The sequence below is a fragment of the Lissotriton vulgaris genome, unplaced genomic scaffold (assembly GCF_964263255.1).
Source record: "Lissotriton vulgaris unplaced genomic scaffold, aLisVul1.2 SCAFFOLD_2820, whole genome shotgun sequence".
NCBI lineage: Eukaryota > Metazoa > Chordata > Amphibia > Caudata > Salamandridae > Lissotriton > Lissotriton vulgaris.
Window position 1 is genome coordinate 94,578 of NW_028242362.1, and position 72,089 is coordinate 166,666.

Below are 72,089 nucleotides of genomic sequence, written 5' to 3' on the forward strand. Positions count from 1 at the left end.
CCTCCACATTTAGTTGGCATATACTTCATTGTTCTTCATTCATTTAACATATGCTTGTACTACAAAGGAAACAACCAACTTGCTTTTAGAAGGTAAGTGAGACTTTTTGTGATGCCAAGACTCTCCACCACAAAAATGCACAAAGATTCGTTTCAGATAGTCTGCAGTGCTACTCTAAACAGGGCTAATAGGAGATTAGATTACCTCAATGGATATTCAGGCATTAGTGTAGCTTACCTCGACAGTTTTAATTTGTACTATTGACCCAATTCACCAGATACTCAAACTATGCCTCCTATGCCACCATCTATTCAAACTCTGCTCCTTCCTAGCTAGCGGTATACCTGAGAAAGAGCAGTGTACTTCTGAGAGTCCAGAATAGTCGCCATGTATATTGAGTGCATTTGAAGGGGTGTGTTTGAGAATGCAATATTGACTTTTTTGTTAGTGCAGGGTAAGTGGTCTACAAGTTGTGCTTGTGTGAGTGCAGAGTGAGGCATATGCATGTGTGAGTGCAGCATGAGGGATGTGCCTATGTGAGAGATAAATTGTGAATTTGGACTCCCTGCATTTTGTTTCTTTGTGTGCAAGTACTTTAGAATGGCCAACACTATTGGCTTTTTAATGCTTTGTAAGGATATGGCTTGACTTGCTGAAATAAAGTACAGAGAGTGCAAATATAATAGTATGTGTATGGGAAATGTAGTGAATTTGATAAAGCAGATGCAGACTCTGCCAAAGGAGGTTGAAGAGTGCCAGGGACAGATGACAGAACGAGATATCATCCTAGTGAGGGGGCCACTAACTTTTCTTGCACATGGACCCATGGCAACCTAGCTACCCCACTGTAGACTTGGACTTTGTTGAAGTATTTTTAAGTTGAGGAAAGACCAAAAAGTGGTACACAATCAATGGGATGATCACCAAAGATGAGCGTTGGATTCTTCATTACTTACTGTCAGTTTGTAAGCATGCTTCATACTGTACAGTTGCATGATACAAAAACTAGACCTGAGAAAAATGTTAATCACGCAGGTATAATTGGCATAATTCCAGTAATTGTACGTGTCATTTGCAAGGTGAAAACCTTATGCCACATCACAAAACAATACTTCAGTTCAGTTGCATGGAAATAACACGACCATCACAAAGGCAAGCAGTCTCTTCCCAACATGAGTGGCCATTTCTTTAACACAGGCGGTCACCAAACATTTCAGGGAAATTTTTTACTTGAGCTGACTGTTCATGTAATTTTTTTGCATAAAACTGAACATGAGCTGCAGGTTTTTGAATGCCAGCAACCACCAAATCAACTTGAAATCACATGTTCAAGTTACATTTTTACCCAAACTGGTCAGTTAAATTTTAGAGCGCATAACACATTTTTCTTTTTTTTTAAACAGGAAGACAGTGTCATAGAGACTGGGAGACCCTGTACATACAGAAAGGTAGACTGCTGACAAGGTTCACATTTCAACCAGGGTACAAGATATAAAATTATTTAGGTTGCCTAATCAGTGGCATCTTGAATCAAAATCTGTTATTTATGCAAAGGTATTTTGAATGAAGTTGAGCCAGTAAAAGATTCAAACATATGACAGGCATTTAAAGTGATTAAATCATAAAGTGAAATGTATTCACAAATTATAAGGCAGGAGTTCAATATACAAAAGAGTATCCAAACATACATTGACAATGCACCATATGAAGTACACTACACGTTTCATGATTCCATCTGTCCCCCTCAACATCAATAGATCCCCCACTCTGCAGGCATTCAGGAAGCGCCTCAAGATCTGGCTCTTTGGATGAGATGGATCTGCACAAAAACCCAGCTCCTTGAAACCCTCACGGGTGAGTAGCGCACTTCACAAATCCCAGATTGATTGATTAATTGCATTACAAATCCACTCTGCAGAGGGTCAATATTAGGGTACATTTTTCATAGAGAACCAACTCAATGTTGATGCTAAAATAAAAAAATGGAACAGAGAGGTGGGCTTGTCGTTGAAGTTTCGGTCTTAAGTGGGATCAATCTGTGAGACTATCCTCTGGATCAGTATGATTTAAGTGGAGATACAAGATGACCCCACTGGAAAATCGAAGACTTTGTCCAGCCCTTGGTCATTTTGCTTTTGGATTTTGGAGGAAAAGCACCAGTCCCTGTTTGTCTACATTCTCTACATCATCCATACCTTTGGAATTCTTAAATTGTGGGAGAAATTAAGTAAGTTCAATGCAGTACTTTGCAAAAAGTTTATCGTTTGAGGGAGGGCAGACACCAATATTTTGTTCCTCTTTTGTTTGTTTTCTGTGACTATCCCGGAGTTAGTAATAGGGAGCCCTTGGGGGTACAAGGTTTTTTTAAGAATAATGTTTGCACATTTTGGGATGGTGGAGGCCTGGAATTATAAATACATTTTCTCCTTTTTATTGTGTTTTTTCATGAAATTTAGACAGATTTTTCATAATTGTACTATGTTGTTATTTGTAGATGTTATTGGAGTATCTATCGCTTTAACTTGGAGTGGGTCATCTTCTAGAATGTTCCTAATACCTAGGGACAAAAAGCAATGTATTTGTCAGATACTGTTAGGAGCTGTGTGTCTGCTGGAGCCGTTGTGTTCGGAAGCTCCAATAATCATGTTGCCAAGAATAAAGCATCTTCTCCTTTGCTTCCGGATTCGTTACTACAAAAATAATAGAAACAATTTTAGCTACATGGTAGAACCCCTGTGTGCTAATTGATCTACTCTTCAAGACTCCCCAGTACTGTTTTCCCTGGAAAAGAGATCTTCAACCCCTTTCAGCAACTGATTGCCGTTTCTACCCTCATATGAGGTAGGATTTTGTTTGAAGAAGTACTGCACTGTATATTTAAATATTCGGGGCTTCATCATATTTTCGTTAGCCGCGCAACTGCTTTGGCTCGGGGCTCTGCCTCAAGCTACCCCTGCTTGCGCTACCTGGGCACGTCGTGTATACTACGCCCCGTGTAAAAAAAATCGTCCGAAACAGGCCCTTGCAAACTGCTCAGCTGCACTCCCCCTCACCCCAGGGGTGGCCAGCTGAGAAGTTTGCCAGGGCTGGTTTCTGTTCCCCGTCCAGCCCTGATGTCAAACGCTCCTTATCACGTAGACAAGCTGTATTTTTAGGCTTTGGGAGGTTCTCAGCTGTCTTTAGAAAGTTCTACGCTGTTTATCTCTCCCTGTCCATCGTTGTGGAAGTGCGTACTGCATCGGACACAACAATCTTCCAAACCACAGAAAGCCTCTTTCTCCTTGCTATGGAGAGTTACAGGGGCCGTTCTCTGTCAAGCTGGCAACACAACATCAATGACCCTGTGTGCTTGTCTGCTGCAACATGATGATGCACACACCTCATAAAGCGTGCCAACGTTGGTGGATTAAGCTCACTTGTATTAATAGAAAGACAAGAGAGAATAATAGAAAGATAGAGGGTAATTCTCTGTGCTCTTCTTCCATCTGCTGCTGCACGGTGATGCTCACACCTGGCAAGGCCCACATGTTGTGATATCAGCAGTTTCATCTCCTCCACATCAACACAATATTATTTATTATTTTATTCTGTATTCATTTGGTTTTACTCCACTGTAATTGTCACCTCCTTTCTGTTTCCCTCCATCTTCTACCAAAGATTTCTCCACATTGTAGAATTGTGAGGACAGATTTTCTCATCTTGACTCTTCCTCCTCCATTTATAAAGATTTTTCTCATCATAGGATGTACACCATGCAAGCTGTAAGTCCTCCCCCAGGTTTTTTGAACTCTCCACCGGGAACCACCGGTTAGATGGAAAATTTGGCAAAATGCTTTCGAAGCATATTTGGGTGCAATAGGTGCCTCAAGATTTAGTGCAGACAGGAAAAAATGTCTGTTATTACACTCTTTGAGGTATGAAGGCAGAGCCATATTCAAGCATTTACCTCAAATAACACGAGGAGAGTGAGGGAATATATGAATATCATGAGACTGTTGTAAAACTCAAACTCAGGTTTGACAAGCAACCCAGCCAAATGGTAGTCAGGCTAAGTTCTTTAAAAGGAAGTAAAGCGAAACAGAAGATAAAGATTTCTTTGTGTCAGCCTTATATAGACTAGCAGCTGATTGCAGATCTGAACACTTCACGATCAGCTGATTAGGGATCAGTTTGTGTGCCAGTGCAAGGATAAAAACATAAGGCAAAAATTGTTAAGTATGGATTATCCATCCTTGGATGAGACAATCAAAGTTGCCAAGAGCATAGAAATCTTGATGGTCTCGTTGAAGGAATTAGATGCTAAAGTAATTGATGCTGTGAATGTAGTCAATGTTAACAATGTTGGGAGACGGCGAATGAAATCATGGAGGAGCTACGCTATTATAGCCACTAGATCCTAAAAATCCGAAACATTAGGTACCAGCGCTGTGAATGGTGTGAATATGTGTTTCAGGTGTGGCAGTACTCCACAACTCAAGGTGTGCAGCTATCAATATTATGTGTAATTACTGCAAAAAAATAGGCCATTTCGGCAAAGTCTATCTTAAGAAGAGGGGTTATGAGAAGCCTACTGCCTGTGCGGTGGAGTCTGATGATGATTCTGATACCAAGGTAATTTCAGTAGTTAGGAATGGCAATAATGAGAATGCTAATGAGGACAATGGTGCCTTTGCTCAAGGTGTTTTTGAAGGTGATTCTTTATCCTGTGTGGATCCTATTGTGGACATAGAGGTAGGGGACCACACTGTAAAGTTATTTGTAGACTAGGGGGTCACAATTACTATGATTACACAAAGATTGTTTGAGGAAACATGGAAAGGTTCACAACCATTATCTCCTCCTGACCGTTCACCAGTGTCATATGGAATCTCTCGTCCCCTTGAGATTCAAGGGGACGAGAATTAAAGGGAAAGTTTGTGTTGCTGTGAAAGGTTTAAACATCCTTGGCAGGTTTCATCAAGGATTATTCGGGAGGATATGGAAGCCAGGGGCTGAGGATCAAGTATTGGTTGTGGGAAATGCAGATGAGGGACATGTATGGAAGAACAGTTTTCCACTGGTTTTTGATAATTATTTAGGTAAAATACAGGGCTTCAAATACAGGATCATCGTTGCAGAAGGGGCTGTCCCCATTAAACATAAGCTCAGGGGAGTGCCCTATAGTGTTATAGAGGATTTAGAGAAGAAATTGAAGAATCTTTGTGTGAAGGGAATCATAGAACCTACAGAGTTGTCCTAGTGGCTTTCTCCCTGAGTGGTGGCTCGAAAAAGGGCTGGAGAGCTTAGGTCTTTGTCGATTTGAGGTTGCTCAACAGAGATATTTGGATGGACTCACATCCCCTGCCCAAGATCAGTGATTTGTTTGTGTCTACCAAGGGAGCAAAGTTTTTTCCAAACTCGACCTTGCTAATGCATACCATCAGGTGGAACTGCATCCTGAGCCTTGCCACTTGACTGCTTTTGTATCACTTATATGAACCTTTCAATATTGCTGCAAGCCATTTTTTTTACTTGAGCTGACTGTTCATGTAATTTGTTTGCATAAAACTACATATACGAACATTAGATGCAGGTTTTTGAATGCCAGCAACCACCAAATCAACTTGAAATCACATGTTCAAGTTACATTTTTACCCAAACTGGTCTGTTAATTTTTTGAGCGCATAACACATTTTTCTTTTTTTTAAAACAGGAAGACAGTGTCATAGAGACTGGGAGGCCCTGTACATACAGAAAGGTAGACTGCTGACAAGGTTCACATTTCAACCAGGGTACAAGATATAAAATTATTTAGGTTGCCTAATCAGTGGCATCTTGAATCAAAATCTGTTATTTATGCAAAGGTATTTTGAATGAAGTGAAGCCAGTAAAAGATTCAAACATATGACAGGCATTTAAAGTGATTAAATCATAAAGTAAAATGTATTCACAAATTATAAGGCAGGGGTTCAATATATAAAAGAGTATCCAAACATACATTGACAATGCACCATATGAACTACACTATACGTTTCATGATTCCATCTGTCCCCCTCAACATCAATAGATCCCCCACTCTGCAAGCATTCAGGAAGAGCCTCAAGATCTGGCTCTTTGGATGAGATGGATCTGCACAAAAACCCAGCTCCTTGAAACCCTCACGGGTGAGTAGCGCACTTCACAAATCCCAGATTGATTGATTAATTGCATTAGAAATCCACTCTGCAGAGGGTCAATATTAGGGTACATTTTTCATAGAGAACCAACTCAATGTTGATGCTAAAATTAAAAAATGGGACAGAGAGGTAGGCTTGTCGTTGAAGTTTCGGTCTTAAGTGGGATCAATCTGTGAGACTATCCTCTGGATTAGTATGATTTAAGTGGAGATACAAGATGACCCCACTGGAAAATCGAAGACTTTGTCCAGCCCTTGGTCATTTTGCTTTTGGATTTTGGAGGAAAAGCACCAGTCCCTGTTTGTCTACATTCTCTACATCATCCATACCTTTGGAATTCCTACATTTTGGGAGAAATTAAGTAAGTTCAATGCAGTACTTTGCAAAAAGTTTATTGTTTGAGGGAGGGCAGACACCAATATTTTTTTCCTCTTTTGTTTGTTTTCTGTGACTATACCGGAGTTAGTAATGGGGAGCCCTTGGGAGTTTAAGGTTTTTTCAAGAATAATGTTTGCACATTTTTGGATGGTGGAGGCCTGGAATTATAAATACATTTTCTCCTTTTATTGTGTTTTTTCATGAACTTTAGACAGATTTTTAATAATTTTACTATGTTGTTATGTGTAGTATCATGTAGAAGTTATTGGAGTATGTATCGCTTTAACTTGGAGTGGGTCATCTTCTAGAATGTTCCTAATACCTAGGGACAAAAAGCAATGTATTTGTCAGATACTGTTAGAAGCTGTGTGTCTAATGGAGCCGTTGTGTTTGGTGGCTCCAATAATCATGTTGCCAAGAATAAAGCATCTTCTCCTATGCTTCCGGACTCGTTACTACAAAAATAATAGAAACAATTTTAGCTACATGGGAGAACCTCTGTGTGCTACTTGATCTACTCTTCAAGACTCCCCAGTACTGTTTTCCCTGGAAAAGAGATCTTCAACCCCTTTCAGCAACTGATTGCCGTTTCTACCCTCAAAAGAGGTAGGATTTTGTTTAAAGATGTACTGCACTGTATATTTAAATATTCGGGGCTTCATCATATTTTGGTTAGCCGCGCAACTGCCTTGGCTCGGGCCTCTGCCTCACGCAACCCCTGCTTGCGCTACCAGGGCACGTTGCGTATACTAACCTTCTGGAACAGAACGCTGCTCTCCAAGTCCATGTTCGTCCTCTCCAGTGATGATCAGATCTGCTTCCATCGTCACCACCATGTAAAACAGGGCCGTACTGGCCATAGCGGGCACTGGGCGTTTCCCCGGTAGGTCACTAGGGTGGGGGCCGGTTTTGGCCCCTCGGGGGCATTTTTTGTTACCAGGGATCGGCAATATCGCCCTGTGTAACAAAATCGTCTGAAACCGGCCCTTGCAAACTGCTCAGCTGCACTCCCCCTCACCCCAGGGGGGCCGGCTGAGCAGTTTGCCAGGGCTGGTTTCTGTTCCCAGTCTTGCCCTGATGTCAAACGCTCCATATCACATAGACAGGCTGTATTTTAAGGCTTTGGGAGGTTCTCAGCTGTCTTTACAAAGTTCTACGCTGTTTATCTCTCCCTGTCCATCGTTGTGAAAGTACGTACTGCATCGGACACACCTATCTCCCAAACCACAGAAAGCCTCTTTCTCCTTGCTACAGAGAGTTACAGGGGCCGTTTTCTGTCAAGCTGGCAACACAACATCAATGACCCTGTGTGCTTGTCTTCTGCAACACAATGATGCACACACCTCATAAAGCGTGCCAACGTTGGTGGATTAAGCTCACTTGTATTAATAGAAAGACAAGAGAGAATAATAGAAAGATAGAGGGTAATTCTCTGTGCTCTTCTTCCATCTGCTGCAGGATGGTGATGCTCACACCTGGCAAGGCCCACATGTTGTGATATCAGCAGTTTCATCTCCTCCACATCAACACAATATTATTCATTATTTTATTCTGTATTCATTTGGTTTTACCCCACTATAATTGTCACCTCCTTTCTGTTTTCCTCCATCTTCTACCAAAGATTTCTCCACATTGTAGAATTGTGAGGACAGATTTTCTAATCTTGACTCTTCCTCCTCCATTTATAAAGATTTTTCTCATCATAGGATGTACACCATGCAAGCTGTAAGTCCTCCCCCAGGTTTTTTTAACTCTCCACCGGGAACCACCGGTTAGATGGAAAATTTGGCAAAATGCTTTCGAAGCATATTTGGGTGCAATAGGTGCCTCAAGATTTAGTGCAGACAGGAAAAAAATTCTGTTATTACACTCTTTGAGGTATGAAGGCAGAGCCATATTCAAGCATTTACCTCAAATAACACAAGAGGAGAGTGAGGGAATATATGAATACCATGAGACTGTTGTAAAACTCAAACTCAGGTTTGACAAGCAACCCAGCCAAATGGTAGTCAGGCTAAGTTCTTTAAAAGGAAGTAAAGCGAAACAGAAGATAAAGATTTCTTTGTGTCAGCCTTATATAGATTAGCAGCTGATTGCAGATCTGAACACTTCACTGATCAGCTGATTAGGGATCAGTTTGTGTGCCAGTGCAAGGATAAAAACATAAGGCAAAAATTGTTAAGTATGGATTATCCATAGTTGGATGAGACAATCAAAGTTGCCAAGAGCATAGAAATCTTGATGGTCTCGTTGAAGGAATTAGATGCTAAAGTAATTGATGCTGTGAATGTAGTCAATGTTAACAATGTTGGGAGACAGCGAATGAAATCAGGGAGGAGCTACGCTATTATAGCCACTAGATCCTAAAAATCCGAAACATTAGGTACCAGCGCTGTGAATGGTGTGAATATGTGTTTCAGGTGTGGCAGTCCTCCACATATCAAGGTGTGCAGCTATCAATATTATGTGTAATTACTGCAAAAAAATAGGCCATTTCGGCAAAGTCTATCTTAAGAAGAGGGGTTATGAGAAGCTTACTGCCTGTGCGGTGGAGTCTGATGATGATTCTGATACCAAGGTAATTTCAGTAGTTAGGAATGGCAATAATGAAAATGCAAATGAGGACAATGGTGCCTTTGCTCAAGGTGTTTTTGAAGGTGATTCTTTATCCTGTGTGGATCCTATTGTGGACATAGAGGTAGGGGACCACACTGTAAAGTTATTTGTAGACTAGGGGGCCAAAATTACTATGATTACACAAATATTGTTTGAGGAAACATGGAAAGGTTCACAACCATTATCTCCTCCTGACCGTTCACCTGTGTCATATGAGAGATGCAGGATAGAACTGATAGGTTTCTTTGAAGAAGAGATGAGATTCAAGGGGACGAGAATTAAAGGGAAAGTTTGTGTTGCTGTGAAAGGTTTAAACATCCTCGGCTGGTTTCATCAAAGATTATTCGGGAGGATATGGAAGCCAGGTGCTAAGGATCAAGTATTGGTTGTGGGAAATGCAGATGAGGGACATGTATGGAAGAACAGTTTTCCACTGATTTTTGAGAATTATTTAGGTAAAATACAGGGCTTCAAATACAGGATCATCGTTGCAGAAGGGGCTGTCCCCATTAAACATAAGCTCAGGGGAGTCCCCTATAGTGTTATAGAGGATTTAGAGAAGAAATTGAAGAATCTTTGTGTGAAGGGAATCATAGAACCTACAGAGTTGTCCTTGTGGCTTTCTCCCTTAGTGGTGGCTCGAAAAAGGGGTGGAGAGCTTAGGGTCAGTATCGATTTGAGGTTGCTCAACAGAGATATTTGGATGGACTCACTTCCCCTGCCCAAGATCAGTGATTTGTTTGTGTCTACGAAGGGAGCAAAGTTTTTTCCAAACTCGACCTTGCTAATGCATACCATCAGGTGGAACTGCATCCTGAGTCTTGCCACTTGACTGCCTTTGTATCACTTATATGAACTTTTCAATATTGCTGCATGCCTTTTGGGTTGGCGACGGTGGCTTCAGTATTTCAGAGAATCATGGACAATAGCCTCAAGAAGGTGGATGGTGTTCTGGTGTTGCCGGACGATGTTCTCATATTCAACAAAGATGCCAATTCCCACAATGTGGTCCTTCACAAAGTGTTAAGTCTGTTTCAAGAGCATGGTGTAGTATTGAAGGCAGAAAAATGTACGTTCTTTTGTACTAAGGTGGAATATCTGGGACATGTGATCTTGTAAGATGAAGTTAGTTCCAGACCATGGCTGCTAGAGGACATTGTTCATGCCCCTGCACCTGTAGACAAGATCGGTGTGAAATCTCTACCAGGCTTGTGTGAGCACTACTCTAGGTTTATTCCCACCTTTGCGACTATAGTGTGGCCCATCAGGAATCTTCTCAAATATGGTGCAAGATTTGAGTGGTGTGAGGAATGTGTATCAGCCCTTAATCAAGTTAAGTCAACATTAGAGAACAGTTCTGCTCTCAAGCCTTCTGATCCGAGTCTGTTTTGCTGTGTTACAGTGGACGCCAGTCAGGTATACTGGGAGCCACATTGACACAGATAGAATATAGTGTTGATCATACTGTGGGGATTGCCTCCAGACTGTTAAGAGCTGCTGAACTACAGTATTCCATCATTGAGAAAGAGCTGTTGGCATGTAGTTGGGCGATTGAGAAATGTAATCCGTACATTTGTGGTAAACGTTTCCTCCTGCAGGCTGATCATAAGCCTCTCGTGAGTAGTCTGGGTGGCAGTATGAGCAAGTGCTGTACACCTAGGATATTAGGAACGGACTTCTCCAATACCAAATAGAAGTGAGGTAAAATAGGAGAGCTGATTTTCTATACAGGTGCCCCGTTGAGTCAAATGAACAAGATGAGGTCAAGTTTGGTGATCTCATTAGTGAAGATTGTGATGATTACCTTGTTGCTGTTCTGGAAACACCAAGATTGAATCTGTGTTTGGAGGATGAATAGATGCAGGCTTTTCAAAATGATTGTGCATTACAAGAAGTTTGTACTTTTGTCAAGAATGGATGGGTCAGGGAAAAGGCCCGATCACCACTCCTTCAACCATTTTGGAAGGTGGAGAGCGAACTTTCTCTTGAAGATGGTTTGCTTTTGAGAGCTGATAAGTTTGTTCCTCCACATGTTTTCCACAAATGTGTTATCCAAAGTGCTCATGAAGGGCATCTGGGGTCCACTCTTACCAAACGTCGCATTTGAGACACAACTTGTTGGCCGGTGTGGACACAGAAATTCATGACATGATTGCTGGTGGTTGTGTTTGTGGTGCTGCGGACAAAAGTCTCAAGGTATCTACTTCTCCTTTAATGGCCATTGAATATCGTCAAGGTCCGTGGATGAAGCTGGGTATTGATGTCATGGGACGCTATGATATTCTCCCTGGGGGGGTACAGGTTTGTTTTGGTTCTCATGGACTATACATCCAAATTGCCAGAGGTCAAGTTAGTGAAAGAAGCTAATTCTAAGAGTGTTATGGAGTTGTTAAGGGAGGTGTGGTTGAGAGAAGGGTTTCCTGAAGTCTTAGTCTCGTTGCAGGGATCCTGCCCAAGAACAGAACCATGTGCAGGATTATGGGACCTTAGTGCTTAGGGCCTGAGTCATCCTACCACCTTAGTACCTATGAGCCCAGGACCAACTAGCTATAGTGTCTCACTTGCCCTCCTACTCACTCACAGAGAAACAAGTGATTAGACAGCCCAGAACACAACACTCCTGAATCCCTCAGGACTCGCTGTTGCAAGACACACCCTTTTGCTTGCACTCTAGTTCTTGTCCACAATAAGATCTGACAGAGACATGGACCTGTTTAGAATATTTATTTTAACTAACATGCTCTAACATGCAGTATACGTGCCACAACAAGCAGGAAAATGCATAATACAAATACTGTCAGCCTAGCAGCTAGTCCATAAATCATGAAAGGAAATGTCATCATGAAAAAGACAGTATTGCTTAAACTCCCTCCCCTTGCTTGGAAGCTGTATTAATATATATTAGAAGATCTCTGGGTTTTTCTGCATACCCCATACCTTAGACCATGGGTACTCACAAACTTTATGCCAGGGGCCAAAATTACAGTGTGGTTTGTGGCAGAGGGCCGTCCCAGTAGGGGTGGGGTCAGTGGGGGTCGGGGTCAGTGGGGGGTTGGGCTAAAGTAAAAAAAATCAAACCGTTTCAAAACAGACAATGCGACAATGCTATATTTCAAAAGCAGATGCTAACTACAAAGAGCAAATTTTTGATAATACATTTTTATTAGCAGCCAATAGCAATCTTAAGAGACATTGCATAGCTTCATACACACTTTGACCCCAATTCCATCCCAGTTTCTTTCTCTCTCTCTGTCATCAGTCTCTCTCTCTCTCTGTCAGTCAGTCTCTCTCTCTCTCAGTCAGTCTCTCTCTCTCTAGGTCGGTCAGTCAGTCGCTCTCTCTCTGTCAGGCTTTCTCTTTCTCAGTCTCAGTCAGTCTCTCTCTCAGTCAGTCTCTGTCTCATTCAGTCTCAGTCAGACTGTCTTAGTCAGTCTCTCTCTGTCAGTCAGTCTCTCTCTTAGTCAGTCAGACTCTCTCTCAGTCAGTCAGTGAGTCTCACTCTCTCTGTCAGTCTCTCTCTCTCTGTCAGTCTCTCTCTTTCTTTGTCTCTCTCTCTGTCAGTCAGTCTCTCTCTCAGTCAGTCAGTCTCTCTCTCACTGAGTCTCAGTCAGTCTCACTCTCTGTCAATCAGTCTCTCTTTCTGTCAGTCAGTCTCTCTCTCTCAGTTAGTCAGTCTCTCTCAGTCAGTCAGCGTTTCTCTCTCTGCCAGTCTCAGTCAGTCTCTCTCAGACAGTCAGTCCCTCTCTCAGGCAGTCAGTCTCTCTCTCTCTCTGTCAGTCAGCCTCTCTCTCAGTGAGTCTCAGTCAGCCTCTCTCAGTCAATCTCTTTCTGTCAGTCAGTCTCTCTCTGTCAGTCGGTCTCTCTCTCTCAGTCAGTCAGCGTCTCTCTCTGTCAGTCTCTCTCTTAGTCTCTGTCAGTCAGTCTCCGTCTCTGTCAGTCAGTCTCTCTCTCTGTCAATGTCTCTCTCTTTCAGTCAGTCTCTCTTAGTCAGTCAGTCTCTCGCTCTCTGTGTCAGTCTCTCTCTCTGCCAGTCTCTCTCTCAGTCAGTCTCTCTCAGTCAGTCAGACTCTCTCTTAGTCACGCAGTCTCTCTCTGAGTCTCTCTCTCTCTGTCAGTCTCTCTCTCTCTGCCTCTCTCTCAGTCAGTCAGCCTCTCTTTCAGTGAGTCTCAGTCAGTCTCTCTCTCTGTCAGTCAGTCTCTCTTTCTGCCAGTCAGTCTCTCTCTCTCTGTATATCAGTCTCTCTCAGTCAATCAGTGTTTCTCTCTCTGTCAGTCTCAGTCAGTCTCTCTCAGTCAGTCAGTCTCTCTTTCTGTCAGTCAGTCTCTCTCTCTCAGTCAGTCAGTCTCTCTCAGTCAGTGTCTCTCTCTCTGTCAGTCTCTCTCTTAGCCTCTCTCTGTCAGTGAGTCTCTCTCTCTGACAGTCAGTCTCTATCTCTCTGTCAGTCAGTCTTTCGCTCTCTGTGTCAGTCTCTGTCAGTCAGTCTCTCTCTGTAAGTCTCTCTCTTTGTGTGTGTCTCTCTCTCCCTGTCAGACTCTCTCTAAGTCAGTCAGTCTCTCTCTACCTCAGTCAGTCTCTCTCTATGTCAGTCAGTCCCTCTCTATCAGTCAGTCAGTCAGTGTCTCAGTCAGCCAGTCTCCCCCTGTCAGCCAGTTTCTCTCTCTCTGTCAGTCAGTCTCTCTCTTAGTCAGTCTCTCTTTCAGTCAGTCAGTCTCTCTCTCTCTGTCTGTCTCTCTCTCCGTCCGTCAGTCCGTCTCTCTCTGTCAGTCTCTCCCTCAGTCAGTCACTCTCTCTGTCAGTCTCTCTCTGTCAGTCAGTCTCTCTCTGTGTCAGTCAGTCTCTCTCACTGTCAATCTCTCTGTCAGTCAATCTCTCTCTCCCTCTGTCTTTCAGCCTCTCGCTCTCTGTCAGTCAGTTTCTCTACCTCAGTCAGACAGTCTCTCTCTGCCAGTCAGTCAGTCTCTCTCTGTCAGTCAGTCTCTCTCTGTTAGCCAGTTTCTCTCTGTCAATCAGTCAGTCAGTCTCTCTCTGTCAGTCTCTCTCTCTCTCTCTCAGTCAATCCCTCTATCTCTGTCAGTCAGTCTCTCTCTGACAGCCACTCTCTCTCTGTCAGTCAGTCACTCAGTCAGTATCTCAGTCAGTCAGTCTCTCTCTCTCTCAGTCAGTATCTCTCTCTCTCTGTCAGTCTCTCTCTCTGCCAGTCTCTCTCTCTCTCTGTCAGGCAGTCTCTCAGTCAGTCAGTATCTCTCTCTACTCTCTCTCCCGCCTCTCTCTCCATTCTCTCTCTCTCCCTCTCTCTACTCTCTCTCTCTCTCTTTCTCTCCACTCTATCTCTCTCTCTCCTTTCTCTCTCTATCGCTCCACTCTCTCTCTCTCTCTCCAGTCTCTCTCTTTCTGGGGGCCATGGGTACATTACCTGAAAGGTCCACAGGCCTCCAAGGAAGATCTGCTGGGCTGCCAGCGGTCCGCGGGCCATATGTACTCTTTAACTTTGAGTGGTTGGTGTTTTAGAATGTTCCTGTTACCTAGGGACCAGATGGAATGTATTTGTCGGATACTGTTGGAAGGTGTGTGTCTGCCGGAGCTGTTGTGTTTGGTGGCTCCACTAACCATATAGCCAAGAATAAAGCATCTTCTCCTATGCTTTCGTACTCGTTACTACATTATGTTTACTGTTTGGGCCCTAGTCTGGCCCGCTGTGGGCCTTGAGTGTATATTTTTACGTTTTTTTCACATTCTCACTGCTGCTGTGCTATATTTTTTTAAATCATTTCAGGGGTTATGGATTACCTTATATAAAATTGAAAATGTAGGTTATTGTTTGTCTGCACATGCCTGTTGGTGACTAGGTTCCTGTTGGCTCCTGGGGTGCATGTGAACATAGCCAGTGTGTTCCTTTCTTCTCTGCTAACCACTATTTATTAAGAGTTTGTGTAGGTGTGCTATGGTTAATACAGCATTTTCCTTTTCTTCTCAAGCTTTCAAAAGTATTATGGATGGGTAATTGATATGGCCTTGGGCTATTTATGCTCTAGGAACTTTTAAAGTGGATTTTAATTCTCTTTTCTGACATTGCTCATTTACTGGCTGTGGGTAAAGGACAATCCCATGAGTGGGCCCAGACACATTTTGGCTATATTTGCACAGTCCTTTCACTTTAATGTTAAAAGGTATTTAGGGTGGGGAGGTTATGGCCATTTTGTGTTGCCACTATGTGTGTTTGTCATAGGCTGCAATTTTTTCTTTGTTCTCTCCTCGGGCACTTTCCCAGAATATAATGGGCACCTCTGCCCCCTGAACTTCAGTACACTGTGGATTTGGAGAGAGGATCAAGAGGGGAGTGTCCTGCTGCCTTTGAAACTGTACAACGAGAGGATGCACTGTCCGAAAGACTTCACCTGCTGCATTTTGTGCTAGTAAGATTTGACTGTGCCTGTGGCTCCTGGCTCAGGGAAACATTGATTCCAAGGGTCAAATGGTTGTCAAACTGGAACAGCATCAGGGACGTCAAAGCTGTGGAAACCCAAACCAACAAAGCAGTAGCAACTCCTAAGTAATTGTCGCTGGTTGACGCCAGACATATCAAGAGACAAATCCTTGATAGCCAAATGTTGCACCCATGTCTGTTGGACCTGGGTGTGCTATCAGAGAGTGGATTTGTCACCCAAGAGGGACACTAGTTCCCACCAAGGATATTTGCTGTGACCGCCTTGTCGCGAGATCGGAAGCCCCACCAAAGCCCACCTTCTGCTGTCATGAAGAGGACCTTGTGGGGCTCCAACTGCTGTGGTCAAAGTTACCTCAACCCACACGTCAATGGAGGGATCAACTGCACTTCCCTTCTGTAGCCTGTTTAGCTCCAGCAGCATCATTTTGCATCTTTTCTGACTGAATCCCCAGCATCAATTCAGGACCACTCCATTGTTGTCTAGGGCATTCATTTTCTAAATGCTGGTACTTAACTGGAAAAGTCTCTGATGTCCATGTAACTGTCCAAGGTAAATCTTCTGGACTCCTAGACCTCTGTCCTGTTGGATTTTGCCACACAACCTGGGTTGGAGTCACCAAACTAAGAGCCATATGTATCATTATTGGAAATGGGGATTACCTAATTGCGATTCTCTGCAAATTGCAGCTAGGTAATCGCTATTCCTAATGTCTGAATCTCCATGATATTCATATACAAATTCCTAGTGGGTCGCAAATCGACATTCCTTATGAATCTTAATGAGGTAGGTTGCAATTCGCGACCCATTAGGAATTTCTAAAATCACAGTGATGGTGGCCTGCTGGCGTCAGCAGACCACCATGTCCGTGATTGCTTTTAAATAAAGCAATATTTTTTTAATGCAGTCAGGTTATGCATGATACATTTGGCCTTAACTGTTTCATACTATTCAAAAGTTTGCAAACTTTTTGTTTACCAGTGCTTCATTGCGTTTGCTTCTAAAAGTATTTATAACTTCAAAAATATGCATCTCCGGAACCCTCCGGTGGATTTTGATGATCAAGGACTCTATTTTTGTATAGTGTTGTTGTGTCTCTTTCTTGTTTTGTGACTTTATTTAGTTTTTTGGTGCTGTTAAATCAAAATGCTTTATACTAAGTTACTTTGTCAAGCCTTGGTGCTCCAAGCAACAGCTACCCAGGAGCTTAAGGTTTACAAACAAGCCTGACTGGATCCAAGACAGTTTTTGAGAGCGTATTGCACAATAAGGCCCCACAGCCGTATTATATGATACACCCAAATCCTCACAGTTACTATTTCAGAGATACCAAACACAAAATGCTTACCTGTCCCCAATCTAAAGTTAGCACTTATTAAATGTAATAAGGCAACCCAACTTTATCCTGAGGATTAGTAAGCCTCACAATAGTGAAACAATGTAGAGGTGTTTCACTAGCAGGACATGAAAAACTTAAAAGCACCTGTCCAACTCTTGATTGCAATTCCCACTGGCCTATGGGTTACCTAAGGCCTCCCTTAGGCATTACTTATATGCAATAAAACGGAACTGTAAGGCCTGGCAAGGGGGTATAATGATAAGTCACATTGGCAATTTAAAACTGCATTCAGACTGTAATGGCAGGCCTATGACATGTTTTAAAGGGCTACTTAAGTGGGTGGCAAAATTAGTCCTGCCTGCCCACTATTAACATTTAATATACAGGCAATGGATATATAGTATAGCCCTCTACCAGGGACTTATAAGTAAATTAAATCTGCCAATTATGTATAAGCTAATTTACCATGTTTATGGAAGTGAGCACAAATTTTTTTCCATCAGTTAGCTGTTGTAAAGTGCACAAGGCACTAAAGTCAACAAAAATGAATTTCTGACAGGTCTAAGAATCTAGATATGGATCGGAACCCAACTGAGACCCACTACAAACAACAAGGGAAATGGATGATTCCTGAGAACCTTTGATGTGATGAAGGTGATGATGAGTAAGTAATTGTTACTATGGAGAGTGACACAGACGAAGTACAACTCACCTCTATTCAAATTGCTCAACCCATAGAAGGAGGTAGTGGTGAGAAACATGAGTAGGATATCTGCATCATATAAAAGCTGCACTATGACTGTCGAACATGGTGTGCAGTCATCGACTGCAGCAACCACAGAATGGCAAAAGTGAAAGAGGGATGTTGTCACCCCCAAAGTGTCCAAGCAGCCTCTCTGCTCCTCATAGACCACTACTACTGGGGAGATCACAAAACAGACCCAAAAAAACTACCAAGGCTTCATCAAGGAGTCACAGTACCAGCAAACCAATGAGAAAGTCCATCTATTCAATGGGAAACTGTTAAAAATGTTATCACTTGACCTCCCTTTTCATTGTGGAAGGAGAAGTGTTTCTTGAATTAGTGGAGATCCTCTGCCCAAAATGGCAGGTTCCATTCAGACCTATTTTTCCATTTTGCTGTGCCTACACTGTACCATTAAGTGCAGTTGGTTGTCAATGCTTTGGAGGAGAGTGCTATTCAGTACATCCACCTCAAGGTGGACATGTGGATCAGTTGTCAAACAACAGATTGCATGTGCATCACTGCATACTGGCTCTCCTTCAAAGGAGTGAAAGAATGGCTAACTGCTGGTCTCACCGCTGATGATGCTTTTCAGGACATTCAGCAGCATGCAACAGTTGTGAAGTTTGCTATGAAGAAATCTCAAACAGCTGTCAGTATTTTGGGTGAATGTAATACTAAGTTATATGAATAGCTTTATCTCAGAGGTCTCAGCATTTTAATCAGTGCCACTGATAATGGCAGTAATATTGTCAAAGACATGGCTGATGGTGGATACTTCTGAGTACTATGTTTAGTGCAATGCAAACACTTAATTGTACAGGACTTCCTGAAAAAACATATTGGTCACCTGCAGAAGAGTTTGCAGTTATTTAAGTAATTCGTCCAAAGCTCAGAAGCACCTGAGAATTATTCAACATACTGATAAGGTACCTGTAAAAGCCCTTATACAGGAAATTGCAACACTTTGGAACTCAAACTACAACGTCTTTCAGAGCAGTACAAGTCTACCAACGATTATGTAATTCAGAGGAGAGGGGATGCAGCTGCAAAAGCCATGGTAATAGTGGTATACCAATGGGGCTAATGTAGTGTCTGATATAAATACTATTTAATTTGGAAAAGGTGGAACAAAAACTTCCTAGTGTCAATGAATTAGCAGCGTATTTGGTGAGCAGCCTAATCCTTTGTTTTGAATACTAATCAATGATTAGAAAAAGAGATTGAGTCCTCCCAAGAGTACATCTGTGCCAAAATACTGTATGTCAGGTACAGAAAAGAGCTGCCCACTTTAATCCCTTTAATTGATGTGGATGTCTTAGTTTACAAGACTTGGATTAAAGGTAAAGCAGGTGGTCTAGAAGAAGAATGAATTCAAATTTGGGTGCAGTGCAGGACTGAAGTATAGCCTTCAACCTCCAGAGAGGGTGGTGCTTTTGGCTCACAGTCTCTGCAGCAGCAACCAAAACTATTTCAGGCTACTAAACACACAGCAACAGCTTCAAGTTCACTGCCAACCTCTCCCTGCATGGGCTTGGCTTCATATGACAGGACGTAATTCAAATGCACAGCAGTGGCAGCATCAATAAATCAGAATATGATCCAATACTATCTGGTTGACCCAACGCCAACAGAGGTGTACATGAATCATAATCCATTGACTTATTGACATTGGTAAAAGGAACAGTTGTCAGAACTCAGGAGTCTGGCAAAAAAATATCTACCATGTTCGGGAGCCAGATTGTCTTCGGAGCGTGTATTCAGTGCAGCTGACCCAGTTGTCTCAGTCAGAAGGACTAGTCTCTCTCCTCGAAACATGGAGAGATTAACAATGTTTACAATAAACAAAGACTTTATATGAAAAAATGATATTGCTCCTTAAGACACAACCGTGGATGAGGAGGGTAATTGTGCAGCTTAAGTTGGCTTTTGTACATACACTTTAATGGAATGGACCAGTGTGCGTTACAAACATAGTCAATCAAGGGGGGCATTTGACCGGGCTGACTGAGAGTTGAAAGGTGAGAAAATGAATTCAACGTTCGGTTCAACCGTAGAGTTTATATAATATTGACAGTATGCAATGGAAGGCTCCATGTTGTAAAAAGAACATATATATATATATATATATATATATATATATATATATATATATTACCTACTGGCGGTCGCCAGTAGGTATATATAGTTAGGATTTTTTTCCTATGGGATTTCTGAAAATTCTTTGTCGAATAACTTTGGCGTTTTTGGACGGAATTGGCTGAAATTTTTCAGGAAAATGGCACATTTTGTTTCTGAGCAGCCCCTGAAAATTTGGGGGGGTTTCGTCAAGGGGAGGCCGAGAAAAAAGGGGGGTCCCAAAACGCGTTTTTCCCATTCATTTTTCGTAGGGCGGTTGGAATCACTTTTAGCTCGAACGGCTGAATGGATTTACACGAAACTTGGCAAAATTGTAGATATGGTTTGCCCGACGTGCCTTTGCTATGTCTCAATATATGTGCTCCAGTGGATTTTGAGAAATTTACGTTTTAAAAAACAGATATATCTGTGGCAGCGCTCCGGTTAGCGCCCGGGTTCGCGTACCTGACGCGTAACTGAACTTCGCGAAGCGAAACTGATTGGCTCTCCGGTGTCTGTCAAGATTCTAAACAGTCTGGAGCGGCCGCCATCTTGTCTCTCGGTAGGATCGAGAGACAAGAGGTGGTGAAAAACGAAGGGGGAAATGAAGGAAAGGGGGCAAGGTAGACCCCTCCTGACCCCCTAGGATTGATGAGGGGGATATTAAAGTGCCCCGCGGGGCGAAAAATAAAAAATAATTTTTTTGCAATTTTTTGCCATAGAGGCGCGTCCCGGTACGCGAACCGGGCAGCTAACTGGGTAGCTAACCGGCAGCGTAACGGGAGTCTGAGGAGAAGCTGATTGGCTGTCAACATTGTAAACAGTCCGGAGCGGCTGCCATCTTGTCTCTCGGTAGGATCGAGAGACAAGAGGTGGTGAAAAACGAAGGGGGAAATGAAGGAAAGGGGGCAAGGTAGACCCCTTCTGACCCCCTAGGATTGATGAGGGGGATATTAAAGTGCCCCACGGGGCAAAAAATAAATAAAACATTTTTTGCGATTTTTCGCCGTAGAGGCGCTTCCCGGTACGCGAACCGGGCAGCTAACCGGCAGCGTAACGGGAGTCTGCCATCTTGTGTTTTTGGAGCGTCCGGTTTGCATACCGTGTAGCGTTCCAGTAAGCGTAACAAGGGGGAAACCAAGAGAAACAGTAAAATAAAATTTAAGGGAATAGATTTCCACCAAACTTGGCAAAATTGTAGGGACTGTTTGTTTGATGTGCCTTTGCAAGGCCTCAAGATATGTGCATGTGTGGATTTTGTCTAATTAAGGTTAAAAAAAATATATATATTTGTAAGCGTGCTCCGGCGCACTTACGTTACGGGTTTTGTTTGCGCTGCAGAGCTGATACGTCACGGTTATGCAACGCCTCATGAGGCGTCTCACGTGGCTACGTGATACGTCACGTAATAAAGAATATATTTTACAGCTATAGATATTAGCTTTTAAAAAACCAATGAAATTCACTGAAAAAAACATAGGTTATAGACCATATATCGTTAGGAATTTGCATTTACAAAACCTTGAAAATTCACTGAAAAAACCATAGGTTAGAGACCATATATAGTTAGCTGGACATTTTATTGATATAAAACCAATGAAATTCCATATATAGTTAGTTGCACTAACTATATATTTCGCGCATCCGCAATCCAATGCTGATGATGTCACATATTACATTATTCATGACATGGTCACATCACTGATGACATCTCAAATGACATCACTGATGACATCACTGATGACATCTCATTTAACATCAATGATCACACCACTGATGATATACTTCATGTGATAATACAATGCACCTCCTTACACTCTGATATAACCTCTGTTACACCTAGTGTAAAATACAGAGTATCATTTTTGAAACCATTGACACACGAATAACATTTACTACATACGCACTCACTGATTCCTACGTCTACACACACATTCACTCATTCACCCATACAATCACTCGTACATACAGTCACTCATCATTACAACACTATCATATATACTCATACACCTATGCAGACACTCACACACTGCCACTCTCCATGGAGTTACTCACACACCTAGTCAGTCCTGTAAAGAATCAATCACACTTTGATTTCTTCATCTATACAGTTAAACACAGAACAGCTTACATTTTCACAGATATACTAACACATACTTACTCACTTATACAATCAAATCCTTCTTATACATCCACTCATTCTTCAATATGTAAAACATATTTAAACTAAAGAAAAACAAACAGACACTGGATGATGTCATCAGTGATGTCATCAGTGATGTCATTTGAGATGTCATCAGTGATGTCATCAGTGATGTCACTGACCATGTCATGAATGATGTAATATGTGACATCATCAGCATTGGATTGCGGATGCGCGAAATATATAGTTAGTGCAACTAACTATATATGGAATTTCATTGGTTTTATATCAATAAAATGTACAGCTAACTATATATGGTCTCTAACCTATGGTTTTTTCAGAATGTAATGTATATATATATATATATATATATATATATATATATATATATATATATATATATATTACCTACTGGCGGTCGCCAGTAGGTATATATAGTTAGGATTTTTTCTCTATGGGATTTTTGAAAATTCTATGTCTAATAACTTTGGCGTTTGTGGACGGAATTGGCTGAAATTTTCAGGTAAATGGAACATTTTGTTTCTGAGCAGCCCCTGACAATTTGGGGGGGTTTCATCAAGGGGGGGCCGAGAAAAAAGGGGGGTCCCAAAACGCGTTTTTCCCATGTTAATTTCCATAGGGCGGTTGGCCTCACTTTTAGCTCGAACGGCTGAATGGATTTCCACGAAACTTGGCAAAATTGTAGGGACTGTTAGCCCGATGTGCCTTTGCTAGGTCTCAATATATGTGCTCCAGTGGATTTTGAGTAATTTAGGTTCAAAAAAAGATATATTTCTGGGCGGAGCCTAACCACACATCTGATCTGATTGGCTGTCAGCACTTCATCCAAGAAGTGTTGGCAGCCATCTTGGGACCAATATACATGATAGCACCTCATTAAAAAGCATTGCAGTTAATAGAGGGTTTTAGGACTTTAGTTACATTATAAATCATTTGTTGATGGTACCATACTCGTTTTAGGAATTGTGGTGGGTTCTAAGGTGATTTTACCATGTGAAAAAACCTTCTGCTGTGATATCATGAATATTGTTTGAAAGAAAACTAATATCTCATGATTTTCCCACAGTGGTTTGGAAGGGGATCTATAAGCTAAACTGAAAGCATATTTTCTGTAAATTCACATTATCTTTCTCAGTCATGTGAAAATGAAGTCTGACATTCTCAGTAAAACATGTACATCCAACAAGGACAGAGACTGTCAGTTGATTCCTTTGTGCTCCACTGCAGCCTCCTAAAGTGTTCTAAAGAACAACTAGAGCGCTAACAGTCCTACGTATTACAAAGGTATAGCACACCTGGAGCCATCGTGATGGGAATAAAGTGGTAACTCTTAAAACATTTAATTTAAAAAGGAACAAAATGAGGGGGTATATTATGCAATAGAAGGTATTATTAGTGCTGCAGAAAGAAAAATTAGGGCACATTTTGAGTGACTTTTCAAATCCTCTTCTATTTCATTAAAAAATTCTGACATGCAGTCTCCCAAAATGGCCACCAGAGACAAAAGAGCCCAAATGTAGCCCAAATATCACCCAGATGTAGCCCAAGTATAGCCCAATGACAGAATGTCCCAGAGTGTTCTAAAGAACAACTAGAGCGCTAACAGTCCTACTTATTACAAAGGTATGGCACACCTGAAGCCATCTTGATTGGAATAAAGTGGTAACTCTTAAAACATTTAATTTAAAAAGGAACAAAATGAGGGGGTATATTTTGCCATATGAATTATGATTAGTGCTGCAGAAAGAAAAAATAGGGCACATTTTGAGTGACTTCTCAAACCCTCTTCAATTTCATTAAAAAATTCTGACATACAGTCTCCCAAGATGGCCACCAGAGACAAAAGAGCCTAAATGTAGCCCAAATATCACCCAGATGTACCCCAAGTATAGCCCAATGACAGAATGTCCCAGAGTGTTCTAAAGAACAACTAGAGCGCTAACAGTCTTACTTATGACAAAAGTATGGCACACCAGAAGCCATCTTGATTGGAATGAAGTGGTAAGTCTGAAAACACTCAATTTAAAAAGGAACAACATGAGGGGGTTAATTTTGCCATAGAAAGTATGATTAGTGCTTCAGAAAGAAAAATTAGGGATCATTTTGAGTGACTTCTCAAATCCTCTTCTATTTCATTAAAAAAATTCTGACATGCAGACTGAAACATGCACTTTGAATACCAGCAGCAGACGTCCCTGGTGAGCAGTAGCTTTACTACAGTGATCTAATGTGCAACTAGAGTGCTAACATTCAGAATTTATGGCAAATGTGTGACACATCTGAATGCCTTCTTGATGGAACCAAAGTAAACAGGCATTGAAAATGCAATAGATCTCGCCCTCGTTTAAGTTAAAGCCATTCTGTTTGTAATGAGGTGGCTTTTTAGCTTTGCTTTTATTAGTGTTTTTTCAACTTTCATGTAAATAACATGCATCTGTATGCATATAAGTATATGTATGCATGCATTTATGTTTGTATTTATATAGATATACAGATGATATATGTTTATATATGTATGTATATATATATATTCACTGAAAAAACCATAGGTTATAGACCATATATAGTTAGGAATTAGCATTTACAAAACCTTGAAAAATCACTGAAAAAACCATAGGTTATAGACCATATATAGTTAGGAATTAACATTTACAAAAACTTGAAAATTCACTGAAAAAACCATAGGTTATAGACCATATATAGTTAGGAATTCGCATTTACAAAACCTTATTTTACTCACACAAAACCATTGAAATTCCATATATAGTTAGTTGCACTAACTATATATCGCGCACCCGCAATCCACTGCTGATGATGTCACATATTACATCATTCATGACATGGTCAGTGACATCACTGATGACATCAATGATGACATCTCAAATGACATCACTGATGACATCACTGATGACAACATCCAGTGACTGTATGTTTCTGTAAAGTTAAAATATGTCTTACATATTGAAGAATGAGTGGATGTATAAGTGTCTGGATGAAGGATTTAGTAGGTGCATGACTGACTGTATGAGTGAGTGATTAAATGTGTCTCACTGAGTGCATGGGTTAGTGACTAAACTGTCTTAATTTGTGCATCATTATGTCTGTTGTTCTGTAAACTGTTGCATGTGTTGATAAGTAGCTATATGAGTAACTATATGGGTTATTGATTGGTTGCCCAAGTATTTGTATGGGAGACTGAGTGTGTGTGTGGGTGGCTGGGAGGTGTATGACTCTATGCATAGATGTGTGAGCAGTTGAGTCACTAGATATATGGTTTCAAAAGTGCATGTGGAAACAGATGTATGGGCGGTTGACTGTGTGCATGAGTGTATTGGTGAGTGAATGGATATCTCAGTGCTACATGTCAAAGTAAGTACATATGTAAAACACAGTACATGTGAGAGTTGACATATATAAATAACTGTGCATAAGAGCCAGTGAATGTGTGAGTGGCTGTATGGATCATTGTGAACTTGTATCAGGGATTGTATAAGAGAGTAAATATGTGTTAGTATATGTTTGAATAAGTAAAGTTTGTATAACTGTATAGTTGAGGAAATGGAGGTGTGATTAATTCTTTGCATGACTGACTAGGTGTGTGAGTAACTCCATGGATGGGTGACAGTCTGTGAGTGTCTGTTTACACTGATTGTATCTAAGGTTATATTAGAGTCTGAAGAGGTTCATCGTATTATCACATGAATGATATCATCAGTGATGTGATCAGTAATGTCAAATGAGATGTCATCAGTGATGTCATTTGAGATGTCATCAGTGATGTCATTTGAGATGTCATCAGTGATGTCACTGACCATGTCATGAATGATGTAATATGTGACATCATCAGCAGTGGATTGCGGGTGCGCGATATATAGTTAGTGCAACTAACTATATATGAAATTTCAATGGTTTTGTGTGAGTAAAATAAGGTTTTGTAAATGCGAATTCCTAACTATATATGGTCTATAACCTATGTTTTTTTCAGTGAATATATATATATATATATATATATATATATATATATATATATATATATATATATATATATATATATATATATATATATATATATATATATATATATATATATATATATATATATATATAGCTGCGCCTGCAAAAATGGAATTTGAGTTGGACAACCTGGAGATTTATACTGTGGCCCAGCATAAGGATTTCCGCAAGGGGGTTTGAGCTTCCTACAAAGAGCACCACCATGAAGATGGAGCTTTAAAAGACGATGAAGGCCTTGGCAGAAGCGTGTGCTTCTTTAAATGCGACCCCATAACCACTGAATTGGAGAGTCCTGCCAGGAAATGAAGCAGTGTCTCTTCCCACAGTATCTCCCCAGAGGAACTGGCAGAATAGCAAAAATGGAAGAGGAGGAAATGAAAAGAGCCTTGAAGGAAAAGAAATTGACTACAGAGGAAAGGAAACTAATGTCTCATATTCTGAGTCAAAAGGAGCTAAACATTAAGGCCAGGCAGGCTGAGTCCAGCAGGGATGGTGGCAGTATTAACTCAGTGCCCTGTGGAGATAGGATGCTCCACATACCAAAGATGACATCAACACATGGTTTGAGGCTTATGCGATTGGCTTACAAATGCCCAAGATCCCTGTGGAAGATTGGGGGAGGCTAGTCTGTGCAGGCATATCCCTAGTGACAGGAGGGAGACCCTACTGGTCTTAAATGCTGGTGACATAATGAGGTATCACCCCATGAAAGAAGCCCTTGTCAGGAAGTATGGCCTGGCCCTCCAAAAGTATAGACAGACACTTAGGAACAGCCAGAAACTGTCCCAACAGACCTGGGTGGATTGTGTGGTTTCTCTTTGCAAGGTACTAAATGGTTGGGTGAAGGGCAGTGAAGTCACATATTATCAGGGGCTGTATAACTTGATTGCGAAAGTGCTTATGTTCAGTCATTGATTTTCAGATCTGCGCCAACACCTGTTTGGTAATAAGCTCAATGACCTCAGGGTGTTTGATAAGGAAAAGGACCTCTGGACCAGCACCAGGCTCTGACAGAAGGTACCTCAGAGTGACCTCAAAAAGGGTGGTTCGGGCTCCCCCAGCAGAGTGAGAGAAAGATCAAGGGAGACACAGACAGGACTCAGGGTAAGGGAGGAGGAAAGGGTTTCCATGCCCCTTCTGTGAAACAGGGAGGAGGCTCTGGTGGGCAGTGGCCCACGGTGTCCCAAATCCAACCCCACTGCTTTGATTGTTCCCAGCTCGGACACAAGCATGGGGCTCTGTCTGTCCAAAGAAACCACCCACTGGGGGCACCTCTACAGGGATTGCCTTTGTGCCATTAGCAGTAAGTAGTCCCCAGAGGCAAATCATATAGCATACCATGAAATCCCTTAGCTGGGAAGTGGGCTCACAGGGTGGGATGGTGGTGTCTGAGGGTGGGAGTCATCACTTTCACCAGGTGAAAGTAAATGGGGTCCAAGTCACTGCACTGAGGGACACCGGATTTATCCAGACCATGGTTGTGGTACGGCTAGTTTCCCCAGAGCAGTACACCGGTAGGACGCAGGCCCAGGTATGGTCCTAGTAGCCCTAGAATGGGGGGGGAGTGACCCAGAGGAGGGTCATAGTTAGTCCCCAGATGCCCATAGACTGCATTCTGAGGAAGGAACTGCCCCCAGTGCCAGGCGAACTGGGAAGGGCAGCCCCACCAGGGTGCCTTGACAGTTTAGTTTTCTGGGAGTACCACTCCCAAGCGGAGGGTACAGAACCCCCAGTGGTGGGCAGGGTGATGGAGAACTCACCCCTGTCGCCTGTTCAGGCTCAGGGTACATACCGTTGGTTGAGTGACCAGTCTCAGCATGCCACTCCTGAACTGGTGGGAGGTTGAGTCGGAAAAGGGCTCAAGGCAACCACAGAGGTCAGAGACCCCTGGAATGCCTGGGGCCTGGGTCTGGACACTGACAGCTGTCAGTGGCCTCTGTTGTTTGATGTGCTTGGGGTCAGAGTTTTCCAAGGGATGGGGGCAGATGTCTGGCCCTAGGGGTGGAAGGGGCCACATCACTTTGTTGGCCATGGTGGTACCATCTGTCTACTGGGATGCATCTGTGAGAAAATGATGGTTAGGTGCTGCACAGATGGGATCCACAGATTAGGAAAAAGGTTATCCATGGGTCAATTCAGTGGCTCAGGAGGGTATAGACAGAGGGATCCAGTAGAGTTCAGTTCAGTTGAGGTCCATTGTCCGTGTTCTATAACCTAAGCAGGGGGACAGGTAGAGTGCGCCAACAGCGCCAATCCTACAATTCAGGGAGTCCACCACAGAACACCACTGACTGCATTATACCAGACCCAGGAGCCTCTGTAGATCACCTAATGTTGGGCATTAAGATGCCAAAACTCTAGAGTACACAGAATGTCTAGAGCGCATATGGGACAAGGTGAGGCAGAATTTGTGTGTGTGTGTATTGCAGAGGGTGGACCAAATGTAATGTATGATTACTTGCACACTGAACTCTCTTTCCCAGGAAGCCCCATGTCAGAGGCTTACTGCAAGACCCTGCAAGAAGTCAACTTCTCTGTGGACATTTTGGAATGTGAGGGCTTAAAAGCCATGCCCTCACTACTGCACCCTGCTAGGCAATCTTGCTTTATCTGAAGACAGTCCTAATTCATATCAGATGTTCGCTTCTCTGAAAGCAGCCCGATGGAGTAACTCAACTAATTGGTTAAGATGAGTGCTTCATCCCTCATGGCCGCATCCACTCTCTCGCCGCCACGATCATTGTGACGGATGCCAGTCTCCTCTCCCACTTGTTTCAAATGTGAAGACCTGCAAAAGAAATCCACAGTCAGCTAAGTGCTGCAACTTGGTGTATGCATGTGCGCACATAACAAGGAAAGACTAACAAGAGAGTCGCTTATAGACTCTGTGATCTAGAGAGAGATTTATTCTTCAAAGTTTGGTGCTAAGAATATCAAACCTTGTCATTTTGGGAGTGTGTGCTTGAGAAAGACTACCAAAGAATACTACCCACAAGGCTAATCATAGACTCTGCCATAAGGCTTGCTCATAGACATTGGGCTCAACATAAGACTTGAGTTATAAATAGTGCATTGTGTTTATAAAAGAACGCTCAAGGCAATGGGGTCTGAGAGGATATCAAAAACCCCAGGGAGAGACTGAGAATTATTGGGCATAGTAGTGGAGTGAATCTAAACATGACTCTGTGATCAAGATAAACAACCATATAATTCATGTGAGTGAATGAATATGTGAGTGTACCTACTACATAAACGAATGTGTGCAGGTGGCGGCAGATACATTAATGTGTTGCTAATAGCATTTCCACTATTTCCTTTCCATGCAGACAACCATTATCACCGCTTGACTGTCTCCGTTCACAAGTAGCTTCTTAGAGATGAATCCAAGTGGAACACCAAAGAGAGATTCATCTAGACTGCAGAGCAGCTGTAGGCTGTCTCTTATTATTTTATCCACACCTCCATTCCCTTTGGTGGACTCCTTGTTACCTTTGCAGAACATCAAGGGGAGTGGTCGAATGTTTTCACACCATTGTTCCCACTGGACCAGGACACCAGGTTAGTGCTTGTCTGTACGTTCAGGGTTTTAACATATTCCCTGGCTGGAGGGGGTTGTGTTGGTGATGACCCTTTCTGTAGAGTCACCCACAGACCTTTAGTTTTCCTCCTCCCCTTTTTTTTGTTTTTGTTGACTTTAGGACTCTGGGCATCTTACCACTGCTAAACAGTGCTAGAGTGCATGTGCTTTCTGCTTAAAACATGATAACACTGGCTTAGCCACAATTGGAATATTTAATTTACTTATAAGTTCCTAATAAAGTGGACTACATGTGCCCTGGGACTGTAAATTAGATTGGCCTTAAGTACTGATTGTGCTACCCACTTAAGTAGCCCATTAAGCATAACTTTAGGCCTGCCACTGCAGAACCTGAGTGTGCAGTTTATATTGTCATTTCACCTTGCAATTTGAAACCCCCTGCCTACCCATAAACTCCCCTTTTACTACAGATAGGTCACTCCTAAGGTAGGCCTTAAGCAGCCCATAAAGAAGGGGGGAAACATCCTTTACAACGCGGTGTTTACACCGCGCGACCTTTACGACGCAGCCATTACAACGCAAGTAATTGCTACGACTTGCGCTGGATGGCGCTCTTGCTTAAGGAATAGTTTGATTTTCTATTCCAACACCTTCCCTACTGTTACGTGGGCTGGACTTGGAATAGAAAATTTTATTAATCCTCAATCCAGTGCCCTCCAACACAAGTCGTTGTAACAACTTGCGTTGTGAAAACCGCGTTGTAAAGTACCACAATCAAAATGATCGCGTTGTACTGACGTACATCCAAAAAGGGTGCTATGTAATTAAAACTTAGGAAATGTACTTTTAAATGTTACCTTATCTTGTAGTTAAAAACTCCCAAATTCGTCCTTTACTACTGTGAGGCCTACCACATCCTGATGGACCATCCTGGTCAAGATGGCAGGGAGGAGCCAGACATAGCCTCACACACCTGAATAGGCTGTGTTCTGTACCCACACGAAGAGCTGCATAACAACCCTGTAGTTAGTCTGGGGCCAGGGCAGGAAGGGCATGGACTCTCTGCACTTCAAATGCATCTCTTTGAAGTCTCCCCACTTCAAAGGCACAACTGGGTAGAAGTACTGGACTTCTGACCCACCAACGCTGTACACTTCGGTACCTATGAAGATTGCTAGAAGGAGGGACTGTTGTGCTGCTGAAGGACTGCCACTCTGCTGGACTGCCACTCTGCTGAACTTCTGCTTTGCTGGACTGTTACCTTGCTGTGCTGCCCAACAGCCTGCTGTTCCCTTGAATGGGCTAGAAGGATTGGACCTGCATCACTTGAGCCCAGAGTGACTCCAGGGGCTTGCTGGCTTGCCTCCTGTTTTGAAGTCTCAGGGACATCAAAGAGTTCCAACTCACCCTGCTACAGCACCTGGACATTACCATCTGTGAGGCTGCCCTGCCAGGTGGCCAGTCCTGGACCCTTGCAAGTGGATCTGAAGTGCTGTTCTAGCAGAATCAATGTATCACAGTCAATGCAAAGACATCAGAACTGGTGCATTTCTTCAACTGTAGATGCAACACCGCCGGTGCAAAGATCGGCCACAACGCATTGCCAATTGTGTGGCACAGTGACTCCTTTTTCAATGCATCTTCCACTTTGCCTGGCCCAGAGCCGACACATCGCCTGCATCCTGTGGAGCGTTGGCATCGCACTGCCTCCTATGCTCCTCGGATCTCATCCTTGACGTCGACAACATGCTATGCAGCTAGCCAAAGCTGGTCACTGTATCCGACACAGTCGGTCTGAACTTTTGGATCTGACCTGGTCTAGTGTAACCAGATAGTCCTGGTTTGCAATGTATGCTTTTAAGCATTACATTCTAGTTTTTTTTTTTTTAAATACATAACTCTGGTTCTATTTATTGGTCTTTTGATGTTTTACTCCTGTTTTGTTCATTAAATTAGGCTCGATTTTTCTTGCCTGGTGTGATATTTTTTTGTGTGGGGTTTTCAGTTTTACTGATGAAATGTTAGACTCATACTTTTTACATTTACTGAGAAGTTAAGCCTGACTGCTCTGTGTTGAACTACCAAGGGGGTGAGCATAGGTGTATGTAAGGTGTGTTTGTGACTTACCCTGACTAGGATTGTGGTTCCTGCTTGGACAGCGTGCACATCTCTGAAAACCAGAAACGAAATTTCTCAAAAACCTGCTCGGATGGGAACAGTCCAGCCCAGACTGCCAGGCCAGGACCTACCTGAACCAGAACACAAGCAACCCATGACCGTTGTCACCCTAATTAGGGCTCATCAGCCAGAAATAGGTTGGTTCCAGTGACATGGTGTACACGGGACCCCCGTCTGGGCTCACCCATCCCACGAGGGCGTGACACTGAAATATATACAAAAGTGATGGATGGAATGCTTGAATTAATCACAGTCACTGCTAACTACTCAGGATGCATCCCAGTCCATTATTATTTTGCACAACATGCCACATTTAAATCAGTCTGTACCTTGTTTCTTAGTGGACAGTCAAGCCCAAAATGCCAGGCCAGGTCTGCCCTGAAGTGAAACACATGCAGCCCAAGATCTGAGGTGTACACAAAAGTGATTGATGGAATGATTGAACTAATCACAACCACTGGTAGTTATTTGGGTTGCATCTGTGTCCATTGTTATTTTACTCAGCATACCACCATGCCATTTTGCACAGCTATGCTCAAATGACAAACCCCAATCATAGGGTAATGGGTCATTCGTTGCTTGTGTTCCATTTCAAGGACTACCTGGCCTGGAAATTTGGATTGTTCCTATTGGTGCAGGGTCAAGAATAATTTACATATGACTAGGTCCAGCTGAAAACTGAGGTGGTAGTGGGTCTCCAGGGCAGGTCATCTGGAAGGAACAGTTAGATGATCCAAAGAAACAAGAATTGAACATGAATTGTAGTACTCAGCGGAAACATTTGCTTATATAGTCACTTAGTAGCACAAAATTGCTGGACCTCTCAGACCATTTGAATTTTTTTAATGTGATTGATTGTCACAGCCCAAGTTTTTTTCTCATACATACTTTACATAATGCATTAGCAGTGCATGTATGACTCAATCAATGGACATCACCATAATCAAAATATAAATTTGTTTTTTTTAAAAAGGATGAAAAGTTCAAATGGTTTCAAGTGATAACCCGTGCAGCACACACTTAGGCCTCGATTATGAGTCTGGTGGTCCATGGACTGCCAGACTCATGGCGTGCGTCAGTGGCAGTCTCCTGACCGCCCACTTACAATATAGGCAGTGGGACCACCGCAGATGCCTGGGAACTGCCATTCCCTGGTGGTGTTGTGGTGGTCAAGAGGCATGAACATGCATGCTGGGACTGCTGCAGTCCCACCAAGAATATTACAAGTTTCCTCTCTGCCACGGTTTTTATGATGGTTCCACAGCCATAGAAACTATGGCAGAGAGGAAACTGATGCCTCACACCCTATGGATGCACACAGGGGGGCACAACATGTGCCCCCGTCTGTGCATGCACACCAGTTCCAGCACGGCATGGACTTTTCAGTCCATGCTGTGTAGGAACTGTTTTTGGCGTTCCCATTTTGAGGGCACCATAGGAACATCAAAAACAAAGCCCACTAGACAGGAGGAAACTCCTAATCTGGCGGGCAGTTGTAGCACGGCTTTGGCGGTGCGCCAGCGGGATAAACCCAGCCAGGGCCATCTTAACAGCATTATAATGAGTTCACTGGGCCCTGCCTGCACAGCCACTCACAGGAATAAAAATGGTTAACAGAAAATTAGTGTCAAATTCTAGTCTGCATGGGGCCCCTATGCTTGTGGGGTCCCCAGGCAACTGCCCAGCATGCCCATGCTTCTCACGGCACAGGATCCGTCCCTGCACTGCAAAGACTGTAATCGGGCTCTTAATGTGTGTTAATAGATGAATTAGGTGCCAAATATAACAATATATTATATTGATAAATATGGCACATTAAATTTATGCTGTACAATTTGCTTGACTATGTGATATAAAGTGCCACATTAATGCAGCCATTCAGACAGGCAGCATGTTTTTTGGGGATAGATAATGGCATTTCATCATATATTTAGAGGCCCTGCTCTTATCTTACCATCAAGAGTCCCAACCTGAGCACAGGCTGAATCCGAAACTTTAACCTCCACCCCAAATAATGTGCAACAAATACTTGCAAGAAGAAACTGTAGAGCAAAGTAAGATACAATTAAACATCTTGGGTGTGACTAGGTTTAGCTTTGGCTGTGGACAGGTTGGGTGTAATGTACTAACAAGCTTAGTCACATGGATTGTAGAAGATGGAACAGTAATGGGAGCCATGAAAAGTAGTCAATTCAATAATCTTTATTTCGTTGCAATTGCACCATAAAAGATGTACAAAATACATAATATACATACAGAATACATAATATACATGACCACATTATTATCAACAATATATAAAAATATACAGTCAGAAAAAGTGCTAGTGCGTGACCAAATACTAACCATAACTCTTCTCAGCTAGTCACTTAAGCCAAAACTGGGGGAGAGATGATGTGCATGTCGAGATGGGATTGTCATGTGTGAGCTGGATGGGACAGAATGAGGAAAGTCATATGAGTGGGCCCTGGGTACCGCACCTTTTCTACTACAAATCACTTTAATGGTAGAGAGGATGAGACAGACATAGGAGTCTGGAAGATTTGTAAAAAGATTGCTAACTGGGCTTCTAAGACAGAAAGAAATACTTTTACAAATGCAGTAGTGTCATTGAGAAACTATTCAGTCGAGCAGCCACTTGTTCCCCCTCCACAGTATGGTCTGTGCACTCCTCCTCAGCAGTACCCTCGAGTACATCAGGACAACGACAAAAACATAATGCACATATCCAGATAACCTGGACCACCACTTTATTTTGCACAAGTTACAAAAACATTACCTCACTAATATAAAGTAGTTGTATACCCAAAGTATCACTTTGAAAGCGTTACTTGACATTTTAAAACCAAGTAGTCAATGATTCAATGTTATAATATTTTTTTTCATAATACAGTGACATGCATATGAAATAAAATAAAAAAAATCTGAAAAAGAATGAAGCGGTGGAAGGGAATGGAAAGTAACTATGGTATTGGCATCCTGTATTGTCATGACACCATTGAACCTTACATGACCTCCTGTTGGGATCCATGATGATCTATGTTCCTGCACTATTTGATCAATAAATCCTTCTGTCAACCTTCATGTTGTGAATATTTAGGCCTGAGAACCTGTTTATGTTAGCAACAATCGTTTGTTAACAGAAAACAAGATATGTAAAAGCAGGGTGAGGGAATGGTGACAGAAAAGGGAGGGAAAGAAAGCTACAGATAAAAGGAAGTCAGCTGCGGAACCTGAGGAAATATAAAAGAAAACACAACGAGGCAGGTATCTTGGTTTAAAACAGACGCTTAAGTAAAAAAAGGGTAGTTGAAAAGAAATGAAAACATAGAACACCAAAATGCATACTAGTTTTTAAAAGTTAGAAATATTAAACATGACTTACTAGCATCACCAGCAGAAATTACTGTGGAGCAGGAGTCGTTGTCATGGTCCCTGAGGGTGGTGATGGTGTCAGGCTGTTCTGAAAGGAGGGCAGATAAAGAGGAGACTGAATAGTAATTATAAGTGCTCATATAAAAAAGTACTCTTACAGACAAACAAATTTACTGCCTGATTAACCAACCATTTCCCTCCCTTCTCTTCCACCCTAAAAATAAAATAGCACCCTGTCTTGCACACAGTTTCCTACAAATTGCATTGCTCCTTCATTTGCTTCATTGCGATTTTATCACTCTGAAAGCCTCAGGCAAAGTGAGTCACCCTTCATGTACTGCATCGCGCACAGATGGAGAGATGATATGTACGAGGGAGTGAAGGAATGATGTTTGCCACTGGAACAAAAAGGGAGGAATAAAAACTATTGACAGGAGGAGGTCAGCTTCGGAAACGGGAATATAGAGCCACAATTAAATATGAAATAATTACGAAATTTGAAGTAGAACAAGGGAAGTTGGAAAATGAAAAAACAAGCCTTATTGCATACTAAGTGGGATTAGTTAAAAGTGAGAAACAATAAACATGATTTACGGAAGCCAGAAGGATTGTCTTCTGCTGAAGCTGGGGCATCTCCCATGGCACAATCGCCTGGACATTGGCTTTGCTGCTGCTGGTGTTGACCTTTCCCCTCTTGGCCACTTTACATGACTGAATGTGAGAGTGGCTATATAGATGAGGGTATGCTTCTGTCAGTGACTGTGTAGCTGAGTGAGTATGTATTACTATATGTACGAGAAGTTAAGTGGGTGGATGTGTAACTGGGTGAGTAAGTGGCTGTATGATTGACTGCATGGGTGAGTGTCTAGGTGTGTGAGTAGTTCTGTGGGTGACTCACTCAGTGTGTCAGCCCTTGTATGCCTGTATGAGTGGATATGTCAGTCATTAAAACTTTATTTGAGTTATTACATAAAAGTATACACTATACATTTATAAACTTTATAAAAACACGAGTTAAAATTTATAAAATTGCAATTCAGTCATTTCCCGGAGGATAACCCTGGCAACATTATTTCTAACAGTATCCTCCTGAGATGTTAAAAACACATGAGGAAACATATCTGACTAGACCTTCCAAACATAATACATACATTAGAGTACAGTCTCGATAACATATGCCTATAACTCTGTATTCTGGAGGAGCTCCCTAACTCGAATCATGTATTTCCCCAAGGCGCAGGCTATATCCAGGTTTCCCATCCCCACCAGGAGCTCTGCAGCCTGCTTCCTATTCGTAATCCTGTAATTTTTGAATAACGGGCCTAAAATCTCCTTACGTATATCAAGGGTCCTCCTGCAGTCTAATAAAACATGAGTAATGTCACAGGTGGAGCCTAATATACATGTGCAATTACCATTACTATTAATCATGAGGTTTTTAACCCTGGTATTTACATAACAGGGGTTTACACCCATTCTCAGTTTTAAAACCTCTCTTCTTAATTTCTGATTCGGCAGCCTATCCAAGTACGGGTAAGGATGGTCTTCTGAATTCCATACTTGGATCATATGGGACACTGATATTTTTTGCCGAAAGTACTCGTGATCACAAGTACGGGACATATCCGCTCCCAATGACCGTAGTTCTTTTTTGCCTATATTGGTGTGTCCTAACTGGGCATCTAGTTCTATTCCTAACTTCCCATAAGCTTCCTTTAATGAGAGTCTGACTTCTTTAGCCCATGATAACTCACTGGAGGTAATTTCCTCTCTACACCACTGTGATATTTTTCTGGGCGCCTCCCCTATCTCCAGACGCTGCCAAAACCGTATTAGTGCCATCCTGGTTGTAATTGCCCAGGAAGTGACTCCCATCTCCAATCTTGCTGCCTGCTGTACCATAGCTGATTTAGGTAACGAGAATAAGCTTTTCAGGATCATACCCTCCTCTTTATCCCAACCTTTTTTCCCACTGAGGAGGAGAACCTCTGATCCATATAGGAATTGCGCGGGGACCATTGCCAGATAGGCCTTAATACCCGGCCCGTCTGACAAATCTCCGTAAAAGCTATTAAACCTTTTTAAGCCCTTTATAGAAGCTGCTGCCCTAATTTTTAAAGCCTCCAGATGGGTGGTCCAATTCAGGTTACTCGTGAACCATACACCCAAATATCTATATTCCGATACTCTCTCAAGAAGTTCCGTACTCAAATACCAAGGGAACCGGGTCTTACTTTTGCCGAAACATAGAATTTTAGTCTTTTCCATATTTACTACCAATTTTTTATTTAGGCAGTATTTATGGAACATATCTAGTTTCCTCTGCAAACCTATCTCCGTCTGGTCCATGATCACCAGATCGTCTGCATAAAGCAGACAGGATATATGGTTACCCCCTAACTTTGGACTCGCCCCTCTAACCTCTTTTAGGATCTGGGGTAGGTCCGCTATAAACAAAGAAAAGAGCAACGGGGCTAATACGCACCCCTGCCTAAGGCCATTTCCAATCTGGATCCTACCAGATAATCCACCCTCCACATCCAGGACTACCTGGGCCCAGTTGTCTGTATGCAAGGCCTGGATAAGGGCTAACAGGTCTGCATATAATTTATAGCCTTTCAAGGTAGACCATAGTTGCTCCCTGCTTACAAGATCAAATGCTGCGCGGAAGTCCACAAAGCAGAAAAACAGGTTACCCCTTTGCTCTATGGACTTCCGCGCTACCGCCCAGAGGGCAAAGCAATGATCCAGAGTTGAATGGCCTTCTTTAAAACCCCCCTGTTCAGGAGGTACTATACCATTTTCTTCAGCCCAATCTTTTAGCAACCCCAAAATAATTTTAGAGAACACTTTTTCCCCAATGTCCAAGAGATTTATCAGGAGGTAGTTTTTGGGGGAGTTTACATCACCTTTTTTGTGTATGGGTCTAATGATAGCCCCTTTCCAGCTATCTGGTAATGTTCCTGTTTTTAGTATACTTAAGAACGTCTTTGCAAACAAATTGGCCCACCAATCTATATTTGTTTTTATAATAATGGCGGGTAAATTGTCTGGGCCAGCAGCTCGTGTTAAATTTAAGGTCGCTATCACGATTTTGATGTGACCTAGGGAGAACTGCTCCATTACTTCTTCCCTCACTCCTGGCCAACTAGATGGTTGTATTGCCTCCCTCCTTGGCCAATTGCCATAGATCTCCTCAAGGTAAATTACCCACTTGTCCTCTGGAACAGAACATTGCATGGACCCTGATATTTTCCCTGTACATTCCTGTATCAATTTCCAGAAGCCTTTGACATTTTTTTCTTCAATTGCCACTAATAGACTCTTCCAGCAGTTTTCTTTAAAAGATCTTTTTTTGTCTCTAATTGATGCCTTATATTTTATCCTTTGTTTCTTAAGGGTTTGATGTTCTAATTCATTGTAACTGCGCCTAAGGCTTCTTTCCCTCTTTCTAATAGCAGCCTTTGCTTTGCGGCAATCTGCATCAAACCATGGGTTATTAGTAGCATGTAATGGAAGTTTCGTTGTCAAACTATGCTTCCCCCGTTTAATGTTTATTCTAAGGCATTCTACAAGTTGTCTTATCATTTCCTCATACCAGGATAGCTCTTTCCCCATTACTAGGTTTTCTAAGTCAGCTACTAACTGAAAGTCCTTCAGTTTGTTTAGATGTTCTTCACTTATCCGAGTTGTAAGTCGCTTCGGATATTCGACCTCGACGTTCAACACCTTCTGTCTTGGCGGAGCCTTATTTACCAACATTTCTAACAATAAAGGGAAATGATCGCTGCCCTCTACTTGAAGAATTTCAAAATGTAGAATTGAGTGGAAGCACCAGGCCTGAATAAAAACATAATCAATCGGGCACAATTGCTGTCCTATTTTAAATGTCCGCTTAGCGGGCCGATCTCCTTCTTTCCTACCGTTCACACAAACCAGACCCATAGCCCCCAACAGCCGTCCAAGCTCCACATCCTGATTTGAGAGCTCGGTGTTGATGAACATTGCAGGCTCTATATTATACACTTTTAGTATATCACTATTCCAGGCATCTGTTTTTAGGGGATTCAATGGCTGTATTAGTGAGGGAGTGGGTCTATGAGTGGCAGTATGGGTGAGCAAGTGGATTTGTATACAGATCAATGAATCAGTGAGTGGGTGTGTAAGTACTGGTATGGCTCTGTGAATGGGTTTGTGAATGGTTGTGTGGAAGTGGCAGTGGGTGTATAAAATATTCTATAGAGGTGTGAGTGGGTGCATCAGAGATGCTGTTGATGATGTCATCACTAATGTCATTAGTGATGTCATTTGAATTATCAGCAGTGATGTCATCAGTGGATGTCACTGACCATGTCATGAGTGTTGTAAGATATGAAATTATAACCAGGGCATTGCGGGCGCGAGTTATAGTTAACTCAGCTAACTATAATGGCTGAATTTCTCGGATTTTATGAGTGAAATGTCGGCCTAACTATAATGTCCCTGTAACCTTTGTTTTTTTCTGTGAATATCTAAGGTTTTTTAATTGCTAATTTCTAACTATAACGTCCCTGAAACCTGTGGTTTTTCAGTGAATTTCTAAGGTTTTTTAAATGCTCATTTCTAACTATAATGCAGTCATGCTTGCAGAGTTGTGGAGAAAGGGGTCTGGGCCTCCGACCAGCTCTCAGGAATTCCACTGCTTAGGACTTACAGGTGGGATAGCAGGGCTTCTTGGCACCCAAGGTCCCTCTGCAGTAAAGTGGACTTCATCCCCAGTTCTGACCGACTTTTTCGGCCCTCCTTTGAGGGAGGATGATTGGATATGACTCTAGTCTATTATCATTCTAGCGCAGGGATTAGAACCACAGACAGGGCCTATTCATCAGGCACAGTAATGCACTTTCGTACCCTTTTCCTTAGATCAGGGCTTATAAACTTACGTTAGGGGATAGATTCATTAGTATTAGTGATAATCCGTCCTTTTGCAAGAGTGCAGTATACCTTCTATGGAGTTATGCTTATTTCGGGCCTTGTAGGCCTCAAACAGGAGAGACTCCATCTTGCTTTCTGCCCCGTCAGCTTGAGATGCTTCTAGGTCAAGTGTAATTTTTTAGTTTTGAAGTGTTGTTCGCTTGGAGAGAACCGGCTCAGGCTGGCCCTTATCGAAAGACGGTATTTTTCTCCATTCCGAAGACACAACATCAGGCCGGCCGGCTGGGAACGTGTCCTTGGTACGGGGAGGTACAAGAATTTGGTGGGCGGCAGGTTACTGGCCGTAACTTTCCATGAAAGGACAAGCTTTGTCGTAATTGGCCCGGCCGCATTAGCGATTAGCTGAACCTACACGTTGTCCTCCTTAACTTGGCAATATACGATAAACGCCATTTTGAATGTTGCAGCGGCCATCTTAGACCATGAGCGGCCTCGTGGCCGACGTGCCCTTTAGTCCTTTGTCCGTTCCACTGCCCACTCTTGTCTGCCCAGCAACAGGCTATTTTTAGCCCTGGTCAAGCCACACATGCGCAGTTCCCACTGACCCGTAAGCCTTCAGGAATGTGCCGCTAACTGACCAGTGGGTTTGAAACCCTCCAATGAGCTGGCAGTATTCCAAACCATGACCATATATGTCCCTAAAACTGTGTCTTACTTGTGCCGCCTATCTTTTATTGCCCCAAAATTGTATATAAACGGGGTCACACCGGTGTTCGGTGTGATACCTCTTGCATTACCGAAGGGTGCTGTTTGAGTGTACCACCACCCCATGGGGTCTTAATAAACTTGTTCTTTGCATTTTACAGTTTCCGTGCCAACAGTTCTTGTGTGTAAGTGGGTAATCTCTGGAGCGTGTAGGCCTTGGGAACCCCGAAATACTTCAATTGGCGACCACGAAGGGACTCATCGGCGACTCGGATGCCCGAAGGAGAGGTCGTGACGAAGGCTTGGAAACCCGCCATGGGCGCGCGCTGCCACGAGTGACCCGAGTCTTGGCTGCCACGGTGTTTTTTCCTTTCCTTCCGATCTGACCTTCCAGGTGGCGCCGGTCTCCGACTGAGTCTTTGAAGTGTCTGCATCGCTGCGAAAGTGCCGTTTGGCTGATTTGGCTTACAAGACCTTGGCAGTTGGAATCTGGACAGTTGGGAATTTGGTAAGCTTTGTGTTCGGTAAGGTAGTCTTCGGACGCTTACTGAAGTTCTGCGATTTGTGTTCGGTAAGATAGTCTTCGGACGCTTACTGAAGTTCTGTGATTTGTGAGCGGTGAGGTAGTCTTCGGACGCTTGCCGAGTCCTATGATCTTTGATTTGAGTTAGCTAACATTGTGAATTTGTGATCTTTGAACTTATATGTGTAGTGCACTTCACATAGGCAGGCATGTAGAGATGTTTCTCTAACTTTGTTTTTTTTTCCTTTGAGCGGCACAATCGTGTGGAGAACTGTAAGTGCCATTTAGTCCGGTGTCACGCTTTCGTGATACTTTTTGAACATGCCTGTTTTCAGCACACTCCGAGGAATGTGTTGTCTTGGAGAAGGTACCTCAATTAGGTTAGCGGAATCACAGCCGGCTCCCCCAGAGGGAACACCAAATAGGGACATGTATATAAAATTCGGCCTTCCACCTATTATGTACAGTAAATTATGGCATAAGTACACCAAGGCCGATACTGAATTGCAATGGCCCCTACACGGGTCGTACGATTTGAGTAAAATACAATTTGTAGAGCAATGTATGTTTCAACGCAGGTCTAGACAAAACATGTTTGATTGTGTGCGAATGTGGGAGAAAGCGGCGCGTGAGCGAATGAAGCGTGAGGTTGCCTTGGCGGACAAAGAGCAGCGCAAGGCTGCTCGGGATAAGGCTTTACAGCTTGAGGAAAAGGAGGCTCAGGAGAAGAAAGAAAGGGAGGAACGGGAACGTAATTTGCAAACGACTGGTCAATTTCCTATTCGCCGATCGCTTTATCCTGTCCTTAATAATGAAATTGATGATTTTTCTTTGTTAGATCGGTCACCGCCTCCGTACGTTACGCCGACGGCTCCAGCTGTGGATTCTGATGATGGCGGACAGGATAAGTCGGGCAAGAAGGGCGTATCTGCTCTCAGGTTTACTGCGGAGAGGTCCTCTCATCTACGTAGTTGGGCTCGTAAAGTGAATAAGCGTACTGTTACTCAGGATCAATTGATATCAGAAAAAACAGGGTGGACGGATCTCGAATTGATGTATTTTCTGTCTTCCTTGGCTGATGAGGTTGTGAGCGCATATCGTGACCTTTCTGATACGTTAGAACCCAAAGTGTTGTCAGTATATCGTGAAAATTTGACTAAAGGTGATTTTGATCTTTCAGATGTTGATGACCTGTTTGCGCAATTGATCAAGCTGCGGGATGAGACAACTCGATTGCGGGAGGAGCGGAAAAGGAAACAAAAGGAGTCTGAATTGGAGCATGATGGGCAGGCCAGAGAGTGTTCTCTCCGTGGTTCAGATAAGAGTTCTGCGTTGCATGTTATGCCTATGCGTGAAGCTGCGCCTTTGTATGTTCCACCAAAAGGGGAAGGTACGGATGATGATAAGTTGTCGAAGGATGCGAAAGGGTATTTTGTGTATAATTGGGTATATACGCCATGGAATAGAGCAGATGTCATGGCATTGAAAAATTCTTTACCTGATCTTCGGAAGAATCCGGCGGCATTTTATGAAGGGGTGGAGGGGGCTATATCGTCTTGTGTAATGACTCTTGTAGATATAGATTTGTTTTTTGGGCTAATTTTACCACCCGATATGTGGAGGCAAATTCGTAAAACTAATGATGAAACGATTTTGGGGGGGACATGGAAAGAAATAAATGCTGCAGATTTAGATATAGAACCAGCATGTAAGCCTTGTCAGCTAATATTAGACCTTCCGGCAGCTATTTTGGATAAATTGAAAACGCTTGTTCCCTCCAAAAAGATTGATTGGACTATGTTAACGTCGTGTAAACAGAAACCTGATGAAACGGTTTCAGATTTCTTCACGCGCTTCGAGGAGGCCTTTCATGATTACAGTGGTCAATCTTTAACAGACGATACGGGTCGGCATTTGTTTGTAGATAAGTATGTGGCTAATCTCCTACCAGAGATTGCAAAGCGATTGAAGTCGAGTGAAAGTTCCTGGGCCACGGCGACCCCTGCGTCCTTGTTAACTATGGCTCAGTATTATGAGCGGCAGGAAGTGGAGGCTAAAGAAAGTGTAGAGAAGAAGGCGAAGGAATTGAAAACGAAGGTGATGTTGGCACAGGTTCGGGGAACACAGGGTAGAGGGAGTGATAGAGGTAGACGAGGTGGTGGAAACGCATCGTATGGTCGTACGGATATTGCGGAGGATCAGTGTGCCTATTGTAAGGAGTTTGGGCATTGGGCCGAAGATTGTCCGGTACTTCGTGAACAGCGTAGTCAGCGTGGTCGAGGCAGTGGAAGGTCAAGAGGAGGTTATACTGGACTGAGAGGTGGCGGAGGTGATCGTAGACAGATTGAGGAGAGGGGCCGTGGCCAGGACGAACGAAATACGTTTGATAGACGGAATCAATATCAGATTTCGGAAGGAGAGAATGTGGAACATCAGGATTATGTGCATGCATAGGATTGCGTAGGATGGGGTAAGGAATCAGTTGAAGTACCAGTAGATCAGCAAGGTCCATATGTAACAGCGGGTATTTTGGGTTCTACTGATCAATTTCTAGTCGACACAGGAGCTACTCGTAGCGCTCTGTCGAAAAACTTGGTTCCGAGGGCTCCCCTGTCTGGCGAAATGATTACGTGTGTAGGGTTTGATGGCACACCCTCCCCCAGCCCATTGTCCAAGCCCCTTGCACTATGCATTGACAAATACTTTAGTTTTGGGCAATTTTTGTTATCACCCCATACCCCAGACAATATCCTGGGCATTGATTTGCTTAAATACTTCCGAGCGACAATACGCTGCGCTCCAGAGGGAGTGCGGGTTATTCTGAACGACAACTACCCTGACCCTGATGATTGCCCGGACCCTGACAGATTTTATGCCATTTTAGATATCCCTGCTTTGGCCTCTCTGCCGCACACGTTGTGGGCGACATCAGATACGGATGTGGGAGAGATGCGCATTCCACCAATACACATTACTGTTAAGGAGGGGGCCCCTCTACCACGAGTACCACAGTATAAGATCTCGAAGGAAGGTGAAATTGCATTGACACATATTGTTCAGGATTTGATTTCTGCAGGGGTGGTGGAGGAGGTCCCTTATAATGTCTGTAACAGCCCTATTCTACCGATTCTTAAGAGAGACTCAGATGGCAAGATCTATCGGTTTATTATTGATTTGCGTGAAATAAATAAAATTGTCATTCCCCAATACCCAGTGGTGTCCGATATCACGACTTTGCTTACTTTGGTTCCACCGACGGCCACCACCTTTAGCGTTATTGACTTAAAGAATGCGTTCTTTTCCATTCCTGTTCACCCAGATAGTAGATATCTGTTTGGTTTTACGCTCAATAATAAATCGTATAGATTTTGTCGTGTTCCCCAAGGATATACTGAAAGCCCTAGTATCTACAGCCAGGCTTTGAAACGACAACTAGATTCCTTTAAATTGCAGTCTGGCGTTGCGCTCATCCAGTACGTGGATGACCTTTTGCTCGCCGCCGACTCCTATGCACAATGTGAACAGAGTACGCTTGCATTGCTTTCCTTTTTGGCACAAAACAATCACAAGGTTTCCAAGAAAAAGCTTCAATACTGTAAACCCCAGGTGACCTACCTCGGTCATCTGTTGTCTAAGGAGGGGCGGGCATTAACATCTGATCGAATTCAAGCGATTCTAGACACACCAGTCCCCCGCACGCAGAGAGATGTGCGTGCCTTTATAGGGTTGACATCCTTTTGTAGACAATGGATCATGGGTTTTTCACATATCATAAAACCTTTGCTAGCATTATTGTCCAAAACTACACCGATGCCTCTTGAGTGGACAGACGAATCTCAGAAAGCCTTTGAACAGTTGAGACAGGCCCTTTGTTCCGCACCCGTGTTAGGAACACCAGACTACACGAAACTTTTCACATTATACGTGCACGAGAATGATGGGTGTGCGTTGTCAGTGTTAGTGCAGTTACACGGGGATAAGCAGAGACCATGTGCATACTTCTCTGCCATTTTGGATCCTGTAGCACGAGGGCTGCCTGGGTGTTTTCGAGCAGTAGCGGCAACAGCAGTAGCCATACGACAGAGTGAGGGCATAGTGTTATCACACAAATTGTTGGTGTTAGTTCCTCATGCAGTAGATGCCCTGTTAAACCAAACAAAGACCCAATACCTCATGAGTGCACGACTTACAGGATACGAGCTGACACTCTTAGCGCCACACATAACACTGAAAAGATGCGCTACTTTGAACCCTGCGACTTTATTGCCCTATCCGGCCGAGGAGGGTCAGGAAGAAAAACATCATGATTGTGTTTTCCTGACTGAGGAACAGACAAAGGGTCGTGTTGACTTACAGGATGTGCCACTTCCTGATGTGGATGGGGAACTGTGGGTTGATGGATCGTGTTTGAGGCTGCCAGATGGTACGACTTCTGCAGCATATTCGATCACGACTCTTAAGACGGTGGTCGAAACAGCTAGAATACCACAAAAATCGGCTCAGGCAGCAGAGCTGATAGCTTTAACAAGAGCCTGCGAATTGAGTGCTGGCCTATGTGTGAACATATACACGGACAGCCGGTATGCCTTTGGAGTGGCCCATGACTTTGGGCTTCTCTGGAGGGAACGCGGGTTCCTGACATCACACGGGGAGCACATTATGCACGGAGAGCTAGTGCGTGATCTCCTGAATGCGTTGCTCAGTCCTAAAAAAGTAGCGATAGTAAAGTGCAGTGCCCATAAGAAGATTACGGATAAAGTGGGTCAAGGAAATGCCTTTGCAGACAGCATAGCAAGGCAGACGGCTATGTCCCGAACTAGCTCCCCTATGTACGTGGTACAATCACAGGCTGAGAGATGGAGTGATGCTAGAGCAGAGATACGGGATATTCAAAAATCAGCTACAGAATCTGAACTTGCGGCTTGGGCAGCAGATGGGGTACTAGATGACGAAGGTTGTTGGAGAAGCAAAGACATGGAGAAGTGGAAATTGCCTGCGGCTTACTTACAGGCGATGGTCCAGATGACTCATGGACTGGCCCATGTCGGAGCTCTTGCAATCACTCGTCTTTTAACACGAGTTTGGGAACATCCTGAGATTGCGAATACTGCAAAGAGAGTAGTGCAGACCTGCCTGGTATGTTTGCAACACAATCCTGGGAAGGGGACCCATACTCCGAAAGGAGGGTTCGTTTCACCTTCTGCACCGTTTGAAGTGCTTCAAATGGATTACATCCAACTCGAGCGCTGCAACAACCTGAAGTACGTCCTAGTGGTGGTGTGTGCGTTTAGCAAATGGGCTGAGGCCTACCCCACGAAAGACAATACGGCTTTGACAACAGCTAAGGTGTTGCTTAAGGAATTCTTTCCTCGCTTTGGAGTTTGTAAATTTTTGTGGAGCGATAATGGGCCCCATTTTGTTGGAAAGATTGTGGAATATGTACTGAAGGGGTTAGGGATTCAGCAAAAGTTCCACGCTGTATTCCACCCTCAGTCAGCGGGTTTGGTCGAGCGGTACAATGCCACGTTGAAGCTTAAGCTGGCCAAAATTGTGGCGTCTACATCGTTGAAGTGGCCAGATGCGTTGCCGCTAGCACTGCTATCTCTCAGATCAGTACCCCACTCACGAACCGGCCTTACGCCCTATGAGGTGGTGTTTGGCCGCCCTATGAATATCTGGGGGGTGCCCAAGCCGCGATTAATACATGATGTGCCTTGTGTTATGATGAATGATTATTTGGCACGATTAACAAATGATTTGCTCTCTATTCATCAACAGGTTCGAGAAGCGCTCCCTGATAACTCCACTGGAGAGGGCCACGATCTTCGTCCTGGGGACCATGTAATGGTCCGTTCGTTTGAAAGAGCAAGCAGTTTGGAGCCCAGGTGGAAGGGCCCCGAGCAGGTCCTCCTGGCGACCCGCACCGCAGTACGAGTGACGAACAGGAAGCGGTGGGTGCATTCGACACATTGTCGCCGTGTCTCTCCGGATCTGGTGACTCCTGCTGTGTTGACTGATTATAAGGAGATCTTGGAGAAAGAAAAGAGCCCAGCTGTGACGTCGGCCGAAGTGGAGGGAGCCTTCCCGGACCAATCTGCTACCGGAAGAGAGCGTTACGATCCACGCCCACGATGAGAAGATTTTTGTTCCTTTTTAATGACTGGTTGGTTACCGCTCCAGGTTTGTGAAACGGAAACCGGGAATTCCAAGGGGGGGGGATCAGTTCTGCCAGAGTAGCGACACCCGTCTTGGCCCGGAGAAGAAAACAACGGCTACCTCGGAGTTCAGCACCGCATTTTTCTTTTTTTTTAGGTATACACGCACGTGTATCTGAGACAATTTGTGAAAACATTGTGAATAATTTGTACCGCTTGAGACTTTGCACTAACTTTCTTGAACTATGGCACCAAAGGCATCTCGTGACAAGAAAATATTGGGTGCCTTTCTCTTTGTCTTGACCATTGTGGTGATTGCTGTTATAGCCTGGGTAGTCGAACTTGTGGTGCCTGTACGTGAACATTTGCTGCCGACTACCCCGGCACCGTCTGAACATTTCCATTTTACATTGCCTTTCCATGAAGAGCGCCATCGCCAAACGTACTTAAATAACAGCTTCATTCAGATTCTTCACCACACGCATAATATGACCAATACCTCTAACTGCTGGGTGTGCGGAATGTTGCCTGGGTACCAGAAGAGAGGGGGCACCCCACTTATTCCACTCCCGTTTTCACACAATGGGTCATGCAATGCCTGGTACACCCTCCTCTTTACTCTGAGATGGCCAACCAAAGGGGGGGGTGCTTTTCCGTTTGAATAAAGTATGTTACCATGACAAGGATGGGTTTCCCCGGGCTGAGGGTACACGTTTCGAATGGGAAGAGTACAGGCCTGACAACGTATCTGCTCCACGGGTATATAGCAATCAGCGAAATGTGAATGTATCTAGTGCTCATGTCATAAATGTTATTGCCACAAAAGCCGATTTATGTATTAGAAACAAGGGCACGATTGCAGTGGGGAAAAGCGAATGTAACATTACTCTCACGTTTGATAGCCCGAATGGCATTTCATTTGTTGCATCTCGAAACACATATTTTATCTGTGGAACGAAGGGGTACCATCAGCTTCCAGTGGGGTGGTTGGGCACGTGCTACGTATCGTTTGTGTTACCTCCTGTATTGATTGCCCCTCCAATGTACCACAACGATTACACCTTGTACCACGATTTCGTTTTGAACAGGGTTAAACGAACTGTTGCACTAGAGGACATTGATCAAACGGACACTGCATTAAAACAGTATGTGGATTTTAATCTGGGACTATTCTCCTTTGTGGGGGCTGCATTGAACAGCCGGAAAATAAGACGGCTGACACGCGTTGTTGAGGCTGTTGCGAATGACACTGCCGTTGCCCTGGGGAATATTACTGAGGAACTACAGATTTCTAGAATTGTTACCCTCCAAAATCGGATGGTTTTGGACGTTGTCTTGGCTGATCGTGGGGGAGCATGTAGAATTATCGGAAGCAGCTGTTGTGTTTATGTCCCGGACAATTCTCCATCTGTGTATGATGCTATTTCCAAGCTGCATAAAATAGCTGCCGAAATACACCCGGACAATGGAACTTGGACACTTTCAGGATGGTTCTGGTCCATGATTGCAACTTGGGGCTGGAAACTGTTGACAATTCTCTGTATACTTGTGGGAGCAATGTTTTTTATATGCTTATGTATTCAATGCGGCCCAGCTTTATGTTCAATGTGTCTATCAACTTGCCTACCATCACGACGAGCTCTTGCTCACGACAAAATAATGCTACACAAAGAGGTGACACAAATTATGTTAATAGACGTCGAGGACGAACATCCTGACTATGTTCATTATGAGGTAGATTCAGCTAAACGCTAAAAGGGTCGTCTGTCGTAATTGGCCCGGCCGCATTAGCGATTAGCTGAACCTACACGTTGTCCTCCTTAACTTGGCAATATACGATAAACGCCATTTTGAATGTTGCAGCGGCCATCTTAGACCATGAGCGGCCTCGTGGCCGATGTGCCCTTTAGTCCTTTGTCCGTTCCACTGCCCACTCTTGTCTGCCCAGCAACAGGCTATTTTTAGCCCTGGTCAAGCCACACATGCGCAGTTCCCACTGACCTGTAAGCCTTCAGGAATGTGCCGCTAACTGACCAGTGGGTTTGAAACCCTCCAATGAGCTGGCAGTATTCCAAACCATGACCATATATGTCCCTAAAACTGTGTCTTACTTGTGCCGCCTATCTTTTATTGCCCCAAAATTGTATATAAACGGGGTCACACCGGTGTTCGGTGTGATACCTCTTGCATTACCGAAGGGTGCTGTTTGAGTGTACCACCACCCCATGGGGTCTTAATAAACTTGTTCTTTGCATTTTACAGTTTCCGTGCCAACAGTTCTTGTGTGTAAGTGGGTAATCTCTGGAGCGTGTAGGCCTTGGGAACCCCGAAATACTTCAGCTTCCATATTAGCGAAAGTATGAGGCAGCGAGTTAGTCAGTCTGTAGGCGGCAGCTAGCCGTTAGCATCAATGCCATTAATTATTTCCAATGTGAAAACAAAAATGGGGTTGGCTCTAATCAGCAAGGCTGAGCCTATATAACAAATAACAAAAGAAATGCCAATACTGATAGCATTTATTCAATGATAAAACTCATCATCCACACCAAGAAAATTAATTCAAGATAGGGTATTGCTATTTAGTCACAATTTTATTTTTTAGAAATTCAACAGTTATTACAAAGTTTATCTGTTAGTAAAAAGAGAAGCATTAGAGAAATTAGGACAATTGAGGACACATCAAACCACATTCAATAGAAACTTCATACATCCCAAAACCTCAATCATGTCACAGTCAACAAAGCATTCACCACATTCATATCTAAATCAAACATACCACATACTGTCACTACAGTGAAAAGAAAAAATGCACTGGATCTGCACAAATTATACAATCGTTTAGTATAATTATTTGAAAAATTACATTCCTATCTATTTATTAATTTTGCGCCATTCATTAAAGATTAGTACAATGAAAGGTAATGTACATAAGATGATATGGAGCCTGGGAGTAATAATGACTCCTAGATACTCAAGCAGACCAGTAGGGAAATGGCCTACGCATTTCAAATCCCCTTTTATTCGTCAGGGATTCTCATCAGGGCCTCAGACACTGTAAAGGTGGAGAGAGAAAAACATAACAAAGAATATTTAAAAACAGAATAATAAGTGAAGTGGTAGGAGCGTGTGAAAAAGAGGAATTAAAAAAGTACAAATGCACATTAGGAGTCTTACATTTTAGGCATGCACCTGTCATGAACTAGCACTGGGCTGGGAAGATCATTATGTAAAGGAAGTTATGGGGAAGACCATTCTAGGAACCTGATGGGCACTAGAGCAAAGTGAGGCCAACTTCTCTAAGGATTGGATTTGACGGAATACAAGTGGTACCCATTTTGTATTACATTTTCAGGATACTTACCACCCAATAGCCTGTGCGTAGGTTCTATGGGGGTCGGAACAAAATAGGCTTCTCTAAGATGACAGAGCCTGGAAATCCAGAACAACTACGTAAGACTCAAAAGGAAGCATCTTGGAATTTAGCATGGTACAGGGAACAGAAAGGGATGGTTTACTTACCAATAAATGACTGGAGTTACGCAAGGATGACTCAAGGTTTGAGATGTGCGAGTAACCATATACGGACCTGCATGAAGAATTGAGGTGAGACGAACCAATAAAATGAGACCTGATAATGAATGCCAAGCACTCTAATTCGAATTAGCTAGAAGCACAACTTGTTATTGCGGTTGGCATTGCACTATATACAACTGGATGGTAATACCTAAAGAATTGAATCCAACCACCGAGGATGCAAGACGGTATGAAAAGGGCAAGAAGGAAGTGAATAATCTCCGTAGCCTTCAAGGGGAGTAAACTGGACGCGTTCCAGCTGGCTTGAAGAACGTTCGTGCTGCGGAGTGTATCTGCAAAAGGGGAAAAAGTTGCAGAGCTTAGTATGAAAATGTGTGGCGTGCGAACTCAGGGAGGTGTAAAGGGGGTTTAGTAGATCTCATATTAGCATCACCTTCAAAAACCGTGGAACATCGCTTGTCTCCGTAGCGTAGTGGAGGGGGCAGCGTCAGCACATACCCGCTTGGTTAGCGTGTACTGCGAAAAAAAAAATGCGGAAAATTTGAAGAAACGTCAAAAGATACAAAACATATTCAAGGGGCCTGTATTTAGTACACCCAAAAAAAATGGGGGGATCGAGAGCCAGAGTTGCCGGGCAGCGGTTCTTACCGATAGGATTAAATCCAACGAAGTCTCACTGGAATCTGTCGGCGTCTAACTTCGCGCTAGTCTCTGGCGCAGGCGCGTTGACAAGCCAGGCGCGGGTCTCCTTTATAAAGGAGAGAGTGCGCTGCTGCCTCATATTCAGAGGCGGTTCCACATATGCAAACTGTTTGGGTGGGTGTGGAAGGGGAGGAATGGGGGGAGGGTTATAGTAATCGACATAGTAGTTTGGGGAATCCCAAAATAAAACACGAAGAATGGGAATACTGAAGAATCCTAAAGGATTCCACTTACAAGGTTCTATATAGCCAAGGCACTGAGCTCGAATGGCATATATAGTCCATCGCTTGGGCCAGCGTAAACTTCCCTTAGGGAAGGAAGACGCAGAATGGGTAACTTGAGAGATGACCATGTATAACATGTGCACGGGGTCACTTATTCCTATAGAGAGGTGGAGTATGGCTCTTCCATTTACATAGATCATAATTTAAAAATTTCCGACAGTTCATTCAAACCTGACACAGCTGTGTCAAATTTGACAATCGACAGTGCCTCCCTTTTGGATAGTTTGAGGCTCAAATCGCCGCCCCGTGGATCTTTTTCTATCCTCGAGATGACTGTCCATTCGAACTCATTGAGTCCATGTTGCATCCTGGTCCAGTGGTTTACCAACGGAGCATTCTCAATGTTTCTTTTAAGTCTAGACTTATGTTGCGATATGCGTTGACGCACTTCTTGCTCGGTTTTACCAATGTACAAGCGGTCGCACGGGCATGTAATACCATAAACTACAAATTTTGATTTACAGTTGCTAAATACCTCGTGCTTCCATGAGATACCCTTGTGCTGAAAAATAGTACCCTGTATCGTGGTTTCACAACAGAGGCATGTGCCGCATTTGTGGTGACCAAGTATTGGAGCTAATCCCAATATTTGGCGAAGGGAAGGTTGGGTTTGCGTGGGCATCGCAGCTCTTACCAGGTGGTTTGCGACGCTGTTCTCTCTTTTAAACGCAAACAACGGTGGATCTCTAAGGCTTTCATCCAAATTTTTCACCAGATGCCAATTGTGCCCGATAATGCGTTTCAACTGATTGGCGTTGGGGCAGAAGGTGGTTACGCAAACTTGGCACTTTTGTTCTGGTTTCTTTTGCCGCTCCAATAGTGTTTCACGGGGTGTCCACCTAGCTCTTTTCATACAGTCTTTGACCAGTTTTTTGGGGTACCCTCTATCACAAAGTTTGGAAACGAGTTTTTCCGCATGGTGTGAGAAGTCATTCTCATACGTGCAGTTTTTGCGCACGCGCAAAAACTGCCCGTAAGGCAGATTTTCTCTTAAGCTTCTCGGATGGTTGCTCTGGAATAATAACGCCTTGTTGCGATCTGTAGGTTTTACAAATAGTGTTGTCGCCAACTTGCCAAATTTTGTGAACACCTCCACATCCAGAAAAGAAATCTTGATTTCAGACTGGGAAAGACTAAATTGTATATCAGGTGTTCTGGCGTTTAGCCATTGATGGAACAAGGTCAGATTGTTGATGCCTCCAGTCCATACCATGAAAACATCATCGATAAAACGATACCATTTCCCAATATACTGTCCGAAGGGGTTATTGTTATGTGTGTACGAATCCTCGTACATTGACATAAACAGCACTGCCAACTCCGGGGCAAAAGGACACCCCATTGCCACCCCCTTTACTTGGAAATAGAATTCTTTATTGAAGCAAAAGTAGTTCTTCTTTAGCGCAAAGGATGCCAAATCTACCAAGAACTTTGTGGGATCTCGCATTGGTCTGGGACGTGAATCTAGGAAAAAGGAGAGTACTGCCACTGCCTCCTCCTGGGGGACTTGCGTGTATAGCGATGTCACGTCAAGAGTGACCAGCAAATCTGTCCCTTCACAAAAGGTTATAGTTTCCAACTTGTTTATAAAGTCAGTTGTGTCCTGTAAGTATGATACCACTTGGTTCATGAACTGTTTAAGAAAACAGTCCACATACTTTGCAATGGGTTCCAAGAGAGAACCACATCCTGCCACGATGGGTCTCCCTGGAGGTCTACTCTGGTCTTTATGCACTTTCGGTAGTGCATAAAACATAGGTATCTTGGGATGCTTGATCTGCAAGTATTCGCGTTCTTTTTTGCCAACAAAGCCTTGCTCAAAACCCTCCTGGATAATGACAAAAAGTTGATTTTGTAATTCCTTTGTCGGATCTTTGTCAATTTTCCGATAGCATCTGGGGTCATCTAGTTGCCTTCTTATTTCGTTGGTATAGTCTACGGTATCCCATAGTACTATGGATCCGCCTTTGTCGGCTTGCTTTATCACAAGAGTAGAATCATTTTTTAGGGTAGCTAAAGCAGACATCTCCTCTCTTGTAGTATTGAATTTGACAAATCTTTTTTCTTTTTCCATACGTGAGATTGCAGACAACACACTTTTTTCAAAGATTACCGATTCCTTGGGAATTTTATTGCCAGGTGGGCAGAATGTCGACTTATTACGTAAGCCTGTTACCTCAGTGAAAGGTGGTGTGGGATTTTCCAGGAAAAACATAGTTAGCCTTAGTTTTCTACAGAATTCTATAAATTCTGTCTTCATGCGGACAAAGTTAGTTCTTTTAGAAGGTACAAAAGATAATCCCTTCGACAATATGCCCTCTCCTGCTTTGGTTAATACTCGTTGTGAGAGATTAAAAATAGGGGATATATTTAGTTCTTGTAATGTTGTCGGCGGGTCTTAATTTCCCATGGGATCGTATATCTGACTCGGGCTCTCGGTCTCGTTTGGCCTTTTCCTAAAAAAGAATTTTGGGCCTGTCCACGCTGTTGTTGGTTGGAATTCCAGTTTCTATTTCTATTGGACTGGTTGGTGTTCCCGCTAGTATCGCTGTCGTTGCCAGAGGATGAAGAGGTCTCGCCAAAAGAGATGAAATGTTTTCTAGACCTAGCTTGGTTATCTGGTAGGTATCGTCTGGATTCCAATTTGGCATAAAAGTCAGGCTGTAAGTATGGATATATATTCTCCAATGAGAAATTCTTCTTATCCTTCTCAAACTGGTTAGTTTTTTGTGTTACTGTATAGTCCTTAAACTCTTGAATTTCCTTTTCCACTTTCTCTAATAATGATTTAGCGTCTGATATTGTGGGATTAGTGCTAATCTCAGCTTCTAGTTTGGCTATTTCATCTAATTCAATTTTAGAAAGTCTAACTGCTGTCTCAACTGTAAGGACCATAAGGTCCCTGCTACATTTGGTTTCGACAAAAGAAAAACCTTTTTTAAAGATGGGATGCTCGGTAAAAATTACCGGAATATTTTTGATCTGAAGACCAACTGGAATGGTCCCTTCTCTCAGATGTTGTAATAGGAAGTGACCATGCAGATCAGTTCTGATTTGCTTCTTTTTGAGACGCAAAAGTCTCTCTGATTCGTTCTTAGATGTCGCTGACACACTAAGGGAGACTGAAGCGAAGACTGGTGGATCCCTAAGTAGACTACTGATGTGCTCTTCACTATAGGCAAACGTGTCCTTGTCTGCCATTACTAGAAAACCAAAATAAGTGTGAACAAAAGTGCACAAGTGAATATGAAAAGGAAAAGACAGGGAAAGAACAGTTAGGAAAACAGTTGAGATCCAGAGGCAGTCGAAGGATCAACCCTAGATCAAAGATAATCCAAATGAGCTATTGAATACACTCAATCTCCAAATGTAATGGAATAACACAAATACCTCGCGGGCGGGCGCCCGCTATAATAATGTGAAAACAAAAATGGGGTTGGCTCTAATCAGCAAGGCTGAGCCTATATAACAAATAACAAAAGAAATGCCAATACTGATAGCATTTATTCAATGATAAAACTCATCATCCACACCAAGAAAATTAATTCAAGATAGGGTATTGCTATTTAGTCGCAATTTTATTTTTTAGAAATTCAACAGTTATTACAAAGTTTATCTGTTAGTAAAAAGAGAAGCATTAGAGAAATTAGGACAATTGAGGACACATCAAACCACATTCAATAGAAACTTCATACATCCCAAAACCTCAATCATGTCACAGTCAACAAAGCATTCACCACATTCATATCTAAATCAAACATACCACATACTGTCACTACAGTGAAAAGAAAAAATGCACTGGATCTGCACAAATTATACAATCGTTTAGTACAATTATTTGAAAAATTACATTCCTATCTATTTATGAATTTTGCGCCATTCATTAAAGATTAGTACAATGAAAGGTAATGTACATAAGATGATATGGAGCCTAGGAGTAATAATGACTCCTAGATACTCAAGCAGACCAGTAGGGAAATGGCCTACGCGTTTCAAATCCCCTTTTATTCGTCAGGGATTCTCATCAGGGCCTCAGACACTGTAAAGGTGGAGAGAGAAAAACATAACAAAGAATATTTAAAAACAGAATAATAAGTGAAGTGGTAGGAGCGTGTGAAAAAGAGGAATTAAAAAAGTACAAATGCACATCAAGAGTCTTACATTTTAGGCATGCACCTGTCATGAACTAGCACTGGGCTGGGAAGATCATTATGTAAAGGAAGTTATGGGGAAGACCATTCTAGGAACCTGATGGGATGGGGCACTAGAGCACAGTGAGGCCAACTTCTCTAAGGATTGGATTTGACGGAATACAAGTGGTACCCATTTTGTATTAAATGTTCAGGATACTTACCACCCAATAGCCTGTGCGTAGGTTCTATGGGGGTCGGAACAGAATAGGCTTCTCTAAGATGACAGAGCCTGGAAATCCAGAACAACTACGTAAGACTCAAAAGGAAGCATCTTGGCATTTAGCATGGTACTGGCTTGTCAACGCGCCTGCGCGAGAGACTAGCGCGAAGTTAGACGCCGACAGATTCCTGTGAGACTTCGTTGGATTTAATCCTATCGGTAAGAACCGCTGCCCGGCAACTCTGGCTCTTGATCCCCCCAGTTGTTTTGGGTGTACTAAATACAGGCCCCTCGAATATGTTTTGTATCTTTTGATGGTTTCTTCAAATTTTCCGCATTTCTTTTTTCCGCTGTACACGCTAACCAAGCGGGTATGTGCTGACGCTGCCCCCTCCACTACACTACGGAGACAAGCGATGTTCCACCATTTTTGAAGGTGATGCTAATATGAGATCTACTAAACCCCCTTTACACCTCCCTGAGTTCGCACGCCACACATTTTCATACTAAGCTCTGCAACTTTTTCCCCTTTTGCAGATACACTCCGCAGCACAAACGTTCTTCAAGCCAGCTGGAACGCGTCCAGTTTACTCCCCTTGAAGGCTACGGAGATTATTCACTTCCTTCTCGCCCTTTTCATACCGTCTTGCATCCTCGGCGGTTGGATTCAATTCTTTAGGTATTACCATCCAGTTGTATATATTGCAATGCCAACCACAATAACAAGTTGTGCTTCTAGCTAATTCAAATTAGAGTGCTTGGCATTCATTATCAGGTCTCATTTTAATGGTTCGTCTCACCTCAATTCTTCATGCAGGTCCGTATATGGTTACTCGCACATCTCAAACCTTGAGTCATCCTTGCGTAACTCCAGTCATTTATTGGTAAGTAAACCATCCCTTTCTGTTCCCTGTACCATGCTAAATGCCAAGATGCTTCCTTTTGAGTCTTACGTAGTTGTTCTGGATTTCCAGGCTCTGTCATCTTAGAGAAGCCTATTCTGTTCCGACCCCCATAGAACCTACGCACAGGCTATTGGGTGGTAAGTATCCTGAAAATTTAATACAAAATGGGTACCACTTGTATTCCGTCAAATCCAATCCTTAGAGAAGTTGGCCTCACTTTGCTCTAGTGCCCCATCCCATCAGGTTCCTAGAATGGTCTTCCCCATAACTTCCTTTACATAATGATCTTCCCAGCCCAGTGCTAGTTCATGACAGGTGCATGCCTAAAATGTAAGACTCCTGATGTGCATTTGTACTTTTTTGATTCCTCTTTTTCACACGCTCCTACCACTTCACTTATTATTAACCCTGGGCGAAGAACTACGCTCCGTTCGCAGAGTTTGCGGAGTTTCGGCAACTCCGCGCTCCGCGGAGAACGCGAAGTTGTAGAATACTCCGCAAACTGCTGCGTAGCGTAGTTCTCACGCGCTCAATAGCATTTTCGCGTGCGTGAGGATGCTTGTCGGTAAGATCGAGTTGCCGAACACGCAGAAACTGCAATCTGGCACAGAATAACTCGCGAACACGTTAGTAGTGACCGGAAATAAGGGGACGTGAGCGGGCAGGACAAACCTCATGGGTAACTTCGCGCGCTACACATCCCGAGCATGCATGCAATCAATCAATCAATCAATCAGGATATTTGTATAGCGCGCTACTCACCCAGAGGGTCTCAAGGCGCTTGGGGGAGGGGGGTCCGCTACTGCTCGAACAGCCATGTCTTGAGTTGCTTCCTGAAGCAGAGGTGGTCTTGGGTCAGGCGGAGGTGGATGGGGAGGGAGTTCCAAGTCTTGGCTGCCAGGTAGGAGAAGGATCTTCCTCCCATGGTGGATCTTCGGATGTGTGGCATGGCGGCGAGGGCGTGGCTGATCGATCGTAGCTGGCGGGTGGGAGTGTAGAAGGTCAGGCGGTTGTTGAGGTACCTGGGGCCCAGGTCGTGGAGGGCCTTGTGTGCATGGGTGAGGAGTTGGAACATGATTCTCTTGCTGACGGGGAGCCAGTGAAGGTCTCTCAGGTGTCCGGAGATGTGGCTGTGTCGGGGGATGTCCAAGATGAGTCATGCGGAGGCGTTCTGGATGTTTTAGAGTCTTTTCTGGAGTTTGGCTGTGGTTCCGGTATAGAGGGTGTTTCCGTAGTCCAGTCGGCTGGTGACGAGTGCCTGTGTGACCGTCTTCCTGGTTTCGGTGGCGAGCCATCGGAAGATCTTTCGGAGCATGCGTAGGATGTTGAAGCATGATGATGAGACGGCGTTGACTTGTCTGGTCATCGAGAGGGAGGAGTCCAGGATGAAGCCCAGGTTGCGTGCGTGGTCCGTTGGTTTGGGTGCGCTGCCCAGGGCAGGGGGCCACCAGGAGTCGTCCCAGGCGGAGGGTGATGATCCAAGGATGAGGACTTCCGTCTTGCCTGAGTTCAGTTTCAGGCGGCTGTTCCTCATCCACTCGACTACGTCTTTCATCCCTTCGTGTAGGTTGGTTCTGGCGGTTCCTGGGTCGTTGGTGAGGGAGAGGATCAGCTGGGTGTCGTCGGCGTAGGAGATGATGTTGAGGTTGTGTTGGCGTACGATGGCTGCGAGGGGGCTCATGTAGACGTTAAAGAGGGTGGGGCTGAGTGATGATCCTTGTGGTACGCCGCATATGACTTCGGTGGCCTTGGATCTGTACGGGGGGAGGCTGACTCTCTGGGTTCTTCCGGTGAGGAACGAGATGATCCACTCCAGTGCCTTCTCTTGGATTCCGATGTTGCTGAGGCGCTGCACTAGGGTGCGGTGACAGACCGTATCGAATGCTGCGGAGAGGTCCAGGAGGATGAGGGCTGCTGTTTCCCAGTTGTCGAGCAGGGCTCGGATGTCATCAGTGGCTGCGATGAGGGCGGTCTCGGTGCTGTGGTTGGCGCGGAAGCCGGACTGCGAGTGGTTGAGGCTGGTTGGGCGAGCGCAATTGGTGATCCACTGTGTGAGGTTGTTGGCTGCTTGGTTGGGGTCCGTTGAGCTGGCGGGAGGGTTCTGGCTCAGTGAAGTGGTGAGCTGGTCGGTGGTGATCTTGTTCCAGTTCCTGCGGGGAACCTGTTGCGGGTGGTGGTGAGGCGTGGTCTTTCTGAAGCTGAAGTGGACGCAGCTGTGGTCTGTCCAGTGGAGTCTGGTGGAGTGGCTGAAGGAGATGTACTTGCTGGAGGAGAAGACTGGGTCAAGCATGTGTCCGGCGTAGTGGGTGGGGGTGTTCACCAGTTGCATGAGTCCGAGGTTGGCGAGGTTATCCAGCAGGGTGGTGGTGGTGTTGTCGTTGTTGTTCTCCAGGTGGAAGTTGAGGTCCCCTAGGAGGATGTAGTCAGCAGAGGCGAGGGCGTGCGGGCTGATGAAGTCTGCGATGTCTTCGCTGAATTGTGTGCGAGGTCCTGGGGCTCTGTAGATGAGGGTGCCTCTGAGTGTGGTCTTAGGGTCAGTGTGTATCTGGAACTGAAGATGTTTGGCGGCTGTGAGGGTGTCGTCTGAGTTGGTCGTGATGCGGATGGTGTTCTTGTGGACGATGGCGATGCCTCCTCCTGTCTGGTTGACGCGGTCTCTCCTGGTGATCTTGTATCCGTCCGGGATGGCGACGGCGATGTCGGGTGCTGAGGAGGCGTTCATCCATGTTTCCGTGAGGAAGGCGACGTCTGGAGATGTGGTGTCGAGCAGGTTCCAGAGTTCCACGGCGCTCCCCAAGACGAAAAACGGCAGGCGAACGGGCCAAGCAAGCTACTACGCATGTTCGCGGAGTTATGCGTAGTTCGCGGAGTGCAAGTGCATCTTCGCGTAGCTCCGCGGAGTGCGGCTACGCGAACTACCCCCAGGCTTACTTATTATTCTGTTTTTAAATATTCTTTGTTATGTTTTTCTCTCTCCACCTTTACAGTGTCTGAGGCCCTGATGAGAATCCCTGACGAATAAAAGGGGATTTGAAACGCGTAGGCCATTTCCCTACTGGTCTGCTTGAGTATCTAGGAGTCATTATTACTTCCAGGCTCCATATCATCTTATGTACATTACCTTTCATTGTACTAATCTTTAATGAATGGGGCAAAATTCATAAATAGATAGGAATGTAATTTTTCAAATAATTGTACTAAACGATTGTATAATTTGTGCAGATCCAGTGCATTTTTTCTTTTCACTGTAGTGACAGTATGTGGTATGTTTGATTTAGATATGAATGGGGTGAATGCTTTGTTGACTGTGACATGATTGAGGTTTTGGGATGTATGAAGTTTCTATTGAATGTGGTTTGATGTGTCCTCAATTGTCCTAATTTCTCTAATGCTTCTCTTTTTACTAACAGATAAACTTTGTAATAACTGTTGAATTTCTAAAAAATAAAATTGCGACTAAATAGCAATACCCTATCTTGAATTAATTTTCTTGGTGTGGATGATGAGTTTTATCATTGAATAAATGCTATCAGTATTGGCATTTCTTTTGTTATTTGTTATATAGGCTCAGCCTTGCTGATTAGAGCCAACCCCATTTTTGTTTTCACATTATTATAGCGGGCGCCCGCCCGCGAGGTATTTGTGTTATTCCATTACATTTGGAGATTGAGTGTATTCAATAGCTCATTTGGATTATCTTTGATCTAGGGTTGATCCTTCGACTGCCTCTGGATCTCAACTGTTTTCCTAACTGTTCTTTCTCTGTCTTTTCCTTTTCATATTCATTTTTGCACTTTTGTTCACACTTATTTAGGTTTTCTAGTAATGGCAGACAAGGACACGTTTGCCTATAGTGCAGAGCACATCAGTAGTCTACTTAGGGATCCACCAGTCTTCGCTTCAGTCTCCCTTAGTGTGTCAGCGACATCTCAGAACGAATCAGAGAGACTTTTGCGTCTCAAAAAGAAGCAAATCAGAGCTGATCTGCATGGTCACTTCCTATTACAACATCTGAGAGAAGGGACCATTCCAGTTGGTCTTCAGATCAAAAATATTCCGGCAATTTTTACTGAGGATCCCATCTTTAAAAAAGGTTTTTCTTTTATCTAAACCAAATGTAGCAGGGACCTTATGGTCCTTACAGTTGTGACAGCAGTTAGACTTTCTAAAATTGAATTAGATGAAATAGCCAAACTAGAAGCTGAGATTAGCACTAATCCCACAATATCAGACGCTAAATCATTATTAGAGAAAGTGGAAAAGGAAATTCAAGAGTTTAAGGACTATACAGTAACACAAAAAACTAACCAGTTTGAGAAGGATAAGAAGAATTTCTCATTGGAGAATATATATCCATACTTACAGCCTGACTTTTATACCAAATTGGAATCCAGACGATACCTACCAGATAACCAAGGTAGGTCTACAAAACATTTCATCTCTTTTGGCGAGACCTCTTCATCCTCTGGCAACGACAGCGATACTAGTGGGAACACCAACCGGTCCAATAGAAATAGAAACTGGAATTCCAACCAACAACAGCGTGGACAGGCCCAAAATTCTTTTTTAGGAAGAGGCCAAACGAGACCGAGAGCCTGAGTCAGATATACGATCCCATGGGAAATGAAGACGCGCCGACAACATTACAAGAACTAAATATATCGCCTATTTTTAATCTCTCACAACGAGTATTAACCAAAGCAGAAGAGGGCATATTGTCGAAGGGATTATCTTTTGTACCTTCTAAAAGAACTGTCTTTGTCCGCATGAAGACAGAATTTATAGAATTCTGTAGAAAACTAAGGCTAACTATGTTTTTCCTGGAAAATCCCACACCACCTTCCACTGCGGTAACAGGCTTATGTAATAAGTCGACATTCTGCCCACCTGGCAATAAGATTCCCAAGGAATTGGTAATCTTTGAAAAAAGTGTGTTGTCTGCAATCTCACAAATGGAAAAAGAAAAAAGATTTGTCAAATTCAATACTACAAGAGAGGAGATGTCTGTTTTAGCTACCCTAAAAAATGATTCTACTGTTGTGATAAAGCAAGCCGACAAAGGCGGATCCATAGTACTATGGGATACCGTAGACTATACCAACGAAATAAGAAGGCAACTAGATGACCCCAGATGCTATCGGAAAATTGACAAAGATCCGACAAAGGAATTACAAAATCAACTTTTTGTCATTATCCAGGAGGGTTTTGAGCAAGGCTTTGTTGGCAAAAAAGAGCGCGAATACTCGCAGATCAAGCATCCCAAGATACCTATGTTTTATGCACTACTGAAAGTGCATAAAGACCAGAGTAGACCTCCAGGGAGACCCATCGTGGCAGGATGCGGTTCTCTCTTGGAACCCATTGCAAAGTATGTGGACTGTTTTCTTAAACAGTTCATGAACCAAGTGGTATCATACTTACAGGACACAACTGACTTTATAAACAAGTTGGAAACTATAACCTTTTGTGAAGGGACAGATTTGCTGGTCACTCTTGACGTGACATCGCTATACACGCAAATCCCCCAGGAGGAGGCAGTAGCAGTGCTCTCCTTTTTCCTAGATTCACGTCCCAGACCAATGCGAGTTCTCACAAAGTTCTTGGTAGATTTGGCATCCTTTGCGCTAAAGAAGAACTACTTTTGCTTCAATAAAGAATTCTATTTCCAAGTAAAGGGGGTGGCAATGGGGTGTCCTTTTGCCCCGGAGTTGGCAGTGCTGTTTATGTCAATGTACGAGGATTCGTACATACATAACAATAACCCCTTCGGACAGTATATTGGGAAATGGTATCGTTTTATCGACGATGTTTTCATGGTATGGACTGGAGGCATCAACAATCTGACCTTGTTCCATCAATGGCTAAACGCCAGAACACCTGATATACAATTTAGTCTTTCCCAGTCTGAAACCAAGATCTCTTTTCTGGATGTGGAGGTGTTCCCAAAATTTGGCAAGTTGGCGACGACACTATTTGTAAAACCTACAGATCGCAACAAGGCGTTATTATTCCAGAGCAACCATCCGAGAAGCTTAAGAGAAAATCTGCCTTACGGGCAGTTTTTGAGCGTGCGCAGAAACTGCACGTACGAGAATGACTTCTCAAACCATGCGGAAAAACTCGTTTCCAAACTTTGTGATAGAGGGTACCCCAAAAAACTGGTCAAAGACTGTATGAAAAGAGCTAGGTGGACACCCCGTGAAACACTATTGGAGCGGAAAAAGAAACCAGAACAAAAGCGCCAAGTTTGCGTAACCACCTTCTGCCCCAACGCCAATCAGTTGAAACGCATTATCGGGCACAATTGGCATCTGGTGAAAACTTTGGATGAAAGCCTTAGAGATCCACCGTTGTTTGCGTTTAAAAGAGAGAACAGAGTCGCAAACCACCTGGTAAGAGCTGCGATGCCCACGCAAACCCAACCTTCCCTTCGCCAAATGTTGGGATTAGCTCCAATACTTGGTCACCACAAATGCGGCACATGCCTCTGTTGTGAAACCACGATACAGGGTACTGTTTTTCAGCACAAGGGTATCTCATGGAAGCACGAGGTATTTAGCAACTGTAAATCAAAATTTGTAGTTTATGGTATTACATGCCCGTGCGACCGCTTGTACATTGGTAAAACCGAGCAAGAAGTGCGTCAACGCACATCGCAACATAAGTCTAGACTTAAAAGAAACGTTGAGAATGCTCCGTTGGTAAACCACTGGACCAGGATGCAACATGGACTCAATGATTTCAAATAGACAGTCATCTCGAGGATAGAGAAAGATCCACGGGGCGGCGATTTGAGCCTCAAACTATCCAAAAGGGAGGCACTGTTGATTGTCAAATTTGACACAGCTGTGTCAGGTTTGAATGAACTGTCGGAAATTTTTAAATTATGATCTATGTAAATGGAAGAGCCATACTCCACCTCTCTATAGGAATAAGTGACCCCGTGCACATGTTATACATGGTCATCTCTCAAGTTACCCATTCTGCGTCTTCCTTCCCTAAGGGAAGTTTACGCTGGCCCAAGCGATGGACTATATATGCCATTTGAGCTCAGTGCCTTGGCTATATAGAACCTTGTAAGTGGAATCCTTTAGGATTCTTCAGTATTCCCATTCTTCGTGTTTTATTTCGGGATTCCCCACACTACTATGTCGATTACTATAACCTTCCCCCCATTCATCCCCTTCCACACCCACCCAAACAGTTTGCATATGTGGAACCGCCTCTGAATATGAGGCAGCAGCGCACTCTCTCCTTTATAAAGGAGACCCGCGCCTGGCTTGTCAACGCGCCTGCGCGAGAGACTAGCGCGAAGTTAGACGCCGACAGATTCCAGTGAGACTTCGTTGGATTTAATCCTATCGGTAAGAACCGCTGCCCGGCAACTCTGGCTCTCGATCCCCCCAGTTTTTTTGGGTGTACTAAATACAGGCCTCTTGAATATGTTTTGTATCTTTTGACGGTTTCTTCAAATTTTCCGCATTTCTTTTTTCCGCAGTACACGCTAACCAAGCGGGTATGTGCTGACGCTGCCCCCTCCACTACGCTACAGAGACAAGCGATGTTCCACGGTTTTTGAAGGTGATGCTAATATGAGATCTACTAAACCCCCTTTACACCTCCCTGAGTTCGCACGCCACACATTTTCATACTAAGCTCTGCAACTTTTTCCCCTTTTGCAGATACACTCCGCAGCACGAACGTTCTTCAAGCCAGCTGGAACGCGTCCAGTTTACTCCCCTTGAAGGCTACGGAGATTATTCACTTCCTTCTTGCCCTTTTCATACCGTCTTGCATCCTCGGCGGTTGGATTCAATTCTTTAGGTATTACCATCCAGTTGTATATAGTGCAATGCCAACCGCAATAACAAGTTGTGCTTCTAGCTAATTCGAATTAGAGTGCTTGGCATTCATTATCAGGTCTCATTTTATTGGTTCGTCTCACCTCAATTCTTCATGCAGGTCCGTATATGGTTACTCGCACATCTCAAACCTTGAGTCATCCTTGCGTAACTCCAGTCATTTATTGGTAAGTAAACCATCCCTTTCTGTTCCCTGTACCATGCTAAATTCCAAGATGCTTCCTTTTGAGTCTTACGTAGTTGTTCTGGATTTCCAGGCTCTGTCATCTTAGAGAAGCCTATTCTTTTCCGACCCCCATAGAACTTACGCACAGGCTATTGGGTGGTAAGTATCCTGAAAATTTAATACAAAATGGGTACCACTTGTATTCCGTCAAATCCAATCCTTAGAGAAGTTGGCCTCACTTTGCTCTAGTGCCCCATCCCATCAGGTTCCTAGAATGGTCTTCCCCATAACTTCCTTTACATAATGATCTTCCCAGCCCAGTGCTAGTTCATGACAGGTGCATGCCTAAAATGTAAGACTCCTGATGTGCATTTGTACTTTTTTAATTCCTCTTTTTCACACGCTCCTACCACTTCACTTATTATTCTGTTTTTAAATATTCTTTGTTATGTTTTTCTCTCTCCACCTTTACAGTGTCTGAGGCCCTGATGAGAATCCCTGACGAATAAAAGGGGATTTGAAACGCGTAGGCCATTTCCCTACTGGTCTGCTTGAGTATCTAGGAGTCATTATTACTCCCAGGCTCCATATCATCTTATGTACATTACCTTTCATTGTACTAATCTTTAATGAATGGCGCAAAATTCCTAAATAGATAGGAATGTAATTTTTCAAATAATTGTACTAAACGATTGTATAATTTGTGCAGATCCAGTGCATTTTTTCTTTTCACTGTAGTGACAGTATGTGGTATGTTTGATTTAGACATGAATGTGGTGAATGCTTTGTTGACTGTGACATGATTGAGGTTTTGGGATGTATGAAGTTTCTATTGAATGTGGTTTGATGTGTCCTCAATTGTCCTCATTTCTCTAATGCTTCTCTTTTTACTAACAAATAAACTTTGTAATAACTGTTGAATTTCTAAAAAATAAAATTGCGACTAAATAGCAATACCCTATCTTGAATTAATTTTCTTGGTGTGGATGATGAGTTTTATCATTGAATAAATGCTATCAGTATTGGCATTTCTTTTGTTATTTATTAATTATTTCCAGGCAGATGGTCGCCATTTTGAAGTCCGAGAAAGATCATGAAGCTGATACTCTCTTAGAAAGATTGAAGAGGGGAGAGAAATAGCGCAGAACGGCGAGAGAGAAAGAGAGAGACAACAGCTAACAAAAGGAGGGTTCCAGTGACTTGGAGGAAAGCAGAGAAGACAGAGCATAGCGGTGCAGACGTGTACTCGTGATGACTGCCGAACCCCGACTTCGTGTCCATAAGGTGACGTCTGCCCATGACTTATAGTGCGCACATTCTAACCTTTCACTTTTCTTTGCAGAATATATGTCATAGTATAGTATTGTGTTTTTATGATTATTGTAATAAAATACCCCAGTTCTTAGTGAACCAACATGTGCCTCGTATTCTTGTTCAATCAGGGTAACCTGTTCTTCTAGTCAGGCATTGTTTTCATGAACGGATGTAATTCCCGGTCAGGTAAGAGGTGACTGAGCAATGAGGGAGAGAGGGACCCCTTGATGTGTAGAATACCGGAAACATGCTTTAATTTGGCAAGTTATGGTAATTCCTGTTTTTGTAGTATCATATCCCGAGTAGCCAATGAGAGATTCCTTCCAAAGGTATTCATAGGAGAGTGATCGTCGTGGGTAAGCGGCATTAATGAGAACACTGGGGGGGGACACCAGTGCTTAGATCCGCCGGATTGCGGATCGGGCTGTGAGTTAGAGAACACTGGGGGGGACACCAGTGCTTAGGTCCGCCGGATTGTGGACCGGGCTGTGAGGAAGAGAGCACTAGGACTGCAGACTAGTGCGTAGGCACGCAGGATTGCGACTTGCTGAGTGAACACTGATTGTGGTCAGTGTGTAATGGTAACTAATCAGAACTGCCCTAGGGTAGACTAGTCTGGGCCTAAGTTGCCGTGAGACTAACTGGTATGAGTGGGATATTGTAGAAAACCTATGCATGTATATTGCTATATCCCCATCCTTAGGTACAAGATATATACATATATACCTATTGTAAATACGTTCTAAGGAGGGAGGTGATTACGTTCCGACTGGGTTGGAGGTGCTCTGAGGAGCTGATCCCATCTGGTTCGAGAATCCGGTCGTTACATCTGGCGTCACGAACTGTTTATGAAGCCTGTGTGCGTTGTATTGTTTTCATCTTGTTGTTTGCCCTCGGCTCGTACGTATTTTCTTTTGTATATTATTTGTTGATAGCTGTATATATCGTTTTTGTGTGCTAAAATGTTTTCGCGAAAATCAAAATCTACCTTTAAATTACCTGTTGAAATTCCCGGCTGGGAATCAACGCCTTACGAGGCATTGGCCAGTGAGTGGGCCAACTCTACTGGTTTGAGTGAGAATTGTACTTCTTGTTTGGAGCAGGCGGAGCCTGCTGATGTGGTTTCTTGCTTGCAGAAGGCACCGGTAGTGAAGGGTGATGAGCTTCCTATTTTAGGTCGCAGAGGTTGGATTGTTTTAACAGCATACAGAATTCTTCATGAGAAATTTGTGAAATTACAGCAACGATTTGTGGACATGGAAGAGAAGTTTGTTGAGGTGCAAAATGCACATACTCTTTTGCGATGTCAGAATAAATTGCTTGCCGACAAACTTGAAACTTATCAGACTATAGCCGAAAGGGCTGCTGTTCGCATTGCGAAATATAAGTATAAACACCGTCGCGGTCGTGTTTGTAAACGGAAGGTACGTCTGGTCGTGGCAAAAGCCAGACTGGATTGGAACCCCGACGAATGGGATGGTAATATCTGGGACTCGAATGATTCTGGCTCCTCGGCTGAGGAGGCTGATAAGCGCGAGTCTTCTCGCTTCGGACGTGATTGTAAATCCACTTTTTGTGACAAAGATGATGATTCTAGCGGCCGTGGTCGCTCTTCCCTTTCTAATGACGTTTCTCATCCTGATTGTTCCACTAAATCTATGGATCGTGCTTCTTCGGATGCTCGTCCGGAGGTTTCTGCACGCCCAGTTTTTCGACGCAAATTACAACAGGCTCCTGGTAATCCAAATGGTATTCATATGGATAGTATTGAAGACTTTACTCAACAGGAAGTTAGTGACATTTTACAACGATTTCGACAACGGCCTGGTGAGGCCTTACTTACGTGGATGGTGCTCCTTTATGAATTAGGCGCTGCAGGTATCATGTTAGATGCAGGAGATGCCTTGAGATTTTGCTCTTTGAGTTCCAATTCTACTGTACAAGATCATTTCCAAAATTTTAATGGTGTTGGTCAAATTAGTCTACTCCAGCTAGCGACTGATGGCTGTAACCATAAATATCCTACTGAATCTGACTGGCCTGTCAATGACAAGCCGTGGTACACTTTGCGCGATGCGGCGCAGCGATTGAAAGAGGAGGTGATGAAAACTGCGATTTTTCTCAGTACTGCTGACAGGTTGTTGGATGGTTTATTGACATCTTCTGTGTGGAATCGCATTATCCGTTCTTCCCCTGTTGCTTATAAACAAGTTATGATGACTTTGTTGATTAATCAAACTGGCAATCCTTTATCCATAGTACCGATATGAATGTGATGTGTCCCCTCGTCGTGCGGAGAGGGGGAGAGAGGGGGAAAGAGAAAGAGGGAGAGATGATCGTGGCTACAACAGATATAGAGACGAAAGGGATCAGTCCCCTGAGTTGAGGAGAAGGGAGGATCGACATAGGCTTTCCGATCGTATTTCACAGTACTATGCAGATGACAAGAATCCATTTCGTAATGGAGATGGATATGAACAAGATGTTTTGATACCCAAGAAACATGAGAGCATTTATCCTGATTTGTCCTGGTTGACAGAACGCAGTAAGAATGACTAGGAAATAGGTCAAGCTCCAGTACGCAGGTGGGCTCACAAAGACAATAGACCCTATGTAGATATTGAAATTTTGGGGAAATATCGTAATATCCAAAGGGCCCGAGCATTGGTAGATACAGGAGCGGAGGCCACTCTTATTCATGGTAAATCAAAGAAATTCAGGGGCCAATTTTTCACAATTACTGGTTTAGGTGGAAAGGAAACTCCCGCAGTGCAAACTACACTTGAAATGAGAATAGGCAGAATTCCCCGAAAAGAATATTCTGTATTAGTTGTACCACTTTTGGAATATATAATTGGAATTGACATTTTAAAAGGAATGATTTTGCATTTAGATGACGGCTGTTATCAATTTGGAACTAAACACTACATATCGTCCAGACCCGTACGGGTTGGTCGTTTACGAATGCCCCCCATAAAAATCCCTCACGCTACGAAAGTTGTTTCTCAGAAGCAATATCGTATTCCAGGTGGCCATGAAGAGATTAGTGCCACTATTCAGGATTTGGTTGATGCAGGAGTTATAACTCTGGTTACTTCTGCTTGGAATAATCCCGTTTGGCCGGTGCGCAAGAGTGATCATTCTTGGCACATGACTGTTGATTATCGCGAGCTGAACAAATATACACCCCCTTTGACTGTTGCGGTACCAGACATTATTACCTTAATTGAAAGAATCCAAAAGCATCCAGGTACATGGTATGCGTCCATTGATATTGCTAATGCTTTCTTTTCAATTCCGATTGCCCCTGAGTGTCAGGAACAATTCAGTTTTACATGGAATGGACGTCAAATGATGTTTAGAAGTCTTCCCCAAGGCTATGTACACAGTTCTACGATCTGTCACCGGCTGGTGGCGGAACATTTGTCCGAAGTATCTGTACACCCGCAAATTCAGGTATGTCACTATATTGACGATATTTTGATTCAAGGCGAAACCCAAGATCAAGTTCAGACCCAATTAGATCAAATCCTTGAGTGCTTACGTGAAAAAGGTTGGGAAATTAATCCTGATAAGCTACAAGGTCCATCCCAGAATGTAAAGTTTTTAGGTATCAATTGGCATGAAGGTCACAAAGAGGTGATCCCGCAGGTTAAACAAAAAGTTTTAGATTTTGCAGTCCCAAGGAATCGGAAGGAAGCCCAGAGCTTCATTGGCTTGTTCGGCTTTTGGCGTCAACATATTCCACATTTGAGTCAGATACTGGCTCCTTTATATCGAGTCACTCGCAAAAAGAACGTGTTTGAATGGGGTGAACCACAACAGAATGCGTTTAATCTGGCAAAAGAAGCAATTCAGTATGCTTTGGATCTGTGGCCTGTGTGCGAGGGTGATGTGGATTTGAATGTGTCCGTGCAAGGTCTTTATGCGAATTGGAGTCTGTGGCAAAAACAAGGCAAACAAAAAGTACCATTAGGTTTTTGGACTAAAAAGTTACCTGAGGCTGGTGAGCGTTATACACCTTTTGAGAAACAGTTGATTGCATGTTATTGGGCTCTGGTGGATACCGAGCAATTGACTTTGGGTCATGATGTAATTTTGAGACCTGAAATTCCTATTATGCAGTGGGTTTTGAGTTCGCCGAAAACTCAACGAATTGGACATGCTCAGGAGGCGAGTGTGATTAAATGGAAATGGTATATTCAGGACAGGGCACGTGTGGGTCCGAAAGGTGTGGCAGCATTACATGAGCAAGTGGCGCAGACGCCATCGAATGAGACTGGGAGTGATTGCTCCGTACCTGTAGTACAGGAATCTCCTGTCAAGTGGGGTAAGCCATTTGATGATTTGTCCGCGGAGGACAGAAAACATGTGTGGTTTACGGATGGTTCAGCGAGGTTCATTGGAGAGAAACGGCATTGGAAGGCAGTGTCCTATAATCCGAGCACACAAAAACTGCTGAGTACAACTGGTGAAGGAAAGAGTAGTCAATTTGCTGAATTATATGCAGTTTACCAAGTTTTGAAACAGGAATTACCTGGCACATGTCATATTTTCACCGATTCTTGGTCCACAGCTAATGGACTGGCGGTTTGGTTACCAACTTGGCATTCTCATAATTGGGAATTGCATTCAAAAGAACTGTGGGGAAAAGAATTATGGCAAGAAATTTGGGAAATGCTTCCACAGAGTACTGTGACAAACTTTCCTGTGGATGCTCATACCCCGATAGACTCCCTTGACAAATTCTTTCATAACATTGCAGCTGAGAAATCTAAAATTGCTGAGGCAGTGGTGGACATGCAAGATTCTGATTTGGCGGGATTGGCGAAATGGGCCCACCAGAAAGCAGGACATTTTGGAGAGAGAGCCACTAGCAGGTGGGCCGCCGATCAAGGAATCTATATTCCTTTAAATTTCATTATAGATACTATTCTGCATTGTCCTATATGTCAACATTCTAGACAACGAAAAGTATCACAAATTGTTAAAGGCCATTTACATCGAGGAAAATTGCCTGCTCAAATTTGACAGATTGATTATATTGGTCCGCTCCCTATGAGCAAAAATTGTCAATATGTTTGTACAATTGTCGATACCTACAGTGGCCTTTTAGTGGCCTTTCCCTGCAAACAAGCTACCCAAGTGAATACCATTAAAACATTGGAATTAACCATGTTATATTGTGGCGCTCCATTTCAAATTCAATCTGACAATGCATCCCACTTTCGTGGAAGATTGGTACAGGAATTTTGTGCGGAAAATAATATTGAATGGGTGTTTCATATTCCATATTATCCACAGGCATCAGGCCTTATTGAAAGAATGAATGGTTTGCTCAAAGAACAATTGCGAAAATTAACTGACAATAAGTATAAAAATTGGAGAGATCATTTGTTTCAAGCATTATTGATTCTGAACAATCGTCCCTTTCTGAATGCTGAATCTCCTTTAATGCGTCTGTTTCCCCCAAATGTTGATGCGAAACCCAATACCATTGTTAATACTGTTATGTACTGGGAAATTTCCCCCGAGCCCTGGCTCCATGCAGAGCAACCCCAGGTTCCGCAGGCTTGGACCTGCATGCCATGAATGACACTGTGCTTAA